Below are 69375 nucleotides of genomic sequence, written 5' to 3'. Positions count from 1 at the left end.
GGTCGCTCCCCCTCAGGGCCGGGGGCGGCTGGCCCTGCCCGCCATTAGCGCGCCCGCGCCCCTGCGGAGCCCTTCTTTCAGAAAGGGGGAGGAAAGCCGCCGCCCGCCCCGGGCTCCTCGCCCCCCGCCGTGCAGCTCCGCTCCCCCCGCGGCCACCCCCGGGCTTCACCCCGCCGCACCTGCGGGGCGTGAAGCACCGCCGCCACCGGTCGTGTTTGCCCCCCCCCCCCCTCCGCCCCAACTCCGGGGCTCGCAGCTCGGCAGCACCGCCCGCTGCCGGCGACAGAAACTCACCTCCAGGCGGGCCAGGGGCAGAGAGAGGACGAAGGCGAAGACCACGCCGAAATTCATCCCGACTTCAGACCCCGCCGGCTGCGGGCACATGGACGGTGAGCCCCGGGAGGGAAGCGCTTCCCGCAGACAGCCCCGTGGCCGCCCGGCCTCAGGCATCGAGGGCGCCGCGCGTTCTCATTTCCCCTCCGAGCCGGGCTGCTGGTGGGAGAGTTGCAGGAACCCTTGGAAGAGGAGGTGGTGGTGCTGGTCGTGAGGGGAGACACAAGGAATTCTCGGTGACTTGCCTGTCTCTGTGCTATCTCATAAGCCCGGTGGAAAGAAAATGCAGTCCCTCGAAATTATAAGCATCCAGAGTCTGCGTTCCCCTCGCCGCAAGGGATGCTTCGGTATTGCCTTTTGCTAGGTGGTCCACATGATATTTTTCCTCTTGATTGTCCTCCTTTTTAAAATATATGTATGTAAAAGATTTTACATACAGGTAACAACGACTCAATGTTCTTAGAAAAAGATGCGCAAAATAATAACAATAATTAAAAAAAAACTTTTTCCAAAGTTTGTTACGGAATCCAAAAATAAAATATTCTTCCTTAAGGTGTCATTTTCTTAAAATGCTCCTTTTCTTCCTTACGCCCGCTTGCTTTTTAGCGAAAAGTTGCTAGCGTACATTGAATTTCTTCCCCTTGCGTTAAATTCTGGCTCGGGTGCCTTCTCGTTCGAAGTGTTGGTGGTTTGCTTGGAGGTAAGGTTTGCTTTGGGTTTGGAGACAGGTGAGAAGCAAACGTTTTCGCTCAGGGTTGCTTGTGTGTGTGTGCGTGCGTGCGCTGAGCCTTGACAAGCCTCAGAGCGGAGCCGCTGCTGCCTCCCGCACTCTGTTGCAACAAGAAAGGAAAAAATAAAAAAGCAGAAAAGGTAAAATTGAAAGGGAGGCGAGCGAGCCGATGGGTCTTTATTTTAGTCTGCAAGCTGCAAGAGAGACTAAACTGGCACGCGGGGCTGTTCCTTTTATAAAGGAGAGGAGATGGGTGGAGCCATCCTCCTCTTGGCTGGGTATCAAGGCGAAAAATCTAGTGAGGGAGCAGCAGTCCATTGCTGACAAAATAAAAAGTGTGTTAATTTAAATGATAAATTAATTAAAAATGACTAATGCTGTAATAACCCGTATAATGTGGCTTTAATATTGCATGAGGAATGGGGACAGAAATTCCTTCCTCTTCGGCCTGAGATAAGAAGAGAGGAGTTCCCGGCACAGTAGTTTGTTATTTTTTTGGCCCCGGGTTCTCACTGTTACAGTTTGGAGCCCATTTCTCTAAGCTCCACTCACCTTCTTCCCTGCCCTGCTGCACCACTAGCTCCGGGGAGAGAGACAGCTTTAATATCTTACATCTCTTTGTGTGCAGGGGGAAAAAAAAAAAAAAGCCAGATAAATTTAAACGTTGCTACAAGACAATCTGGTGTTGCTCGTGGCACCGGGAGGTATTTTGCTGCATGATTATCTCCACAATGTAATAAACATCTGAAGGGAAATTAGGCAAGCAGATATTTGCTGGGGGGGGGCAGAGGGATGGGGAGGGGAAGGCTGCTAACAGGTGAGTTCAAGAAAGAGTCATATCCTATGGAAAAAACACCCGTACGCACACCCTCATGTACATACGAGCGATCTCCCAGTGCAGAGTTGCACTCTCGCAAAGCAGACTCCAGGCAGGACCAGGAGGGGTTTCTGCACCATCTTTGTGCAGGCTCGTATCCACCGATACATTCCTGCACCGTCATGCACCGCAGGCACTCGGCAGGCGTTCGCTCTGAATCCCAAGCATCTTCCCTGCTTTTTCTATGCTACGCACACGCTTCTATTCAAGCTGCTCGGATGCACAGCTACGTGCAAATTTTGTCTCATTCACACATCCCTGGGTATCCATGTGTTCTCCTTCACTCTCCCCCTCTCCCTTCCTTTCTCACATACATACACCCACCAGCATACCAGTGGCCTCATCTCACAGCATCACACATGCTGCCTTAGGTGCCTGCAAGTCTCATGCAGCCAACCCGCTCTAAAACACACGGTCTCGCACCAGCACTTGCGTATGCACCATCCAAAGTGGCCGGGTATGAGGAGCAGCTACCAGAACCGAGCAGCAGGCAGCTCACCAAATGCTCTTCTGTAGTAGGCATCTGACAACACCTCCCCCAGCTTGGCTAGCTACACCCCCAAACCTGACTTTGGTCTCATGGATGTGGATGTTGGTTAGGAAGCATAGGGACACAAGGAGAACTGGGGGTCCTCCATAGCTTTCTTAAAATAGCATAGCTCCTCTGCTCCTCCCTTCACAGAGACAGGTAACTCAGACACAAAATGGAAGGTCCTATGGTAGGGCAGCATGTCAAGATGCTTTTAGATGGCGAGGGATTACCGACACTTCACACTGACCCTGAAGAAGAGGGGGCAGATTTCCCTGCAGGTGGGGAGTTCATCACAGCCATGCCAGCTCCAAAGCCCAGGCCATCTGAGGTGCATGAGTGCAGAGATAAGGAGTGTCCTGGGAGTCCCTCAAACCATGTCTGAAGTGGTTCGGTCCCAATTTTGAAGCTCAAGTGGGAGGAAGTGGAAATACAACGCATACCTTTTCTTGTTTCCACCACCAGAGACCTTAACAGGACTTTACCTTAGATGCTCCAGCCATGCTAGCCCTGTCCCACCCCAAATTCCTTATGACGCTCTTAGAATTCCCCTCATTCTCCATCCTGGCCTGCTAGCAGCGTACCAGCCATTTCACATGATGACAATTCAGCTCCGATCCCCAGCAGAGTGGAGCTACTACCCTAAGGTCTACCTGGGTGCTGAAACTCCTCCTGAAATCTGTAGGAGGCTCCAAAAAAGGGTTTTAAAAGGATCTGGGTCCATCTCACTTTGCTCCAGATGGCACTGGCCAAAGGAACACTGTAGTCCTGGGTTCCTTGGTGCTCAGTGTGGAGAAAGCCAAGGATTCGAGATGGCCAAACCAGCTGCTGGAAGTCCTTCTGTCTGTGTAGGGGGAGCTGAGGGCAGCTAGGTCCCGAATATCCGTGACGCCATTATGTGTTTAAAGTTCATAAGGGGTAAATGGAGGCTCAGGTGCCCTTTGAGGATCTCTGCCCTCAAATAACCTGGCGTGGCTCCACCACCTCCACACCACCTTGTTCAAGCTGTGTAGGGGGTCCCCCTCGCCGTAGTGGCTGCCTGGCCAGGACCGAACAGCCTGCGTGTGGGAGGGTTGATTAAACTCCTCAGCAGGGAGAGCTATCATTGCTGGAGAGGAGAAACACTCAGCAGTAAGCTAGCAGGGACTGCCGCAAATTTCTTGCTCGGTAGCAACGGGAGCTGCTGCAGGGCCTGGTTTTGGGGGGACTACGTGTGGTGTGTTGTTTTTTTTTAAATATCCGGCTACATTACATGCGAGCTGGGATAGAAATAGAGTTATTTATTTTCATGTGGATGATGCTGGCCAGTTTTTAGAAGCTCGACATCAGAAACAAAAAGCTAATCCCTGTTGAACCTCCAGACGGCAAGGAAGAGGATGTTTGGAATTTGACTAATCATCTACCTATGACCCTGCCTGGAAATAGAGCAAAATGATATTCAAGCCGCTCAGGCTTCAGTCACTTTTCCTTACTCTTTCTGCTTTTAAGACAGGGACAGATTTTTCTCTAGTGAGGTCTTTAGACTCACTAAAATCTGGGCCAGTCTCATTGGCGTTGAGTTAAAACTGCTGTGCCTTGAGCTGGGCGGGTGCTACTTTGATTCTCTTGCTTTTGTGAAATTAGCTAGTCATTTATCCCACAAACCCCTAAATCTAGTGGGGATGACTCTATCTTCCCCTCACCTGGCCTGTGGGGTGGGTGTGGAGGCCTGCGGGGCTATCGGTGTCCCAGGTGTCACAGGACAAGAGTTTGAAACCACCATTGCATATGGTGGGAAGATATTTTGAGGCTACATGAAGCGGCTGGACCATAAAAATGTCTTGTTAGAGCATCGTGACTTGACAAGGTCCGGTCGCATCTGTGCTAGCTGGCAATGGCCCTGCAGACAAACCACAACAAAAACAGAGATTTCATAAGAGCCTGTAGCAGGATTTCTTATTAAAACACTTTCACCACCACTATAGCTTTCTCACCTGCGAACAGCTGAACTCATCTCCTCAGTTATTTTCTTATCACTAGGGAGGAGGGCAGCACGTGTCCAAGGACAATAGGCAGTTCCTTACTGCAAGGCTGCTCTCCCCTCATCTCATGTTGGTGGAAAAAATGATCTACTAGCCACCATCCACAGAGGCACGATGTGAGGGGTGATATCTGGGGGTTTTTTTTGTTGTTTTGTTTTACTTTTTTTTAGAGGGGGGACAGAATTGTGAAACAGCAGGAAGAAAAACAGGGCTTACAACGGAAAGCAAGAATCAGTCTGAACAGCTGAGATGTCTCAGCCTCTCCATGAGTCGTCCTATTTTGAAAAACAATCAATGGAAAGAAATTAGGAGGTGTTGACAGCCAACCTGTAGTCAGCCCGCCCACTCAAGGTATCTAACTTAGGTGTTGCTCCCGCTCCGGTCTCTAAGTTCAGGAGAACGATGAGCAATCCCTACACCTACTACGCGGGGCTGCTGCAGTCGTCAATGGAGGGGAGCAGCCGTGACACTGAAATGAAGCATCTAGAGTAAGTTTTATGCCTAGTTTACACCAGGAGGCCCGTTCTGTGGGCGCGTCGGTTTTACCCCACGTCACCCGGTTGTATGAGGTTTATCCCGATCCAAGTGATCAGAACAGAGTCATCATACATAGCTTATGCTGCTGTTTACACCATTTGCCCCAGAGGCTGCCACCGTGGGAGCTGCCCCGACTTCCTAATGACTGAATTCGGTCTACGGGAAGAAGAAAGGAGGAAAGAAGAGAGACCAAAGGAAGGAGACAGAGACAGGCAGGGAGCCTGGTGTTTATATTTGGTGCTGGAGAAAGGCAGAGCCTCGGGGTGCCCAGGGCTTGCATAATTTGCCTTCTCCCCCTGGCGCTGGCAGGGAAAAGGCTTTCCAAGGATAAGTAAAGCCCTCACAGAGCAACTGGCTCCAGGGGAAAGGGAAGGTGTCACCTGGCAAGCAGGCGTTCGATGGTACCTGCCAGACTTCCTCCGGGAACCCCCCCGTCTGCCTGTCTCTCCCCGGCGGCGGGATTCCCCCAGCCCCTCACCCCTCACCACCTCCTTCATCTCACCCATTCCTGGCATAAACCTGGCAGAGAGGAGAGGATGAGGAAGGGGGATGAGCACACAGACGCATGCAGAGGGCAGAGCACGGTCTCTGACAGTAGCAGAGAGGGAGAGGGCTCAAGCCGGCCGCAGCTTGCTGCCCCGCGCTTTGGGGTGAAGGAGGAAGCAAAGGCATTTCACATCGCTGTGAATGTGCAGCTCGAGCAGGATTCAAAGAGAGAAGGCAAAGCTGGGGGGACTGATTTCCCAGAGCTTTCCCGTGTGCATACACGTTCCTACACCAGGTGGGGAGGAGGGGATGCAGCCTTCCCTGCTCACGCTACCATATATTTCTCCCCCCCAACCCCCAAGATTAGGGTAGAAGGGAACAATTTCCTTACTCTGGCAACCATCCATTATGTCTATGGATCTGCTCCCCACCCCATTCCCCCTCTCTTTCCTGTTTTGATGAAAGGAAAAAATGTTCTGCTTTCCTTCTTTATTTTTCCAGACTGGTGAATAGCACTCGAAAGGAATTTCTCTCCCTCCCCCCTTCCCCTCTCCCAGTATAATAAATATATACGTATGCATGTGTGTGAATACACCACACATTGCAGGTCATCTGTTTTTTTTCAAGAGGCATACACTATTTTTGTTTCCAAATTGATTAGGTGGGCAGTGGTCCCCCTTTCCACTGACACCGCCCCAAACACCACTTCCCATGCCCTCGGCCTCTGCCACTCACCCCATCCTTTGCCCCTGGGTCTGCAGCGAGCGGCGGTGGCAGCAGCGAGAAGGAAGCTTGCTGAGCTGGAGTAAAAATAGCCCCAGCAGTTAGCTCAGAACGTAACATGACTCATGATATGAAATGAAGATGAGGGTCGAAAACCAAAAGCAAGCGGCTCTCCTTCCCCGCCTCCCACCTGCTATCGCTGCTCACATTGCAGAGCAAAACCTGCTCTAAATACTGCTTGCTGGGGGTCAGGGCATCGGCCGAGACAGAAAGCCCCGTGGGCGCTACCCGTGAGAGCTGGTCCTCCCGCCCGCGCCGATTCAGTTGCGCCAACACCAGCGGTGGGCGGATTTGGTGACGCTGCACCCAGCCCTCAGCTCATTTACCTCCTGTAAGCTGCGGGCCCTGAGCAAAACCGGTATCCCGTTGATACAGCAGAATGAAACACCCTTGTGCGGGGGGTAGCCAGCAGCCGGTTTGCAACAGCACAAATGCAGCTGGGCGCCCCGGTTTGCCTGCACCCACCGTGGCTTGAGCCTGTGGTGGGAGAGAGGAGGGGGTTCATGCCCGTAACCCACCCCACGCCCCGTCCCTGGGCAGGGTGCCCCCCATGCGGTGTGTAGGACACCCTGCTCCCCAAGGCATAGAGGAGAGCAGCACCCCTGGCATGGCGGGAGGCAGGCCGTCGCTATCTGCTGGCCTGTGTAATAAAGGAGGGAGTTTAAAAATAGACTTTGAGTTGCAATGCTGGAAAGGCAGTGAGACGTATAGCACGGGTGTGTATTTATCCTACACGCCCTGTGTCTGACGCCTCGCTGGCATGGGGACCTGCCCCAAAGCAAAGGTGCCGCTCACCGGTCACGGGTGCTTGCCGAGGGGCCCTCGTGCCAGTCCTTACTGCTGCCTTGACCGCGGATGGCGGTGGGTGCGTGGGGTTGAGGGGAGTCCCGAGCTCTGCCTTGAGGTATCGGGGCTGCTCAGAGACACTCACCCACCACCTCATCCCAACGCCATTTGGAGCAGTGGGACACGCACTTCTCACCCACGCCAGACAGACCCGATCTGCGACTCCTCCGCCCCCATATACCCAGACAAAGTGGCATCTTGCAGGACAAAGCCTTTCAATAGATCCCCTGCCCTCTGCCCTCTCCCGAACAATGAGAAATCAAGGAATATTGTCCGAGCTGAATAAAAAGATCTAAATTTAGAGTGTCTGATGTGTTCTTGGTTTCCTGCCATGACTCCCCTCCTCCTCTCCAGCCTCCCTCTTCATTGCTCGCTAGCCTTGTGCACAGAAAGGTTTCTGATGGGGTGAGATCACCACCAAGACCCTGTCTCCCCAGTGATGAGACAAAGGGGAATTCCAAGTTTGACTCTAGTCTCTATTTTTGTCGGGCAGGGAGGAGAGCACACCGGTTTTTGCCTCACCGGCTTAGATGTGCAGAGAGGAGAGGGAAACCTAAGGTCAAGAGCGAGGCAACTTTCTCTCCCACTTCAGTCTCCTCGTGTTCTGGCTCTGATGTGCCCCAAACGCTCTGTCCATATATTTCCACCTGCTCGCTGCATCCTTGCCTCCAGCTCTGCCATGGCAAGCCCTTGGAGCAGCGCTGCCCTGTGCTGTTCCAGCCCAGAAGCCCTGGCTTGTAGGACCCTCACTGTCCTCCCGCTTTCCCCAAGCAGGTTTGGCAAGAAGCAAGCAGCTCTGAAAGAGCAAATAGAGGCAGAAAAAAGCCCGACCCAACCGAAAAAAAAGCCAAGAGGGGAGGGAGAGGAGGGGTGTTATCCAGCAATGTACTCTTGATGTTTAAACAAGGGACTCCCTTGGGTTCGTGCCTGATAAGGCTGGGTGTCAGGGGAATCTATTCATTTGTTTTCCTCTTTAAACAAAAAGGCCTTCCCATAACCACGGTGAGGAGGGAGCCAACACCTCTTGACGAACAGACTCGTCTTAAGTGCACACGCGGGAAGCCTTTCTGTCTTGCTCCTGGAGAGGAAAAAAAGCCTAGACTGTGAGTATTGACCACACTGCTCAGTGTCAGTGGAAAGGGGAGCGTGGGCCAGCAGTATTTTCTGCATGAGGAGTGACACCAGGAGCTAACTCGAGCTTGCCAGCAGGTCTGCGGGGTGTCTGGAGGTGCAGAGGTTCCTTTCTGATAGCGGGATCCAGGCAGACAGGCTGGGGAACTGCCTTGAAAACAAGGAAAACTCCTCTTGCCCTCCTCCAGCTTTGAACAGTGTCTCCCGAGAGCCTCCTCCAACCCTCCCTGGCTTTGTGACCGAGTTGGCGAGCAGGTGGAGCAGTGCTTTGAGGCCAGCCAGGCTCTCCCACGCTTCACTCTCTTTCCCTGGCTGCATAATCTGGTATGCGTCGGGGGGGGGGGGGAATTAAGAGTCTTTTTTTTAATTATTATTATTATTATTAATTTTCCTTTTGCCAAGAGTTTGGGGGCAGGCTCTTTGGAATGACTCTTGCATATGCCAAGGACAGCACGCCAAGCGTGCCAAAGCTGTCGGTGGGACAGGAGCGGGGAAGGAGCAGCACTAGGTGCTCACAGGGAGGGGGAGAGCTGCCACAGCCCCGGCCAACATCGTGCAAGCAGGCAGAGAAACCGAGCAGGGCTGGACCCACTGGGGCAGAGGGGAATGCCCCCCTTCCTTCCCTCTCAGCCATGGGGGAACGGTGCATGGGGCTCGGGCTCAAGAAGTGAAAGGGAGAGCCAGGAGCCATTTGTTGGTGGAGAGCGAGTTTAATGCCCATTCCCGGCTGGGAGGGATTGGCAGCATCGGAGGCTGGGGAATGGAAAAGTTCAGGTCTGCCGTTCCGCGTGCAGCCGCTGCCAGAAAGCATCAGGCTAATGGATGCAGCAGGGTGGGAAAGGAAAAACCAGCATCAAGACCACTGGAGATGAGGCCTCCTACCATGGTCTGGCTTGTCACTAGTGTGAGGGAGCAGCAAGAACAGGGTTGCTCCACAAGAGAGGACAAGCTAGGAGCCAGGAGTGACCCCAGCCCAGGTGATGACCCCACTGATCTATGTACAGTCCCTCAGTACCTGAGCAGAGACAGAGATGGGACTGGAGATGAAGTGACCTACAAAGTGGGTCTAGAGTCCATCTAGGAAAACCAGTCAGTAAGCCAGGACAGCAGGATACAGGACCAGGCATGGGTACACCTACAGCATAGCCGGGGTTAAATGGAGGCCTCACTCCATGAGGATGTCTGGGTGCAAGTGCCAGCTGAGGCTGGCCAGGACAGATAAGGTCCAGTAATGCATTCAGGGTCCTAACAACCACCAAAGTGTGTTCTCACACCTTGTGGAGGTCTGGGCTTGATGGATGGCTCCTTGTGAAATGCCTTGGCTGCTGTTGGTTGGGTGACATACAGCCAGGGCAGGGACATGGAGCTGGGTCAGGATGATGGCACAGAACCAGGGCAGGGTCACAGTGAGGGGACAGGGAACTCGGAGCCAGGGGGAGGGTCATAATCTGGAAGCAGGGCAGAGACGTGGATCTGCTTCAGAGACACAGAGATGAAAAAGAGGTCCCGGAGGCAGGCAGACATGGGGAGGGTTGCCAAGCCTCCACTGCGGAGAGGCCAGGTGGCACAGGAGAGCCAGCACTGAGGAGCCACGGGGACAGAAAAAGAGACAGAGTAGTGCCCTAGGGTCACCAGGGAAGGAGTGCAGTGCAAGATCTGTAGCCTTCACCTGAGGAGGAGGCGTGGGGCCAGGTCCTGCACAGCTCGAGGACCAGGCTCCATCGTGCGCAGCTCAGGACTGAAGACACCTCAGCTCACGGCCAGCAAGCAGCAGGAGCAGGGCTGCCCCACACAGGGGACTGGCCCAGGGACAAGTGCAACCCCAACAGCGTGGTCCTACAAGCAATCAGCACCACCAAGGTGATGACAGGGACAGATTCCAGTCACAGCCTTAGACGAGGCAAGGTCCGGTCAGGAGCAGCAGGAGACAAGGCTGGAGCATAGGTCCAAGGTGCATCCTGGAGACAAAGCTACCACCAGCTAAGGTCTGGAGTCTATCTGGGACAACCAGTCAGGAAACCAGGACAGCTGGGGATAAGGCCAGGCACAGATACACCGACAACATAGGCCAGAAGCAGGTATCTGGACCTGAGCTTAAATGGAGCCCCTGGGCAGAGGGGCAGTGGTCCCAGGTGAGCCTGGTTGGGGCCATTAAGCCCCACTGATGTGCTCAGGGTGCTGCCAAGCATTAGCCATCCCCATGGCAGGACATTCCCAGGGTGCGGGGCCCATAAATCTGTCCCTGGTGAGGCTCACCATCCGGGCAGGATGTTGATTACCTAAACCAGCCAGAGGGGAAAAGAGGCTCAAAAGCCAAGACACACCTGAGCAACACGTAGATAGCTGAACTATCCTTTCCTGGCCTCATCCTCCTTTTGCTCACTCTCTCTTTTCCTCTGGAATGACAACACAAGATACTGCCTCCATCTCTGAAATCTATGCCAAGAAACTTTTATTTTTAAATTCGCAAACAATGACCTAGCAGCTGCTCCAAGGCTTTTTTTTTTTTTTCCCCTTGCTAACAGAGTGGAAATTATATATATATTTAATTAGCTCACTGGAGCTAAATTTCCCTTCCCACCATTCTTTATTAAAGGCAGATGTAAAATGACCCCCGACTCCAATCTCTATTGAAGGGGGTGTGACCCCTCTCCATCTAACAGAAGTTTCCAGAAAGCCAGTTTCTCCCATCCTGCCTCTTTGCTTTGTCCAATTGTTGGTAGAGGGAGCCAAGAGTTTAAAATGCCATTTTGCCTGCCTCTCCATTATCTTGGGCAGAGGGAGGGTTGAGATACCTCAGAGAATGGAAAAATCCAGATAAAGGAGGGGAGTGTGGTACAGATATACCCTCACGTCTTGCAGGCCCTTGGGATCCAAGGATGCTTTTTTTGTTGTTAAAAAAACCCCATTTTTTTCAAAAATATTAGCCCTCTCGAGTTGTTGCTGGACTTGAAGTCAAGCCCAGCCTGCAGGTCTTTATCTTCTGCACCCAAAGACTAGCCGTTCCCCATGCATTGGCCATCTGCCCCTCCAGGGCAACTCTCCTGACCTCATGCAGGGCAAATGGGGCCCGGGAGCTCCCCGCAGTCCTGCAGTGCCTGGACGGGGCTGCCTGCACCGCTCATGCACACCACGCTGTGGGCAGTGCTGCCAGCGCTGGTAGAGGACCATCATCACCTCATTAGGGTTGTCTAACCCAACACGTGCATTCATCGGCCTGAGACACAGCAAGGGGATACAGTCTCATGTTCACACCTCTGATGAGAATGTCATTAAAACATGCAAACCATTTTGTTTTCTTCATGTTCCCCCTGAATGGGTTCTCTGAAGGCATTATTCTTCTTCTCCTGCCCCCTTAGGTTTTGAGGAAAGGTGCTGGGCTGACAGCTCTGGTCCCTAAGGTCCAGAAGTGATGAAGGAGCACACATCTCATTTTTCTCTCCCTAACATGCCAAGACATTTGTGTGGGCAGCAGAAGACACAGTTCATCTCATGCACATCCTAGACAGCCACCAGTCCCCAGTTTGAGAAGGGACATGTGCTCCAAGGTGCAACTAGACCTCATCCTTTCCAGTGAAACAGCCAACCAGGGATACTTGAAACATGGATTCTGGTCCCTGGCAATCTTTCTGCCATCCTCCTTCTCCTTCTCCTCCCCCTGCAATTATTTATGGCCTGGATCTGGACTTGTCTTAACTAAGCAGAAAATAACAGCATGCTGGATGCTTCTGGCATGCTTGTGTGCCACAGCAACTTGGACTTGACTCCAAGCCATTGATCTAGATGGTCGGTTCTTGCTTTGAGAAGTGTCCTACGGGATTTTTGAAGCAATGGTCACTGATGCGCATGCTGTGAGTTAAGAAACCCCTGGATGCCCCAGCCTCCCAAGTCATCTGCTCGGCATAGGTCCAAGACAGGACATGCCAGACTGGCTGTTTTGGACCTGGCAGTTGTTGGTGAGTCTGGGCTTCTCATACACCACACCGGGTATGCCTCAAAGTTTGGGAATTGTTTGATTACTGCCTTAATCTCCTCCAGTGTCTAAGCCACAATAGAAGGTCAAGTCAGACATAAAGGCCAGCTTCTGCCACTGCTCCGGAGTGACTGCAAATAGGTCAGACTTATCTCGAGAAAACACAGCTCCAGGGATGGTGCAGCCCCTCTTGTCAACCTGTCTGGCCTCTCTTTCTCCTTCCCCCCCACTCGCTCTGGGCAGGAGCCTCTGTGGGGCTGCGGGAATCTTGGCAATGCCGGTTGCACAAAGCCTTCTCCTGCGACAATAGTTCCTTCCTGCCTTCCCCCATTCCTCCTTCCACCTCTGCAGCTCTCACACGTTCCTGGAGCTGCACCAGAGCCCTTCCAAAAGGTCCTGAGCAAATCCCCCTCCTGTCCTCCTCCCCAGCCATGCAGGGCAGCCAAGTGGGTGATTTTGGGGAGGAGGGGTGTCCCCGTGATGCGGCTTTACTTGGGAACAGACGTATTTACATCTCTGTCTGTGACTGAGGGTGTGGTTTTAAAATTGGAGCGAGTTGCTTGGAAAAAAGCTTCTGGAGAAAGCGGCTCTCCTGCCTTTTCCCCTCTCCGTCCAGCTGTGCATTCCCTTTTTTTTTTTTTTTTCCTGGTTTGTTCGTTTTGCTGGGATTGTTTTCAGCCGGATCAGCTCTGGCTCACCCTGCCACCTGTTCACTCATGCTGATGGAAGCTGTAGAAGGCATGGCCAGAATGGAGGCACCAGCCCTTTTGCTGGCAGCAGAAGCTTAGGCCAGTGGAAAAAAATCCTGAAACCACCCACTCCTGATGCCTCTCTTCACGCTGGGGAGTATCCCTATGGCTGTGTGGGATGCATGTACCTATGGCTCTGCCTCCACGCAAGGGATGCTCCATGCATCTCCAGAAGGCCACATAAGTGTGTACAGGGACATTTTTGCTGTATAATCTCTTGCATGGGAATGAATGCCATGCAAATGGCCTGGAGGTTCCCTATGGACTCACGGGTGTCCCCATATCTGTGCCTGTGGGATCATCTGTGTTTCTTATGTGAGATGGCCGTGTGCCACGGCACAGCTTTGCCTTTTCCTTGCCCACATGGAGTTTGATGAGCCTGGAGCTGGGAGCCAAGCCCACACGAGCCTTTCTGTTCCTCTGGGCCTCGGCTGAGGGAGGCAAGGCTGAAAGGGTTGCTGTAACCCACTGTCTTCTCCCCCTCCTCCTCAGCCTATTCCCTGACACAATTGCTATATAGGACAAGTTTCTGTTGCAATCAACTGTTAGGTTAATGAAACCCTGAATTAACCCCACTTTTCTCCCCCGTCTGCAGGGAAACCGTCCCAGCCAGCAAGTCAAATCCCGGGTATCTGTTATCTGCTCCGAGGGAGGCACATTCCCAAGGACACGTGTGGGAACTCAGGCTGGAGTGGCCTGTGGGGACAGGGCTGGTTGATACGGACCTTTAAACCCCCATGCGTGCGCAGTGACACTCACCACCCTCACCGAGGACGGCAGGGAGAGGTGGGATTGTGTAATTGGGGTATGTCCTACCCTACAGACAGCCACCTCCCAGGGCACCAGCGGGTAACGTGGCAGTGGCTGGTAAAGGCGTGAGAGCTTTTGGGCATTGCCTGGCAAGGTGTTTGCTGGCCCCAGACAGGCCAGTGGTCTGGAGGGCGACATGGCTGTGTGGCTTGGAAGAAATCATTGGATTTGGAGAGAGGCTGCTCCCTTCCTTCGGGAGCTTTTCTACCCAGGAACAGAGATGGTGCAGGGCCACTCTGACTGCCAGCTTAGCCGGGGGTGGCAAGCACCTTTTAAAACCTGCTGATGCTGGACTATATCAGTGTATTTTTCTAATGTGGTGCCTTTCCTCATTTGAGGTTTGCCCTGAGGTTCCTTCCTGACTCTACTTGTTTCCAGAGGCATTTTTTTTGCCTTTAGCACTGATGGAAATTACCAATCTAAAGACTTCAGTATATTAATACTGTATATTTGTTTTTCTGCCTCTTCTTCTGGATTGAGGGGTTGCAGCTTAGCTCATGGTGGGGCTAGAAGAGTCTTTTCCTCTTTTATGTTTAAACAGGCACATTAAAGAGCAGGCTTACCCCTCATTTGCACCTTTACTGCATCCCAAATCTGGAGTGATGCTGGCCTCCTGCTGACAGACTGGGCTTGTCAGGAGCTGGCAGCATGGAGTGTTCTCTAGTCCTGTTCTAGCTCCGGGGAGGGATACAGCAATGGGCTCTGAATCATAAAGACCTGTGATTTTTACCAAGAGGTGGTGCTGGGTAGAAATGCCAAACTCAGACTGATGTTTCTGTAAAAATGCGGGCAAGCTGGAAGGGGCTGGGGGGAGGGAGCACAAGTTATACAGAGCAGATCATTTAGTCCTGTCTGGCACTAGCAATAATAGCAACAATAGTAATATTCATCATCATCACAGCATTCAGATATCAATTTCCATCTTGCAATTTCTGTGTGTGCACTGACTCATTTATTTTCCCTGGTGAGACAGGGAGGAATTGTTAGCCCGTGGCAGATGTAGTGAAGCAGACATCCCAAGCCCTGTGGAGAGGGCCAGTAGAGGGGTTTGGTCGATAAATTGGTCCCTGCCTTCTGGTTCCACGTCCACAAGACTCTGTGTGGTAAGTGTCTACTAAAAGACAACTACTCTGTCATGGTACCCAGCCACAAAGGACTTGGTGAATCAAAGTTACCATCTCTCTGAAACTATTTGAGATGATTTTTTTTTCCCTGGCAAAGCTGTTACGGTGTGTGGGCACATGGGAAGGTATTTACCACCACTGCAAGCTCCTGAAGTCACGTTACGGACTTTAATTTTCAGCACGGAGGCTCTGGCACCTCGCAGTGGGACTAAATCTGCTAAGAAGCGTATCTAACCACGGAGCCATCCGTGTGACGCATGAGCCACCGAGTGCAATGAAAGGCAAGCACGTGGCTGAAGCCTTTTTCCCAGGGCAGCCTCCCCCGCTCCCAGCTGTGCTGGGCAGGACCCTCTTTGCAGCGATGGGACCGTTGCGTCTGCAGCTCCGTGTCATCACCGGCTATGCCTGCCCGGATTCAATAGCAGCCATTGTCCTGGGGAAAGGTCACCCAAGCCAGGCACGCAGACAGCAGCGAGCATGGAGGCTGCTGCTGGAACAACTGAGCACGGGGAAGGGAAGCAGGGGCAGAGGGCAGACGGGACCGAGGGGATCGAAGGGGCTAGGACGTTGGAGGAGGTCCGGGTTGCCTTCTGCTCAGGAGAGGTTTTGGGTCCATACGTAGTGAGGAATCGGCCAATTTCCACGGGGTTAAGCTTGTGTTTGTGTGGGCAGTGCCTGAACCCTTGTTGGGAGACATCTAACACCAGAAAGCTCAAGGCTTCCCTAGGCAATCTGCTTTTCCCATAACTGGCTGTGCTTTTCTTTTCTTCCCTTCCCATCTTGAGCGCAGCACTTGCAGGTCTTTAATGGCTTTAGCACCACACCTACAACAGACATCATCTAGTCTCCTCTTACAGTCTCAGTCCCCAGACAAGTGCTGTGATTTAGTATGTCTGACCTTGTGCTTTGTGACGTAATAAAGGAATGTCCTCTGCACAGGATCCCATCACCTTCATTGTCCCGATGAGGTTCTGTGTTTGCAATGCTAGGGATTTTTACGTCTGCTCAGCGAGACCTTCTCTCCCCAGCCTGTTAGCGTTGGGTCATTTTGTGCTTTTTACTGAAGTTTCACAGAGAAGCAGGGCTGGAGCCATTCTGGCAGTCATTTCCTTTCCCCTCATCCCCTCTCTCTGGAAAACACACTGGAATTTCTCTGACAAATATTCCTCCAATTTCACGATCAGATGTCTGGGCCGTGAGTCCCACCCTGGTTTCTGTAGCATGGCTTCTACCAGCCCGGGGTGGGCGTCTGACTCCACCAGTTCCTGCCTGCAAGGATATCCATGAAACCACTGCAAAGTCAAAGCAATTGCCAGCATTTTTTCCTAATCTATTCATAGTTCTGTAGAGCTTTAGTCAATGCTCTGGAAGCATATGCCATTGGGTGATCATCTTGCATCTGAACAGCTGCTAATCTCTGCAAATTTGCATTCATTGGGGTTTTTAGCCTCCTTGTTAATCTCAGGGCATTTGGTTTTGGGGTTTCTATAACAAGTATTTTTTAATTTTCGAAAGCAGTTCTCTTCTCATTATCAGAGGGATCACCCTGGGACAATCATTCTCCAGGGAGAATAGAATGGAGATAAATTAGAGATACATTTAATTTTAATTCATTTAACATGCCTAGGATGAGCTGGAGGGTGGGCAGGGCGGCAGGGGAGAAAGAAAAGTGAGAGCAGTTTGCCCCCGGGTACCCATTAAGAGAGGCCTGGCTCATTACATTATGAGACATCCTCATTTAGGAAAGATCACAGGCCTGGGTTTTTCTCCAGACCCTGTGGAACCTCACTGTGCCCCTGGATATGTTTCCAAATCTCCAGGAGGCTCCTCCGTTTTGGGATCCTTCTTCCCTAACTATCACCCCCCAACCTTCTCCTTGTCCTTCCTCTGCCAGGCAGGGACTAGGGGGGGGTGAAGGCAGAGCTACTTTTCCAAACTCTGCTTGCAAAAGGAGGTCCACCAAAGCACACGGCCAGCAGGAGACCCCGGGAGAGGAGACTGCGCAGCGCTGCTTGCACCGAGCTGCTAAAGCCTCCAGAGCCCAACTTCCCTGGCTGAACCTGCTTGAACCTGCCCTTGCATTCTGCCAGGCTTCTTTACGTTGGCACCGGCTCCTCTTCAACGAAAAAATAAGGGGACTTTCCCAAGCATCCTACTTTAGTGGTACCAAAATGAGACAGCTCTGAGAGTGGACTGTTCTCAGCTATGAATATCCCTCTGCCTTCACCAGGCTTGACTCTGAAAGGAGCTTTGGTGGCTGCTGCTGTTTGGGTCGGAGTTCCTTTCTTTGACTCATGTCTTCTTCAGACTCCAGTTATGATTTCTGGTCAATTTTATTCCAAATCAGCACATCAGCTGCAGGCATTTCTAAATTCTCAAGACCTTCAGAGACATGCTTCTGTGAGAGAGCTTAGTTACTGAGAAGGGTCTTTGCAACCTCCAACATGAGAAAAGAGAATGGAAATATTTGCGCTTTCTTTGTCTTTGGCTCTACAAAGAATTTGTGCCCCATCCTCGTGCTGAACAGACCCTTTTATTTTGATTGCCTTATGACCACTTCTTCAGAGGTTTGCCTGTGCTACCTAAAATCCCCTAACTGTTATCAGAAAAGGACCAAGCAGCAAAATTGAGTATTTTCTTCAATATATCCATAATCCTGGGACCTTGTTGCCAAAATGGAGTTCTTTAGAGCTATTTGAGATGTCTTAGGGTATTTGAGACACATGAAGGGGGCTGGCAGACCTGCCACGGGACTTACTAGAGACCAACACCCATCTGGAGTATCAGCTGGAGGCCAGGCAGGACATGCTACTGCATCTAAAATGAAACTGGATACCAATATTTGGGCAACTGCATCAAACCACAGCTGAGTGAGTTGTGAGTGCATCCATAACTCGAACGAAATAACCTCAGGATGAATAAAAATCCAAGAGCTGAATAAACGTGGCACTACCAAGCCTTGCGAGCACCCTGTCTTCTCTGCCAAATCAAATCTGGTTCTTGCACTAACACTGAATCGAGCTGCTTGTCAGTTCTGCAACAAAATAATTTCATCCCCGCTCAGGCTGGCCATCTGTTCACTCTTTGGATTCACATGATTTTATGCCGTAGCTCTGTAACCTGATGATCAATAGCTTCACCATTTCTGGCAGCTGGCATGCTGCATAATATCTTTCCCAAGTGCTCTTCTTACATGGATGGGTGGAAGGAGCCTTGAGATTTCATGATGATGTTAACTAGCAGCTTCTTCCTGCTGCCACCAGAATGGAGCGTGGGTCTCTGCCATCTCTGCCTCTCCTGCATGTGGTGGCACGGACTATTTCAGCTCTTCTGCCTGCCCTGAAGGACCTTGCTGCTATAGGGGCATTTAACCACCTGCGGCTACCTCCTCCCATCCTCAGCCAGCGAGCTCCACCCGTTCTGCTTCTGCTGGAGATTTAATTGACTTTGGTCACTGTGTAAGCGTGCTGCGACTCACTGCAGGGCTGATAAGAGCCTAAGTTTTATTTCTCGGCCTCAATTACATGACGCTGATCAAGGTTGCGGTGAGTTATATCACCGTCACGTGGCTGGGGCCACCATGTACTGCCCGTGCTGGCTAGCCAACGTGTGCTGGGACCAGCACGAAACTGTGGTACCCCTAAAGCAAAGCAAATGGCTTTCTATTCCCTGGGGGATCTCTGGTGTGTTTGAGAGTTGCAAAACCCAAAGGCGCTGTGGTGGGTGCTCAGGTGAGGGCAGAGGTGCAGGGGTGGTGGGGGACATGTGCTTAGGGGTGCCCGGCGAGCTGCGGGGCAGGGAGTGCTGTGGCCAGGAGCCCCCATCACATCCCCATGCGGCCAGGGATAGGGGAGGAGAGGCCCCCTGAGGAACAACAGAGCATTGAGCTGCCGTATCTCTCCGGGGCGAGGGAAGCGGAAAGGCGATAAGAGCCCTCTCGAATGAGGAATTCCTTCTCACTTTCCCCTTTCTGTTTGCCTTTCATCAGAGATAACACGAGTCTCGGGCAGCCTACCGGGACGCTGAGCTGCCAGCACGAGAAGGGACAGCCACAGCCACCCCTGCTTCCCCCCCCCCGCCGGGCACGTGCCCACACCTGCCACCGTCTCCAGTGGGCTCCCACGGAAGCAGGCTGACCACAGCCTCCTCTCCTTCCTCCCCGTCTGACCCGTGTCCTCAGGCCCCCTTGCACGACGCCCCATCGATTACTATCAGGAGCTGTAACCTGAGGAGCAATTCGGAAGAGAGGAGTGAGATTATGGGCAGTAAAGCCAAGGCTGATAAAGATGGCAGAATAGTTGGGTAGCATTTCATTGCAGCACTACCTGCCTGGGAGGGAGCAGGGAACATCTGAACGCCTGCCCGCACTGTCTCCAGCCTGGGCTGCGCACACCATTGGGAGAGTAAGTCCCTCCTGGCTCTCAACATCCTTGAGCCCTCCAGCTGCATTGCATGGTGATGGTCTTTCCAGTTAGCACTCAGCAGAGGCTCCTGCAAGCTTTGCCCAGCAAGGCCATGTGCTGAATTCTCAGAGGCCCTGAGTCCATCTCCTGCCTCCACAGATGTGGTGGGTTTAAAATAAGCAGAGCTCTGGGAAGAAAAGCCCAGAGGAGCAGTCCTACCAAACCATGAGTTCCTTCTGTAACTACCTGAACCATCTCCAGAAGAAGAGGCTGATTTCCAGCTGCCTTTTCTAAATCCGATGACCACTCTGACTGCTTAGTCTGATCCCCTTTTCCCCCGCCCTGCATGACACAGTCCAGAAAATCTTGCTTGCCAAGCCTTTTCCCTAGCCTGTGTTATTGTGGCTGTGATGCCTCCAGCGACCGACCCTAGCTGTGTGGCACAGCGAGGTACAAGCATGTTATGGGCTCAGTGGGAGCTCTCTGGGAGACGGGAAGAAGAGAAAAAAGTTGCCAGCGGTCGGACCCAGTGAGGCTCAGCCTGTTGCCAATTTTCTCAGCTGCACGGTTCTCGGGAATCCCAGAGCATGACCAGGCTTGCTGGTTGCCTCCTCAGCAGATGTGACTGACAAACAGTTTGGCTGGAGATTTGGGCTGAGGTGGTGTCCCAGCTCCACACCCTCCTGCCTACGCCCCTTTGCCCACAGTGGGGAGATTGGCCATTTGCTCTGGCACTTCAAGAGGTATAACCTGCCAACTCTTCAAGGTGGGCACAGACATCCAGGCCAGGGTCTACCCATTGGTGTGAAGAAGCAAATGAGAGAAAAAACAAGAAGAGGCTGGATGATGGAGCAAGGAGGCCAAAGCATGGAGCTAGTGTTTTATCCTTGGCCTGGGCACAAACCCTTGGAGTGGGAGAGGGATCCTTGCTCTGTCCAGAGCAGGATCTGGGAATGTTCCCTTGGTGCTGTAAAAGACTGTAGCTGGAATTCAGTCCTTTTAGTCAGGGACTCTTGAGTACGTCTTCCAGTGAGATGACTCGGAGATTTCTCTGTCCCCTGGGGTCACCAGCCCGTGCCACTCAGCAATGGGCAGTGCCCAGTCCTGTGGTGCTGCAGCTGGGACACACATACCGGGATGCCCAGAGACAGGCTGCTGGTCCCTCAGCCATGACAGCCTCTGAGTCATTCCTGCTGTTTGTTGCCAGTCCTTGCCAAAGGGAAGGCTGAGGAGAGTGCAGGAAGAGGGGGTGACTCATCCTCAAAGCCCAGGTGGCTGTCCTAGCCAAGGGACACCTGAGGGCTTCCGGCGTGGCAGGAAAGCTGTAGGAAGGGCAAACATTCCCGGAGGAGCCATGTGGAATAACTGCAGGAGAACAAGGGTTTCCCTGCCGCATTGTGTGCCTCTGCATCTGGGAATCTCATCAAGCCCATGCGGCAGAGTGAGCTCATAGCCAGCCAGGGTGGGAAGGAAAACCCAGGGCTTTGTCCACCCCGAAGTCCCCTCCAGCCATCGCTTTGGCTCCCTGTTGTGCTGCCAATGCTGGTAGCTGAGCTACTACCTCCTCGTTCCACCGTGATCGGGGCGATGCCTCATCGTGGTGGGATAAAGAGGTAGGATGGTCCTCTGCAAGCATGCTCTTGAAGGTACAGGTGCATCTTCAATAGCATCAGTCACCTCCCTGCCACAGCACACCCCTGTGCCTACACCTCCAAAGATCAAGTGCTCAGGAGAAGGTGGGCAGAGAGAGCACTCAGGAGAGCAGAAAGAAGGGAGGAGAGAGAAGGTATGGATGAGGGCAGGGGAGATGGTGATCCAGACAAGGGAAGATGGAGCCAGCCAGGGAAAGCCTGGGGCTGGGTTTTGGAGAAGTAGGTGAGATGGAGGTGGAACTGCTGTTAATGAATGCTGTATGAGACCTGGCAATTGAGATAGATTGTACAGCAAGATTAAAGGTCACGGAAAGTGTATTACAAGCCCTGCATTGCTTTTATTCACTGGAGACTGTTGGAAAAACAAGCAGGAAGGCAGCACAATGGGTCCCCCAGCTACGGACATCTCAGCACACATTTGAAAGACAATGGAGAAAACTATTAACTCCAAGAGTCCTCTATCCTGTCTCCAGTAAGATGCATGCCTTGTTTTGCCTGGCTAGGAACTAGGCATCAAATGGACAATGACAAATAAAAAAAAAAAAAATCTCTTAGAAATTTCTTCAGGGGAAAAAGGGTGTGGGGAGAGGGGAAGAATGATGCAGCTCTGGGATTAAGCGCAGCCTGAGTAAGCTGGGCCTTCAGCAGATGTTGACTGGCAAGGGAAAGCAGGTTTGCACATAAGCTGGCTTGCTGCTGTGGGATTCCTCGGTCCTAGATAAGGGGTGCTTTGCTTTGAGGATGTGGTCTGGCTACTGGTTCCCACGATCCCCAGGTGCTGGTGACCAGCCAGGCCTGCAGCGGTGTCCCACCTGGCCATCAGCAATCCACGGCTTGGTCTGCAAACACCATGTCTCCATCCCAGCAGAGGGGAGGGCTAGAAATCCAAGCGCTGTGGAGGAGAGGGCGCTTAGAGAGAGTGAGGACCTCAGGAGCTCAGGAGAGAGAGCTGGCCGCGCTGCGGGACTGTGTCTCATCTGCCCCCCGGAGACGGGAGGGCAGCCAGTGGGGCCAGGCAGTGGGGAGCAGCAAGGAGGGTGCTGGGGACCTGCAAACTCTCTTCTTGCTCTGGCACTTGGTCTTGGCTGAAAGGACAAGGTCAGGAGCATCCTTGATTGACGTCTCTCCAAAGGTCTCTCCAGGAGGGAAATTTGCAGCCTGTCACCTGTCTTAATTAGATTACCTAATCAAATTGCTCTTCCATTGGTATTCCTCTCTCTGGTAACAGATGGTGGCTTCCTTTCCCAGGAACTGGGAAAGCAGTGCATCTCTCCTTGTGTTCTGCCACATCCCTGCTCATGACCACATTCCCCCCCTCTTTGGATAACATTTCACAGGGCTCTGCTGAGGATTTTAAAGTTCAGACAGTCACGTTTGTCCGTTGGGCAACCAGAGGGACCCTCAGGGCCTGTACCACCTTCCCTGCATGAGGTGACCTGAGACCTTCAGCTGTGAAGGACTTGTCTGCAAGACAGAGGCAGACCAAGAAGCACGAGTCCCCTTGGGATTTCTGATCTCCATGCTGGCAGGGCTTCCCCACACTTCCCTGGGAAAACACCACTGGGGTTCACAGCTGACTTGAGCAATGGCAAACTCCTGCTCAGGTGGGCAGTGGAATTGAACAGGCCAATGTGCTTGTAAGGTCCCTCAAAGATGAGAAGGGCCTGGCATGATGCTCAGGCTGGCCTCTTGCTTCTGCTGCTGCCGCGATACCAGCCTGTTTCCTCTTCCAAAAGTCCCAAGGCCCATCACATCGTCCCCATGGCCTCTCCCGGGTCAGCGATCTCGCCACTCTGCCACTACACCACTCCCCACTCAGTCCTGACCCACGTGTATCCTGTTTGCCTGGGCTGGGAAGGTTTCAATCGCTGGTTCTCGTGTCAAAACGAAAAACAGGGGGCAGGGGGAAACAAGCGCTATAGGCGGAAGAAGGCTAGGAGAAACAGAGAAGGTGGGAAGAGGTGTGGGGCAACCCTTCCTGAGAACACCTGCTGCAAGCGACCCCCTCACCACCATGGAGCCCCAGGGAGGTACCGTCACATCTTGGCTCTGGAGGAGAGGGGATATCCTTAACATCACTTCTTAAGGTATTTTGGCTGAGCATCCGGTCCCCTCTTCCTCTCCCTGAGTTCCTGTCCTCTGCAATGAGCGGTGACCTCAGCTCGCTCAACGGGTTGTTGAATTCAGAGATATGAGACCTCCCCGTGGTCCCTTCTGGGCCAGTGGGCTACTTGGTTCATTTCCTAAGTCTAGAAATGACCTGTTATTTCAGAAGATCCTTCCCAATCTTGAAATTAGCCTCCTTGAGAGTGCTATGTTTGCTGCTTTGACTCATATACCCTCTTCCTCCTCCTGCCCCAGCCTGGAAGGGTCTCAGCCTCTAATTTAACCACAGGTTGATGAGGTGCTATGACGTTGCAAAGAACTGGAGAGTCTCCAGTTGAGCAGGTCCTCTCTGGAGGAAAACAAAGCTTTACGCAGGATGGGGAGGTTTTGCCAGTCCCTACCTTCTCAGCTCTCCCTGGTGTACCTCAGCGATCCATTTCCATTGCCCTCTATCCCTCAAGCTTGCTTTTGGGGGCACCCCTGTCCCTGAAGGTACTCTGAGTATCTACTCCATTCCCAGCATGGTCCCCGAAAGAGACGCCTTCCCTGATCCGACAACATCCCTGCTCTAACCTCCATTCAGCGCACGCCATTGCCGATCTCCCCTTCCTCTGCATGCCCTTCCACGTTTCCCTTCCCAGCCCTGCTCCTGGCCACGCGTGACAGCCCCAGGTCTGTTCTGCAGCAAAATGTGCCTCCATTCCTGCCTCCAAGACACACCAGTCCCTGACTGCATCCTACTCCCTGGGAGCACCTTAGCTTCGTGATTCCCAGCCCCCCTGTCCTCGGCAGCCTCCCCCTGCTCCACCACCTGCCCCAGGAAATGCTGTTCAATACGAAGAGCAGCGGTGCTGGATCCTGCTTCCAGATCAGCATTTATCTCATGCCGGGCTCCATTCCTCAGTATCCAGCACACATCCTTAAACCTTTTGTATTCTGCATAAACATCTTTGCCCAGATCTTCTAAAGGGCCGAGCAAGAGAGGAAGCAATAGTCTACAAAGAGCATGAAACCTTTGCGTCATGGTCTTATCCACTCGTCCTTCACGGATGCCGACAAGTCCGGCTGTGCGAGACTGCGTGAGGCAGGGGCTGCACAGGGAGCAAACTGAGATATATAGGGTCTGAATGTGCTGTGTGTCGGTGATAGATGTAGAGCCCAAATTTCCTGCTTCTTGAGTCCCCAGTTTCCAAGTTGGGTCCCACAGAGCATCCCACAAGCCACCCCACACCTGCAGCATCCTCCCCATAACTGGAAGCCCAGGAACCACCCCACCAGCCATGGTTTTCCCTGCCTTCCCGAGTTGGCAGAGCCCAGTGGCCATGCCCTGCTTGCCAGGCAGAGTCAGGCTCCTGGATCCATGTACAGGGAGCAAACGTGGTCCATCCAGGAGGAAGAGCAGGTGCAGATAAATTTGGAGCATAAGGAGGCGGAAGAGGACTCGCAGGCTGGCGGAAACCAGCTGCCGGTGCTGGGGTAGCTCAGAGGAGAGGCAGAACAGCAATACGGCGAAGGGCAGGATCGCAGGAGCTGGGGGGAGGCTCGAACGGGGAAAGGGGGGTGAAGCCGGTGAAGAGCATCCGGAGATGTAAGTGAGGTCAGGTAATTCCTCATATAGCAGTTCCTGCGCTGCTCTGGGAACAGACAAACAAGGCCTTCCTTCCTCCCGGCTTCCTCCTCCTCGGCAGCTCTCCTTTTCAGGAGATGCGGCTGCCCAGACCGCTCCTCCCGCACCCCTGGCTGCTTCCCTCGGGGTGACTCACCTGGCCCTCGCTGAGCTCCGCAGCTTCACACCTCCCTGCCCCGCCATGGGCCGCGTGGGCAGCCTGGGCAGGGGGGTCCTGCCTGGGACCCACGCAGGGCAATCAATCACCCACCGGTGGTGGCCCAGGGCGGCACAGAGCAGCCAGGCAGCAGCCAGCGTTGCTGTGGGCAGAGGTTGCAAAGCACCTGCTCGCCTCCCAGCACGGTGAGGTCGTGGCTGCTATTTTAGGCTGGGAAAGTGCAGGAGAATAGACCTGAAATCTCCCTGCAAAGCCACGATGGGCACTTGACCAGGTGTCAGCTCCAGCGCTGGCGAGCCCGTATGGCGGTGCTATTTTAGTGATGTATTCTTTCCCTCTGCTGGGGCTATTTTTGGAGGCCAAGTGGGTACCAAAAGGACCCGGATATGTTGCAGATAAGGGGCCGATGACATTTTGGCGCTTGTGTTCCAGCCACAAACACTGCTCACGAAGGCAGGCCCTGGGAATAGCAGCACTCCCGGCAGCAGCAGCAGCGTCCTGGCTGCTCTGCCCTTGCTGCAGGCAGCAGGGTAGGGGTGCTGTGAGCTCCCCCCCCCAGCAATGCCGCCCTGCATGGCTCCACAGTCCCCGGTGCTCTCCCTGAGGTGCTGAGCCTCACGGTGTCGATGATAGGAGATCCTCCCTCCGGCTCTGAAGCGGGGAGTGCATGCGCCATGGGGATGAGGTTATGGACCAAGGAGGTCTGCATCTGTTGGGGCTGGGACGAGCTCTTGCTCCTCAGCCACAGAAGGTTCTGAGATGTGGGTGCTGCCCCCTGTAACACAGAAAAAGAGGGGCTTCATTGCAGGCAGCTGTGGTACACATCCTTTTCTTGGAATTAGGGATACAGGGACTGGGTGGGGGCAATTTCCTTGGTACAAGTGTGTCAAGGAGAAGGCTGTGACCACTGTCATTGCTTTCCACTGCTACGAATGAGGCCAGGGCTTAGCGAGCTGCCCAGCCCAGCCTGGCTGGGACACCTGCATCCCGCAGGGCCAGGGGCTGGGAGACACAAGGGCTTTGCCCTGTGGTGGGAGAGCGGGTTTCCTGGCCCAGAGCCATGCAGAAGAGCCCTTGGCACTTGGGATGCAGCACTGCTGACCCACATCTTCAGGAGCAAAAGTGCATTGGGGCTTCCTTGGGACACAAAAGGCGCAGCGGATGGGGACACGGACAGGGACAGCTCGTGACTCTGCAAGGCAGAAGTTTGCACGTTCCTCCTGGCCCCGGGTGAGACCGGCGGCCAGGCCCTCTGGCCTTTTTACTCAAAGTTTCCATTTGTCCCCATGGGACAGAGGGCCCGTTGTGCACGCGGGGTGTGGGGACAGCCCCCCCCCCCCCGCCATTTCAGGGTGGGTGGGAGAGCTTTCAGACTGCAGCAAGGCCGATGCCCACGCCACCACTGTGCACTGCTCTATTCCCATGGCTGCCCACACTCTGCCATGCCAGCCAAAGCTCCTGCAGCAGCTGCAGCCAGGATAGAGGACAACCCCCCCAGGTCACCCTCCCCAGGGTTTCTTCACGCCAAAAACATTGGCATTGGCTGACTGCTTCCTCCTCTCCCCACCCTGGGCGCCCCGAGGTCTCCTTGCACCCCAGGACTCAGCACGGGAGGCTCGGGCTGGGGGGAGACAGAGGTGCAGCACGCCGGAGGGACGGGAGGTGTGCCGTAAGCTGGGACTGAGACGACTTGTCCGGGCCGTCTCCAGCGCAAGCCCATGCATAAGCCCTTCTGAATCTCTGTCTTTGTTCCCCTCAGTGGCGTCAGCGTCTCTTCGCTCCCTCCAGGAGATGATTCTGCTTCCGTCGCTGCTGTTTCCTGTGTTTCTCTCTCCCCGCTCACTCCTGTAGAGCCAGGCAACACCGGCACAAAAACAGGATTCAAGCTGCTGGAGAATTACCCTGATAACAATGGCTGAGGAGACAGTCCGCTGGATGGGACCCTCCCCAGAGCCAGACCGAGTGGGGGCCCCGGCTGGCTCACGCCAACCTTTGGCACCCCCTCTTCCCCATCCCCTGGGGCTGCTGGTGCACGGAGGGGATTTCAGGCAGGGGAATGAGCAGCCAGAAAGGGGAAATCCTGGGTGACCTGCTGCCTGCTGGCAGGTCCATCCATCCCCACACCTTAGCCATGGTGGCCAGGGAAAGCAGTTCCCATCCCCACTGGTGGTCAGCAGAGCAGCAGGGACCATGCCATGCTCTTCCTTGCCAACCCGGCTCCATTTCCCAGGGGACAGAGCATTTTTGGAGAGCAGCTAAGGGCAACTGTGATCTGGCTTCATCCACAAGCAGAGGAGAAGGCAGCAGGCATCCTGCTTGCAGGCAGGATGGAGGAATAGAATGTCTGCAGACATGCTCCCGTGCAGCAGTAGCCGTGGACCTGTGCATCCATCCCTCCACCCCAGGCATGCCCTAGGGAGGGCTGGGATTGCTTAACATCCCACATGGAGAGCTGAAATATGGGAACCCTCACCCATGGTCCAAAATCCTTGCCTGGATGTTCTGAAAGAGGTCCCATCCATGGCTGCTGGCCACCACTCCCTGTCAAGGAGCTGCCACCCTCCCGGCATGCTGGTGGAGTCACGGGAGAAAGCATCGCCCATTTCGCTTCGTGCAAAGCCGGCCGGTGCAGCTGAGGCGAGGGAAGGAGGGGCTTGAGCGAGCCTGGCTGACATTGCCTGAAGCAAGCTAGGCAGCACGTGCATGGACGGATCCGCGGGCAGGTCTGGAGGCAGCGACAAGCACTGGGAAGGAGCTGCAGAGCAGGAGCACAGCTGGAGCCCAAAGGAGACATGTCTGCAGCCTCGCTCCAGCTTGTTCAACAAGCCAGGTCCGTGCACACACGTGTGTCTGCACCGTCCTCCCCCTCACAGATGCTCGCTCACCCCTAACCAAGTGCTCCCTTCACCTCGTGCAGCAGGGACCCACAGCTTGGGGGCAGCAAAAACTGACTCTGGGTGACAAAAACCACCCAAGTGGCCTGTCCCCCTGTCCCGGCTTTATGTCATGGAAACCACACCACCATGCCCCACTTTAATGGGGTGCCTGCTTCCCACCAGGGCTGTGGGCACCTCGGAGATGGCACAATGCCCTGGAGATGGAGGAGCTCAAAGAAGTCCTGCCTGCTGCAATGCCCAGCAAACACCAGCCTTGCAGAGCGAAGCTGGAGTGGGACGCTATCTCCAGCCTTACTGATCCCTCCAGCCTTTACTGATCCCTCCCATCTTAGCCCTGACCTGGCTGCTCCAAGGGGAGATGGCCACCACACTGTGCTGTAGATGCCTAGCAGATGCACAAGACCTTGGAGCAACTGGTGGGACCGAAGCCAGTCGTAGGCATGTATCTGTCCTGCCAGGGCCAGGGTGTTGTAATCCACCGGTTACCAGCAGTGCTGCTAATTCGTAAATTCCTGGCGAGGGAGGAAAAGCTGACTTTTGGCCAACACAGGAGGTCTCTGACCAACAGAGGCAGGAAATAGCTACGGTAGGTGAATAAATAAATGGTGGAACCGTAGCTCTGCCTTACATGGGCTTCGTGGGGAGTTTTCCTTTGTTTTTCAGGTTGGCTATTTATACCACGGAGTGTGAAAATGGTGTCAGCAAAGGCTCTGCTCTTCACTGCAAAGAAAACCAGCCCTGAGAATTTTTGCAGGACTGAGAGACCTCCTTGAGCAGTGAGACTCAGAGGCTGTTTGCAAGGCTGGCGGAGCTGGCAGGAAACCCCAGCTGCTATGCAATTCCCGAGGAGTCCCCTCTGCTTCCACACACCCGGCTCGGGGGGGGCCACTTGTCCCAAACTCATCTAGGATATGGCTCTGCCCCTGTAAAAGTCCATCTTGTCTCCCATAACCCCTCCCAGAACATCTCCAATTCCTTCCCAGCCTCCCGTTTCTCACCATCTTTCTATTTTACCCCCTTTTTCTCTATCCCATTCTCCAACACAGCCCTTAAGGGTTTCAGCTCCAGCCTGCTCATCCCAGTGGTGTTGTCCCAGGTCTGGTTTTGGGGATAAGGGAAGAAGGGACAGGGTGTCTCTCTCCTTGTGGGTCTTTGCCACTCCCCTGGGAAAGCCCAGGAGGCATTTTGGAGAGCTGAGCTCCCAGCCGGGTCATCCCCACACTCACGTGGGGTGGGAAAGCACAAGTTTGGCGCAGAAAAGGAAGGTCCCCCAAGTTCAAGCTGAGCCTGCCCAGCAGTAGAGGAGGGCAGCAATGGCCCCGCTTTGGGAGAGAGGAGGAGAAATACACCCTCCCTTCCCACTGCGCTTGTCCTCTGCAATTAGGAGTGGTGATGATGAGCCCACAGGAGCTGTTTGGCAACCAGCAAAGCCTCAACTGTCAGCCCCGGTGCCCGCAGGCAGGGGTGGCCGGCGGCGGGGTGGGAAGGGAAAAGCCAACATGAGTTCAAGGGTTGCCGGTGTACTTGAGACGAGAAAAGCTCTTGCTGGTGACACATACATCAGGTGTTTCCAGACGATAACAAAACCTGCCTGAGGTCATCGATATTTAATTAGCAATGGGCTTGGTTAAACATTATCCCGGGGGCAGGAGGGAGGAGAAAAGTGCTGAACTGGAGAGAGAGAGAGAGATTTAACTCTTTGCAGAGGAAGGGGAGGAGGGGGGAAGGCTGCCTACAAGGAGAAGGGATGTCCGTGGTTGGACCCCATCAGACTCTGACATTAGGCTGGCCAGAGGGGAGGAAAAGCTTTGGGGTACACATCTCAGGTGTCCAAGGGAAAGAGGTGCTTTGTCCATGGAATAAAAAATAAGCTAAAATTGGAAGCTCAGTGCTCCTGCACCCCAACAGACTTGGGGTGGCAGAGCATGGCTGCTGGAGCAAAACACTGGTGAGTGGCCAAGGCCGGTGGTTTGTCTGGTTTCCCCGCTGGAGCCCTCCCGGCTGCGGCCGTGACGGCGGCTGGGGCACCGCAGCGCTTTCTCTCGGCTGGCTGAGTCACGGCCCTGCTACCTGCGTGGGTTTGCACCTGGGCCCCTGCCTTGCCACTGTCTCCCCTGTTTCCTCCGGTGCCTGAGCCCCTGGCACCTGTCCCATGCCCCTGCCCTGGGAAAATCCAGCTCAGCACCCTGGGGCGAGGAGGTGGAGGAGGAGAGAGGCATGGGGGGGCCTTACCTAGGGTTTCCCTTTGGGAGGAAGGCTTGGGTTGAAGAAGAAGGGATGCTGAAGTCTCAGAGTGGGGTGGGATGCATTTTGGTCCTCCAAGCACAGCCTGACACCCTGGTGCACTCCTGGAGGAGATGCTGCAAAGGTCCGTTTCACTCTGGGGTGCAAGAAGCAAAGCAGCAAGTGATGGAGGGGGAAAGACGTGTCGCCAAGGGAAGGGAACCACATCGGGGCTGCAGCTTTGGTATCCTCACGCTCCCTCCGCAGCCCTGGCCAGCACCGGGCAGGAGCTGTGCGTGTGCAGCAGAGGAGCTGTGCACAAGGAACCATGATCAACGGAGCTGGATCATCCTGGTCTCCACAGGTGCTGCATATGGTTGTGAGGGGAAAGCTGTGGACGCCGAAACAGGGACCTGGCTCCTGGCTGCATGGAGCAAAGGGCTGCCAGCACACCTCGACATGGAGCAGGGCAGGACCCAGGTGAAAGGGTGCCAAAATCCCACTAGCACCCACCCCACTCTGTCCTTCCCCAGCCCCTCACCGTTCCCCTGCTGCTCCCTCCCACCCCCCCCTCCAAAATCCCCTCTTGGCTGCCCCGAACCTGACACCCGTAATTACCCCTGAGATCACAGGGACCTGCTGAAAGACTGAGCGTGAGCCAGGCTGGAGGGGGGGGGGACATGAAAAGCAGCCGCAGCCCCTGCCCACAGCCAGGCCCCCCCACCGCACCAGCAGCCCCCCGGCACCGGGGACACCTGGGGAAGGCGGCTGCCGGGAGAGGGGAGCGGGAACCTGCTCGGTGACCGGCCAGCATCCCCAGGGTCTGCTCCTGCCCTGCAGGGAAGCCCCTCTCAGAGGGGAGGAGGATGTACTGTCCCGCTCCCCCTGCACCCCTCACCCACAGGCTCTGAAAATGGAGGAGGGTGGGAAAAATGAGCAAAGCCCCCATTTGGGTGTAGAAGAAATAGCAGCAGCGACCCCGCCAAGTCTTCGAGTAAAGGAAGACACTGCAGCCCCGGGCGGGACAGAGCGAGGAGGCAGATGCATGGATTTCATCTGTGAGGAGCAAGGAAATGTCCCAGAGCTGTTTGATCTTATTGTATGGAGGGAAGCGGGAGTGGGCGTCCAGCCTTGCTGGAACCAAACAAAGATTATAAATACCTCCCGCCATCAACAGCTCCTCGCTGACCTGACCCATCAGGGCCCCGGTTGCTGGCTGATTCCCAAGGGGAGAAATGAACCTTGGTTTCCATCCAGCCCTCGAACACAGCAATGGATAGGAGCACAGTGCACAGGAGATGGCTCTGGCCACAAAGCTGGGGGAGGAATTGTTCCTGTGGGATGATGTGCATGGGGGGAGCCTCTCCCACCGGCTGCACACACGGCTGTGCACAGCGGGAACGTCCCTTGTTGGCTTAATTCAGTCTCTACCGCCGCTAGTGTAAGTTAAAAAATATATATTAAAAAAGCCCTGTGATGTGGCAGCTGGGCATGAAGTGATGCCTGAGCCCAGCGGACAGCCTTGGAGAGGTATCCCCATGTCCCTTAGGGCACTGGGATGGATCTGGGTGTACACCTTTTCCCACTTCAATCCTTGGGTTCAAACAAGTGGCACATGTGCTACCAAGAGTGCCACCTGGCATCGGGGTGCTTTGGGACTTGCAGGGAGCCAAGCCCCAGCGCTGCCTCTCAAGTGGCACCTGAGAGTCCTGGGGACCCTGGCACAGTGGCTGTCCCCATCAGGGAGGGCAGCTTTACACTGCATTTTGGGGAAGTTGGTGGTAGGGGACAAATTTAGTCTTAGACAAATTCAGCCGCCACAGAAACACGTGATTCCCCAGCACTGCGCTGGCAGGGGTGGGATGAAAAGACTTCCCAAAACTCACGTGGGTTCCCATAAGCCCTGTGCCTGGCCAGGGAGCAGTGCTGCACTGCGACCACCGGCACCCGATGGTCGTGAAGCCGTGGTGGCCATGGGATGGGGGAGCTTCAGCCTTGGCTTTGCCTTGGCACAGGGAGCTGCCTGTCACCCCTCAGCCTGCGCAAGGAGGGCCTGACCTCCACGAGGACTCATCTCTCCACCGCATCCACCCCCACCCCGGGTCCCGCAGGCACTTCTAAGGGTTGATGAGAAGCCAGAGAGTTGTCAGGTACAAAAGCAGTCCTCGGGCCGGTGAGGCTGCAAATCAAACACGCTGCGCTCGGAAAAGCCCAGCGGAGCTGCTCCGGCAGAAAAGCTGCTGTGCAGTGCATGAACCCGGCCACGGCTCCCCCGGGGCAGCTTCGTCAGCACCTCTCCCCCGTCAAGCATACTTGAAGCTCCCTGCCTGTCACTGGGATCAAAGGCAGGGGCCAGGGCAGGAGGCAGGGGTGTCAGCTGGGCCACTTGTGAAGCTGATTGCAGGAGCCAAGACCTCCAACTTGAACCCACGTTTTTTTTTTCCCCCTCCGGGTATCCTCACAAGCTTCTAACATCTCTGCTCCAGTATCACAGCTGCGTCTCGTTTCATCTCCAGTGAGGGAAAGAGGCAGCGCCGGAGCCAGATGCGCCCCAGGAAGGCTGGAAAAGCAGCCCCCCTCCACAGGAAAGCCGGGACCCAGCCCCTGTGCCACTGGCAGCTGGGGAGCACCGGGTGCCGGGAGTGAAACCCAGCCCCACTTCCCAGCCACAGACCTCCCAGCACCAGCTGGGATAGGGCACGTTCCCACGGTGCCCAGCACTATTTCAGCAGGGTCAGGGCTGTGGCTGTCCTCCCGCGGCTCTTGGGTTGGTCTGAGCATCACCGCGGCACGGGATTTTTTCCTGAGCAGACAGGGATGTTGTTGGTCATTTTGAGCAGGGAAAATCCACTCAAGCAGTGCCACCATGGCACTCGGGGAACTGCGGGGGGTGAGACAACTGTGCCGAAAAGAAAAAACTCAATGTTAAGTGGTTTAAAAAAAACCCAACAAACATAAGCCACCCTAAAACAAGTTTCTGGGCTCTCTGGAGCTCCACTGATCACCTTATTGCACTGGGGACTGTCCCCAAAACAGAGGGAGGATGCTCTGCGGGGGGGACTAGGGCTGCCAGGTGGACACAGGCATTGGGAGAGGGAAGCTTTGCCAAAGCCAGCTTGGCATCCCCTGGCTTTCCCCCCACGCACACACACGGCTTGTCAGGGACCTCCCACACCTGGATCCCTGGAGGTCCCCAGTAAAGTGCTCGGGCAGCACCGCAGGGAGCCCTTTGGAGGGGCAGAGAGAGACCACATAGCCCCAGGTGACCCGGCCTCAACTCAGCAGGGTTTTTCTCCAGGCCAGGCCCACCAGCAAGCCCTTGGGGACAAGTGTCCCACACACCATCTACAGAGGGAGGAGCGCCACCTCCTGACGTTGGGTGTCCTCTTGTCCCCAGGATGGAAAAGGATTAAAAACTGCTTTTGTGGGGTTCCCCCCAGTACAGTGTTTTATCAGTCAGCAACCATTGCTTCAAGAGTAAACAAACCCAAGACTGGCACTGGGTCCCAAGCCAAAGCAGTTCCTCCTGCTAGATGCGTGCCAAGCATGTTCAACAAGGACAGCATTTCTTCAGGACTGCTTCCTTCTACTTAGGTGCCAATGTGATTGAAAATTCCCTCCACCACCATTGCCACTTCAGATACATTCACGAGCTCCTCAGCCCGCACTGGAGCCCTCACCACAAGGTTTGATTTGGTAAAATGAGGTGCTTTTACAAATTTCTATCAAGGTGGCACATAGCTCATCATGGATGTTCATCCCCAACCATTTATCCCAATAATCCCAGTTCCCCCAACACACCTAACTGATTTGAAGCAGCAGTAGCAGACAGGGCTGGCTTAGACCTGGGCACTTGCTAGCCAGCTAGCACCTACATGGTTTAAAATGTCCGCCTCAGACCCAAGCAAAAAATATCACCTAAGGCTCCCTAAAGGGCAGGAAAACCTCTGTCTTGAGAGCTGCTGCTTTGAGACTTGTGAAAAAATAAAATTAGTGGGTGAGACCTCTCTTGTTACACTTGGCTGAAATCAGGCAGCAGGTTCATGTGTTAAATGAGGCTGACAGCCAGCTTATGCAGTCATCGAGTCTGGTTTCTAGGGAAACAAGGTAAATGTTTTTCCTCCTTCTTGCCACCTTTTAACTCTTAAAAGGTTCTTACACATCACCCCAGGAAACACTCTCTATATCCACCTTTCCCCCATTTCAATTAGAGCAAACAGCATCAAATCCAGTGCATCTCAGAGCAGCACCGCACACCAGTGTGTAGATCTGGAGCGTTATTGCCTCAATCACCACCACATCTCCAATTATGGTCAGCAAAGGATCCACCGGCGCAGTTATCTAAATTTACACCAGCCTCGGTCAGGCCATGGCCCCAAGTGCCAGTGATCTCACTGTTGCAGCTGGAGGCAGACAAGCGCTCGGGGCCACTGCTGCCTTTATTGGTATAAGGCCTCAGCTCCCGTAACCGCAGCGCTTTGGTGGGGACGGGTGTTATACACGGAGACAGTCCTGCGCATAGGCGCTACATCTTGTCTGCCCTTCACCATGGGACATGGCTGGGAACACCGGCCAAACCGTCTCCCCAGGAGCCGATGGAGTATTTTGAGCCACACAGTAACGCAACACCAGCAGCAGTCGCAGCTCTGCCGCCTCCACCTCCTCCTCGCAGGGGGGTGGGATGCAGAAGTCATTCACCCTCCTCCCCTCCCCAGCAGGCCTGTTACCTATCTCCAGGCAGAGCCCTTCAGCAGGGGTGGGAAACAGATTCAGGAACAGCGAGCTGCTGTGAGGTTGGGATTTGCCTCTTGCTGCTCTCAAGAAGAGCAACAAGCCGCACTTGCAGTGTGCAGGTTACATCTGTCACAAGGAAACTGGAGGGTTTCCATAGCAACAGCCAGCATCAGCCACCTACCTGAAATTTAGTGATGTTTCAACAATCTGAACTAGTTTCATTAATTTCAAAACCAGTCTGAATCAAAGGCTCTCTAGCCATCTGGCAGATTAACATGTGGAATAACATCGGTAACTGCAAACACATTTAGGGCTCTCACTGCTTTACTCTTTCACACAAGCAGGTAGGAGAGCCTTGCTCTGCCCCAACATCTTTACTCTCCAAAAACAGCAATGGCAGCTTCTTCGTTGCAGGAACCCCACTCCAAGTTGGATGCTCACTTGCTTCTTGGGCTGGGTTGGTACCACACATAGGGCCTGCAGCAAGAGTACCAGACTTGACACAGCTATGTATAAACCAAGAGACCAAGTTAATTTCTTTAAAATATTTATTTTTTGGTCTGAGAGCACACAGGCCACAGAACACAAGAGCATTCCACATATTAAGCTGTCTCCTCTTTTGCAATTCGATCTTTCTTGAGTGGTCCCTGAAAAAAAAAAAAAAAAAGAAACTATGTTAACAGCAGTCTGCACCAAAGACCACATTCACATCCTAATTGCAATGCTGCAATTTCTTCTCCCCTTGCTGCAAAGAAATTAAGGCAAAAGAAGTCCTCAGTACTGCAGCCTGCTGAAAATACCAAGCCCCATCTCCCCACAGCTACAGGTTTTGGGGGAAAGCCGAACTCTGCACAGCCATACTGCACCAAATCCATGACTCCAAATGTAACACAGGAGAAATGCTGGTGCCACCTTGTGGGGAAGCTTCCGTGCAGCCCCCAAGCAGCCAGACAGCACTCTGACCAGGCGAGGGCCTGGCACCGAAGACTCCCAACCCGCTTTCTCCAGCAAGTGACAAATTTCCACCCCCGGTCCACTGCAAGCACCATCCAGAGCTGCTCTCAGGAGAAATGCAGAGCCACTCCCCGCAGGTGTCAGATACTATTCAGTGCTTATTCCACGCCTCATCACTGACTTGGTCCCAAACACAGCAACATCCCTCAGGCACCAAGCGCTGTCCCAGGGGAAGCAAGACCCCAGCCCCTTCTGTGGTTATAACCAAGCTAGCAGGATGAACCATCTCGACTAAAGCTACACTTAGTTTCACAAAAATTTTAGCCCGGTGGCAGTCCAAAGGTCAAGCTGCCAACTGCCATTAGCTGAAAGACAGTAGATATACAACACAAAGCTGTCAGCTTCAGAAAGCATCCTTACCATGAAAGCCTTCTTCTCTTCGGCTGTCTGGAAGCGGCCATGACCGAATTTGGAGGTTGTGTCAATGAACTTCAAGTCAATCTTCTCCAGGGCCCGGCGCTTAGTCTGCACAAGCAGGGACTACAAGACAGATGCCAGGTGAGCATGCAGCAGCACCCTTTCAGCCTGCTAGTTCTTATCACCTCCATGGCGAACACATCCCCAGTCACTCTGACCTCATACACTTCAACTGCTATTATGTGCAAGGAGCACTTGCCAATAAGCCAATACGCAGCTTCAGCCTTCACGGCTGAAGACTGGTCAGCTCACACCAGCAGGCGAGCCCAAGCCTGCCTGCCAGTGTCCTTACAGCCCACGGGAATTCTCAACCCAGAAGCAGGCCCTTCACTACAAACAGCCCAGGACTGATTTAACTGGAGAAATGACCTCATACTACTCCCAAGGTCATTAATATGAAGTGGGTTTGTGTGCACGGGGCTTTTCTTTCTAGCTGGCTATGTGCAGCCCCACAGCAGCAACCTGTACCAGAGGCAGTGCAGTGAATTTAAGCTGTTCCGGCCTATTTGACAGCAGGTTGCACTACTCACCTTGCGCAGGGTTAGGACCCTCTTCTTGGTCCCCACAACACAGCCTTTCAGCATGATGAAGTCATTAGTCACCTCACCGTAGTGGACAAAGCCTCCCTGAGCAAAGACAGAACAGTTAGTGCTCTGGATAGAGCAGGACCAGTGATCACATCTGCCTACAGCTTTATGTTCTCACACCACTTCTGGGGCTGGGCCATTCCCACATTCATTGAAATCCCGTTTCCTTTTGCTGGTCAAGTCTCTTGATACAACAATCTACTTGTTGCTGTAGGATTTTTGCCAAGAACAGCAGCAACAAGAAGAGGCTGGCAAAACAGCAAAAGCTGCTTTCCTTGCTAAGTTATTCCTTATTTACAAGCATAATTTCTAGGTTTGTAACATCTCTCTCTACTATTGCCACATATCAAATGTAATTAGCACATTACACAAGTCAATACTGAGAATGACTAAGCACCACCACCTCCCACAGCAGCTGAGTTTTATCTCAAGAGCTTTTCATTCAATCATTTTGCAACTTATACCAGGCCCATTTGCCTCAAGATTGCAGCTCACAAGCAGACTCTCTCCAGAGCGCTGCAATAACTCACCAGAGGGTTAATGCTCTTGTCAGACAGGTCATAATCAGTTGATGCATTGTTTTTGATCAGCTTTCCATCCTTGATTTGGTAACCCTGGCCGATCTTGTAGATCTAAAAATGTCAAGAATTTCTATTTAGCAAAAGGTAGGAGAAAGAGCCTGTCATCAGCCAGAAGGCAGAGTTTTCTACATAGAGGTGGAAAACAATGTCTGTTGCACTTTGAAAACACACGGCCATACACACAAGAATTCTATGGTTATCCAACACAATGGACTATGGCTACTGCCCCGAGATGACATTCAAACAAACAGTGAAGTGTCCAAAGGCAAAACTTTCCACTCTATTCACTGTCATGCAGTGACCTTGGCCAGCTCCCATTTCCTCCCAGCAGTTCAGAGACACAAACCTTCTTGTTGATTTCAGTCCGGTGGTGATAGCCCTTCTGACCAGCCCGGGCCACAGAGAAAGCCACACGAGCAGGGTGCCATGCACCGATGCAGGCCACTTTGCGCAGACCCCTGTGAGTCTTGCGGGGCAGTTTTTTGGTGTGCCAACGGCTGGTAACACCTGAAACAAGAAACAAAACAGTGTTGCTAACTATTGTCAAGCTGAGATGTCACCAAATTGTTTAACCAGAGTTTAAGCCACCTTAAAAGCTGCTGTCCCCAGGCAACAAAAGAAAAAGGGAAGCCCAAACCCAGCATCCCAGGAATTAACCACATTTCCTGGTGAAGCACCCTGCCCCTGGACCATCCACGCTCCCTCCCTGGTTGTCCCTGGGCTGTGTTCTCAGAAGGAAGGCAGCATGGAATGACTCCTCACGGATGTCAGGCGCTGTGCCCAGCGCTTATTCCATGGTCTCATCATTGAACCATGACAGCAGTATGAATTTACCTTCTCAGCTCTTAGCCCACACACTTGTGAAGCCTCAAGGCTCAGGGCTAGGATTTCATTAAGCTCTGTATCCCAGTCACTGAGGAGAACTTCCATGTATTTACCTTTATATCCCTTGCCCTTGGTGACTCCAATGACATCTATCATCTCATCCTGGCCAAAGACAGTTGACACAGGCACCTGCTGTTCCAGCTTCTCCCGGGCCCAATCCACTTTCTCAGCAACAGTGCCACCGTTCACCTGGATCTCCATCAGATGAGACTTCTTCTGTCTCAGGGGAAGCAAACGCATCTAGAAAACAGGAAGGATGAAATTTAGCTCCCACTCTTCAAGATGGATCTTAATATTAACTAGCCCAGTATCCTTCTAGTCCTGGCCTAATCTGTTCGCTAACTAAACATATCTAAGATATACAACTTCCACATACAGAAATAAGAGTCCTACAGTAAGGGGAAAGGCTGTGGTATGGCTTTAATAAGTCACAGTACGTGGAAGTTATATGCCAGCCACAGAATTAACAAGTGCTGCTAACCCCACAGCCACTAGCTGAACTCCATCCAGGAAGGGCAGGTGATTAACAAGGGGCAGTGGTTTTAACCTGAAAGAGGGTAGATTTAGGTTGGACATAAGAAAGTCCCTTCCAACCCAAACCATTCTGTGATGCTTCGGTAAAGCCTGCCACACTGAAGGACACTTTGGGTAGGGTCACATTTACAGTTACTTCTACTATATTTAGCACAGATACAAGTATCAGTATTCAACAGCAGCTGCAACACTGCCTTTGCTGTCTAGTATGAAAATTAATTCTAGTGAAATTACCGATGTCATAACTAGATATCTTACTGCGCTTACAGCCAACTCATTTGATTGCATTTCCCAAGAAAGTCTGGCAGAGCACTGATGGCTAAGGGAGACACCATCACACCACTCAGCAGTACACCACCTTCAGCTGAGCAACAGAAGCCACCAAAAGCCTCTGAGTGTTTCAAGTCCTTATAGAATATAGCCTGAAGCGATGCTGACCACACAAACCCCAAAGTTAAGTGTTCAGCCTGTTAATTAAGAGAGCCCAAGTCTACATGGTATCAGCACAGGACTGAGTCCAAGAAGTTCCCGCATCCTGTAAGCACATGCTTTGTACAGAATGAAGAGTACTAGTTATTTGTATCACACTTAACAGTAGGCATCAGGCTGCAGGGGAAGGCAGAAAACTCCCTACAGAGATGGATCAAGCTTTCTGCTTGATGTCTTAGTTGTTTCCACTGCACACTTGAGTCCCATAGACACTTACCTGAGTGTGAGCCATGACTCTAATAACCTGGCAGTATTTCTTCATGCTATTGAAATCTTTCTCCAACTGCTTTTTGCCTTCCTCATCTTGCCATTTCTTGCAGTATTTGGTGAAGGCCTTCTTCTTGGACTTGTGCCTTCAGGAGCAGAGTAGAGACAAGGTTTGGCTAAGCCCTTCATCAATCCCCCTGGGAAATGGGGATGAGCGGAAGGAGCTGCCACCTCAGCTGATTTCGGCTCATTGCCAGCTTCTAAGGACTCTTTTCCACTGACAAGCGGAGCCTGGAGCTCATCAGACAGTGGCAAAGTTGCCAGAGCTGAGCGGAGCTGCCATGAATTCCAAAGCACATTAACATTCACAGTACAGAAGACAAAAGACTGTAAAGAGATGTCGAACAATAACAGAAAAAAACATATCTTTAAAGCAATTGTCAGATGACTGCTGTCTGCTTCAGAACACCATAATCTCCCCTCTCACAAGCCTGAGCTATGCCTGACAGTAAGGTCATTACTGTAACACCCTTGAGATTGTTATTGCTCTACTCTGACGTCTTCTCAGCCTGCAAAGTTCATAAACAGGCTGTAAGCTCTAGACACACTGGAGCCACACTTGGGCAAATGTGCATACTTCGAATCACAACAGTGCCTGGAACAGTAATCAGAAGTAACACTTGTCTTCCCCTTTCCTGAGAAAACAGGGCTACAGTCAGGACTCGACACTCAACAACAAGCGCCAGAGGCGATTTCCTTATGTCCGCCCGTCGAAGTATCATCACGTGTAGCCTTTTAAGGAGATCTCAGGCAAAAACAGTCACCCCCACACCAAGAAGGGCGCCAGCTAACATTATGTTGTCACCTTCCCAGAGCCATTCCTACAGCCTATCCCATTTTTAGGCCAGTTTATCAAGGCCAAACACTATTTGTTGAAAAGTCTCTTCAAAAAGCTGTACTAGCATAATCTGCAACCCAGCAGAAAAAATAAACCATGGCATGAGAATAAGGCAACAAGCAAAAGTCCTGCTCTTACCAGTTCTTGTAGAAGCGACGCTTACACTCATCACTGATGTGCTCAGCAAAGATGGTCTTGAAGCTGCGGAGACCACGAGGAGTCTGCACGTAGCCCACGATGCCCACAATGACCATGGGAGGAGTCTCCACTATAGTGACTGCCTCAACCACCTCCTTCTTGTTCACCTCTGGACGAAACAGAGATACAGCACAACGATTAACATCACTATTGGCTCAAACATCACTGTTCTTCCTCACTCACAAATCCTTCACATGAAAGGTTAAATGACTCAAATTCTTTTCACAAAGGCAAAGATGATGCACGGAAACAGGGCCAACTGTAAGCGACAATTTAATGCCTTACAAAAGTTTGAGGCTGGCTCAGTAGGAAGCACAGACAAAGCCTTCTAGGCAAAAATGGATGGTAGTGAATAACAGAACTACATTCAAGACTTGACAATCAGCAAAAAGCCACCCAAAGGCAATTTACTTATGCCTGCCCATCAAGAAGAGGTCACCATAAGAAGCATGTTACAATACAGCTAAACCAAACCATCAGGCTCCAATGCAAGTCACTGCACATCTCAGAAACAGGACCATTAACAAGACAGCCACCACTAGACATGAAGTCTTGCTGCTGGGATATCGCTCCCATCAAAGTGGGAGGAGTTTGGGTGTTTATATCCCGCCTACTCAAGGGCTCTGAACAGGGTGAAGTCAAGATTCAAGAAATCCAGAGCTACTAACAAACAGGTCATCTCCCACCATTCAAAAAGAAAACTACCTTCTGTAATAAGAGGAACATTAATACGTACTGGATCCAGGTCTGTCAACTTCACGGACGATGTGGGTCATGCCAGCTTTGTACCCCAAGAAGGCAGTGAGATGAACAGGCTTGCTGGGGTCATCTTTGGGAAAGCTCTTCACCTTGCCCCTGTGCCTGCTACTGCGTTTGCGGGGCAGGAAGCCCAGAGAGCCATGCCTCGGAGCTGAGAACTTGCGGTGAGACTAGAGAGAGAAAATAAGCATTTAGTATTTGCTATAGAGATTCACTTATACCCATTGACCAAGACCAGTTCTCTTCTTGCCTTGAAACATGAATACTATGTATATACAAGATATTTTGCATTCTAGAAATTCTACTCAGTATCAGCTGTTTGGCTTCTGAATTCCATTATGTTACAAGAATGTAATCCTCACGCCCAACCAGGTCCTTCCTAGATTTCCTCAACATCCTCCCCTTTCAAGCTTATTTTAAGACATCACCAAGTCCTACTCTATTTAGGGAACCACGCAAGCTGTAGCTTGGCCACAGCATGCCACAAGAATTTCAATGCACCCCAGAAGCCTAGAAAATGGAAAAGCACAGGTAACAATTTCCATTTTAAAACCTGTAGTAAACCAGTATTTCAACATCCACCTTTGAGACAGTCACTTTGAGTGCAAGTGCAGGGTTTTTTTCTAAGCTGTTCTCCTCAACCACCAGGCCTGCAGCCTCCCTCTGCAACCTGAGAGCCAAGGCTGGGTTCTACCCAGAGAACTCTCTCAGCCCAACAAAGAATTACCCACCCAATCTCGCATCCAAATTTAAGAAAAATATTGTACAGCTAAATGTGGAACTAACAACCGACAGTTAAGAAATATGTCTTTTAAAAAACGCTCGACACAAATTGCCTTAACCAGACAAAGTTTACCAGCCCCAAAAAGGGCTTGTTATTAGGATTACAAATCTTGTAGCAGGGCCCAGAACTAAATTTTGACACCTACAAGAAATTGAAGGCTGCCAGCACAATACCTTCTCATACGAATAACATAATCAAACACGAAATCTGATCCTACAGATGAAAGGCGACAAACAACATTATTAGCCTGACCGCCCCGTATGCTCTCACCCTCCACCATGGCCTCACTGCCCTAGCAGGAGCAAACAAAGCCACGTCGTGCTCTGACCGCGCTCCTGGCCTTCAAACGCTCTGTGACCCGACTGCCCGATCACGCAGGCATTACTGCCGGCAGCTCTCTAGAAAAGACACCTCTCCTAAAGAAAGGGACAGCAAACCCCGCCGCGGGCAAAGCGCCCCTCTGGCGGCGCCTCCGGCCGCCCGCGCCACCGAGACCCCGAGCACCAAGCAGGCCCGGCCGGCGTCCCCAAGGTAAAGCCTCGCCCGCCCACGGCGGCTGTCGCGGCCGATCCCCGAAATAAGCCCCACGCCGCCTTCCTGCAGGGCCCCAGCACGGCGGGAGCGAGGCCGGACGGCCGCCGGAGGCGGGATGGCACCGATACCCGAGGGATGGCGCGGCCGGGCCCGGGCGGCGCCACCGCCAGCAGCACCCACCATCTTGTCCCCGCGCCGGGCCGGAAGGGCCGAAAACCGCCGCGCGCGCGGATTTTATAGGCGCTCCGCCCCCGGTGACGTATCGCGCAGATGCGTGCCGCGCGCCGCTCTCGCGAGAGCTCCGTGGAGCAGCGCGCGTGGCGCTACGGGTGGGGAGCGGGGCCAGAAGGGTGTGTGGACGGCCGTCCGCGGGGGCTGCCCTGGGCCACGGAACTAAAACTCCACCAAGTCACATTACGCAAAGCCATGACGTCCTGGTGTCATCGCTTAGATATACGTAACGTCAGAAAGCGTGTCTCACTGCAGTCCTCCTCCTTGAATAGGGTAGATGTTTCCTTTCTGCAAAAATAACGTGCTTGTTCCAAGCAGCTGCCTCGGCTGAGCAATGATGCGCAGTAAAAACATTGCGGGTGCTAACATCATGCCGCGAAAGGGGAACTGAAAATCAGAGTTTCTGTGGAACCTGCCTGGAGGCGCTGTCATTCACGCCATTACTTCTCCCGCTCATGGCACACGGGTACGCGCCGCCGGGACCAGACGTGTCGCCAGGAGGTGATGGCCAGCTCGGCACACCCTGGTGTAGCCAAAAATACAGGCCTGTAACAAAGGCCTAGTTATATGTGACAAGAAACTATTCATTATTACTTTAGGTAGAAGGCTAACGATTCTTAGAATGAGCACCTGCTATGCATCATGATGAAAAGGAGGAGCTACAAAACACTTCAAGGTCCTTATGTATGTACTTTTCAGAAAGGGAGGACATTAATTGCCTCCAGGAGCATCCTTATCTTCCTAAGGCACATAGCAAACAATTACCAACACCGAAGTATTGAGAAACTGGGGGAAAGGTAATTTGGGCCAGGGTCCACACGACCACCGACCCATAAGCCCCCTACCCAAATTATCCCACCTACTCCAAAGATAAGAGGCAGAGAAAGGAACTAAGCATGTGTTCTAGTTTGCATACTAGGCAAAGAAATATGAACCAATTATTGTAACAGGGAGTGTACCACTTTGTAATTTTTTGTGTATAAATATGACAAGAGAACCAGCGGTAGGGGCGCCTGATTAGAGGAACTATCCTCCTGACACCCAGCGCTGCAATAAAAGGAAATGACTGCTTCTTAATGCTAAATTGGTGTTGTTTTCTTTTATTGCCGAATTTCAGTGACACCAGGAACTCGCCCGCATGGGAGCCGGCACCGGGGCGTCTCTTTGGGGTAGGGGCAAAGCAGAGCCGAGGTGAAACCTGAACAGGGAGGGAGCTGGAGGACAGGAGATAAATTATTCACTCTCCTTCCATCGACGCTGGGAAATCGGATAGGGCCCAGCTGAAGAAGCTCCCTCGGACTTTGCTGGATCGGGAACTTTGTGAGCACCTCGCGGGACAGCTGATGTGACACACAGCTCCGGCTGAAACGTCCCCTGAAGCGGCTCCAGTCCTCGGCCAGAAATCACGCACCTCCTGGCTGAGGAGGGGGAAGGAGGACCACCCCAAAGGATCTGGAGTGGACCCACACGTGAGAGGCGGGAGGGGGTAACAGGGCCAGGCAGAGCTGCCCACTTGGGCTGGGCTGGTTAGAGACCAGAGGAGGAGGTATCAAGAAAGTCTCTCAGGACCACCATGGGTTCGCGTAGGGACAGGCGCCCTCCTGGCCTCGCAAGCTGCACACCCACTTTTTCACGTTGCTGGAGACACAGGACGCACACCCAGCGGCTGGGAGAGCCGAGGGCTTCATCCAGCCCACACTCCAGCAGCCGAAGGCCGGTCCCTTTGGAGGAATCATTCCTGGCTGCTCGGTCAAAATGTTGGGGCGTCACGTTGGCTCTGGGTCAGCCTGGGAGCCTCAGCTGAGGTAAGTAACCCAGCTGAACCCAGGCTTCGGACAACTGGCACGGCATTAGGCATCCACGTGGCTGGTAAACCTAAGAGCCCAGGCAGCTCAGCTGATGGCCACATCCTGCTACCTACAGCCCCTCTCTGGGGTGAGGATGCAGGACACGAGCAAACTGAGGAAGCCAACAAAGCCTCTGGATGGTTGAGATGGTGTTAGATATATTCACGATGTTATCTGTGCAAAACACCCGAACTGCTGAATAATAGGATCCACTCCCACCACATCCAGAGGATGAATAAATTGGGAATAAGAACATAAATTTGCATTATTATAAAGAACATGGGTCTTAATCCACCACTGCCTGTGGTATGAAAGGGGATGAAACCCAAGCCTGTGAAGATGGCAGTACCCAGAGCTGGGATGGCTGGAGCTGCCCACACACCAGGCACCTGGTGTTTGCCCTCAGGATCTCCCTGGGGCTTACAGGAAGGTTGTATTTGACAAAACACCCAGACTGGAGACCCCCAACACTGCATGGAGATCAGTGCTCCCCAGGGGTAGCTCCTGCCCTGCCTCCTCCCTCCTTCCCTGCCACGGACCGTGGCACCATGTGGAACCCACTGGAATTCCCACCGCAGGCATGCTGACCTGTAACACACGATATACGTGCTGCACATTATGGTTATATCAAGTTACTGCAAACGTTAATTAAACAGTTTGAGCAAACACTACCTATAGACCCAAATCCTGCTGCCAGCTGCACAGGTGTAAGAGACCTAAGCCATTCAGTGCTGGGAGGCTGGTTACCCAGCTGGTGTGAAATAATTAAGGAGGGCATATCCAAGCATGTTAAACATGCTTAATCAACTCCCAGAGACCTTCCACCTCCCCTCCCCAACTCTGATCGCTGCAGGTTAAGTAAAACCCAAGGCTGAAGGTTTTGCTGGAGGGACTCTGCATGCAAACCTGTGTGAAAAAGCCACTACAGACCAAGAGGTCCTTCGTTTGGAGGACACTTCCTTGTCTGCCCCAACCTGGCAGACAGCAGGAAGGGAACCAGTACAAACCGGAGGGTCCAGCCATGCTGGCACTGCAGCTTATCTTCCCAAAACAGAGGTGCCCCATCCCTGGAAACATTAAAGATCAGGTTGGGCATGGCTCTGAGCAACCTGATCTAGCTGAAGATGTCCCTGCTCATTGGGGGGGGGGGGGTGTTGGACTAGATGACCTTTAAATGTCCCTTCCAACCCAAACCATTCTATAATTCTATGGCTGGATGTGATGGGGGAGAGTCCCCATCCCCTCCCTCCAACTTGCCCCTCAGAAGGTGCCCCACAAAGGACAAGGGGCGGTTGCTCACGTCTTAGGGCGCTACTCCTAATGGGAGACCAAGGGTGAGCTGTAAATGCTCTTTTATCTCCCCCATACATTTGCCTCTTGCTCCTGCACTGAGCTCTCGAGTCGCAGAGCCGATTCGTAGACTCTGCCAAGAAGATAAATTTGGACTCGGGCGGAATGAAATGGTGCTAGAGGGGGTTCAAGCATGTTCCCCATCCCGCTGCTCTGCCCTTTGCTCGCTTGCTGCTAACCTGGCTCTCTGCGTAAGTGTGACCCGGAGGCGAGCGGGACGTAAGTCATCGAGCCGGTCATTCTGCTCTGTCAGCCTGCCTGCTGATGGTGGGGTGCAGCACCATCACTCCGCCTGGGTCCGGAGCGGAAGCAGATGGTTTTGCTGTGTACCTGGCTTGTTTGGCCAGGTCCAAACCCCGTTCCTCCAGAACAATGGAGCATTTTGAACACCTATTTAGCAAAACCAAACCTCTCCCCTCTTCATTTATCTCCCCTCTTTCATTCATCTCCCCCAATTCACGGGGATTTATCTTTCAACACAGGGAGTTTTGTATTTCTGGGCCCTTTGAAAATGTCCTGGTGCTGTAAGACCTCACAGAGCGCTCACAGTGTTCCCACCTCGCCCTTCGGCCGGCTGCTTCCAGCAAAGCTGCTGCCTGGTGTGGGTTGAGTATCTCCATAATGAAGAGCTAGAGATGTCCCGTGGTATGCCCGGTGGAAACGCGGTGCAGAGCATCTCTGCTCAGCTGAAGCATTTGAGCAGTTGGGCTTCAGTTGTGTTCAGGCTGGAGCAGATACGCGGACTCAAAACGGTTTTGGTTTCTGCTGCTGAGCTTAGGGAACCACGTTACAACCCAAGGGCTTGCTTTTAATTTCGGTGCTATTAGTATAGATTATCGGGGACCCTGCAGAAGCCAGCGGATCGCTGGTACGCAGCTACTCTCGGCAAAAGGCGCAGGCCCAGGAACTTGAGCCGCCCCTAAGGCTTCTCCCCAGGCATCCCTTCCTGGCTGTGCCAGCAGCCATGGTGGTGCGAGATGTGTATCTCGCAGTCTCTGCCTCCTGGAGTCAGAGGGTCTCCCCAAAATCTGGACTCCCCATGTTTGCAAAGGGCCTTTTTCCAGCTGCCCCCTCCCAGGGACGTGGTGTTTGTAGGGTGGGGGATGTTAGAAATGAGAGCCCGAGGCTTTGCTGCAGTGCGATTTTGAGGCTCACCAGGCACCTCTGCCTGGGGTCAGGCACCCGGTGGGGGTGTAGGCAGCTGCCTGCACCCAGGGAGCACCACTCACTGCTCCCCTGGGATAACCGGGTGTCACCCAGGGGGGCAGCCTCACCCCTCTGTGGGGGCTGCGAGCGGTGGAATACTTACGTTGGGCTGCGTGGCAGAGGGGTGACGTGGCAGAGGGGTGACGGGGGTAGAGGACAGGTGGGGGGCTGGCCCCGCACTTCTCCTAGGCCCTACCAAAACAAAGCGAGGCAGCACCCCTGCCTCCCTCTCCCTTTGTGGTGGTGGTGGGGTGCCTCTGTACTGGAGAGGTGCTCACATGCCCCTCACACCCCCATGCCGCACCCGCCCCCCAAGCACCCCCTCCTCACACTGCTGCCCCACGGTCACCCCACTCCTTCCCCCTCCCCACCCCGCGATGTGGCGTGGGCGGCGGGGGGGGGGGGGGGGGAAGGGGTGGGTGCGCGCTCCCGGCGCGGCGCGTCCCCGTAGGCGGGAGCGCGCGGCTCGTCGCCGCCGGGCTGCCAGGCACGGCTCGGCGCGGCTCGGCTCGGTACGGCTCGGCTCAGCCCGGCACGGCTCGGCGCAGCCCGGCACCGCCCGCCGAGCCCCCCGCCCGCCTCCCGCCCACCCCCGCGCCGCCATGGACGGGGGCGCCTTCGGAGCGGGGAAAGCCGGCGGCGCCTTCGACCCGCACGCCTTCATCCGGCAGCCGTACACCCTCCTGCGGCTCCTCTCCTGGGTAAGGTCCCGCCGCCCCCGGCACCGGGGTGGGGGGCGTCCCGCCGGGCTGCGGGGGACGCGGGCGCGGGGCTCCCTCCGGAGGGGGTGGCCACCACCGGCCCCAATCCCGACCTCTCTCCGTACCTGCGTGTATATATATATATATATATATATATATATAATCATTATATCTTGTATGCCATTATATGTTATTGTAATTACATGCTATTATATATTATATATTTTATATATGCTTGTGTATGCATATGTATCCACATATAGATAGGCATATGTCCATTGATATGTCTCTGCACCTCTAGATCCATAAACACACATATATATGTATATGCCTCCGTAAGCATTTATGGCTATATCCACATATATATATGCCTGTATGTCTGGATATATGGATCTATCTCTGGGCTTATATATCTCTATATGTCTATATCTCCATATATACCCACATATATGTGTGCACACACTGATCTACATATATATCCATATATATGGATATAGGGCCATATGGGGTGAGAGCACTCTGGGGTTTCTTCCCTGAGGAAGGAAGGGGTGAGCCGGCTTGGGCCATGACCCCTTCTCCATCTCTGCTGTTTTGGGGGTGGTGGTGGGGTCTTCTGCCCCCCCCTATGCCTTCCCATGCTGGTGGGTTTATGGCAGGCACAGGGAGGCAGCGGGATGTGGGGTGACGGGGGGAAGTGGGGGTGATGCTGCAGTTCTGGCATGGCTCCCCAGCGGGTTGGGGCTTAGGGATGCTGGGCTCTGGCCATGCCAGGGCGAGTTGGGGGGGGCTATGGGGGCTCAATGTTGCTCTGCGTTTTATCCTCGTCCTCTCTCCCCCCCCAACCTCCTTTCCCTGTAATGCTTTCCTCTCTGTAACTTGTGGGAAGGGGACAGGGGGAAAGGGGCGTCTAAGGGGGCGGTGGGGGGGTGCGGGGTGCCAGGGGGAAGGTCTCTCCCTTTACCCATGACGCTGATCCCATGGCTGCCAGTGGGGCTGGCGCGTACGTGCAAGAAGGTCATTGGGATTAAAGGAGCGAGAGCTGCAGCACTGAGCCGGCGGGGAGAGATTGAGGTCTCGGCCAGGAGCAGAGAAGGGAGGGCAGGGAGAGAGAGCGGAGGAGACACATGCGCAGCGGAGCGAGGAGGAGAGGTGTCAGGCTGGCTTTGGGAAAATAAAATAAAAGCAGTGCCAGGCAGGTGAAATGAGGAAGGAAAGGGAAGGTGGCCCGGCTTGCTGCGGGCAGTGGGGAGGCAGCCCTTGTGCTCCTGGCTGGGTGTGTGGGTGGGGGATGTACCCTCTGGGTGATGTGACTTGGAGGGCAGCCGGAGAGCCCCAGCACAGCTGAGGACGAGATTAATGCAGGCAGTCTGTCCGTCCGTCCATCTGCCCGGGTTTGTTTATGGTACAGCACATCATGCCGGGGGCGGGCTGGCCACACTGTGGTTGCTGCTGGGCGCCGGGCAAGGGGGTACATGTGTCCCCCACTTCTGGGCGGGTGGAGCGGAGCCAGCCTGCGTGCTCGGGGATGATGGACGTGACGTGACCTACAAAAGCTCTCCCGTTGCTAATCTCTGTGGCAGAATTTCCTCTTTCTCTCTCTCCCTCTTGGTCTGGTGGTTTGGTTTTTTTTTTCCCCTTCATCCGAGCACTGCGGGATTTTGGCTTCCCAGAGGCACCAGGTGAGGGAGAGAGAACAGGAAATATGTTTATTTTTTAATTAGGCACCTACTCTGTTTTGGACTATCTCAGACGCTGTCGGCTCACTCGCTGAGCTCAGTTCCGTGCCCCACAAGGTCTCCCCACGCAAGGAGTGCTTCCTGGGGGCTGGCATCTCCTTGGGACCCCGCATTGTTTCCCCCTGCCCATCTGACCTTGACAGAGGACAGGACATGATTTACCCCAGGCACTTCACTTGGCCATGGAAATTAAAGTCCTTTTGCAGGAGCTGGAGGTGCTCCGGGTCAGCGGTCCAGCAAGGGAGGCTGACCTGGCCATCGTGGTGGAAGGCTACGCGTGCACCTCTTCTCTCACAAAATACAAGTTCCTTTTCCTGCTTTGGTCCTGTCTGTCCTCCTGAGCATCTCTCCCTCTGCAAAGCCAGGGAGCCACAAGCTTACCCCAGATATTTAGTTGTGGTTTTGGTCTTTTTTTTTAACTTGAGACCAAGAGGGGTCCTCACGGGCACTGAAGTCCTATCTCAGGCTGTCACAAGCATCAGACCCTTTATGGCCCCTTTCATAAATTGCTTGAACTTTGCTGAAAAAAAGACTGGTTCATGGAATTTTTGCCCTTCTCACTCCCTCTGGGAAAGGGTTCAGTGGCTCCAATGGTTAGGGCCTTCCACTGTAAATCTGTTCATGGCTGGGCTTTAATCTATTTGCTTTTGTGCTCTTGTGCCCTTCAGTTTAAATGGTGTTTTCCCCTGGGTGTATTTATAGACTGTGATTGCATCTGCACTTAGCCATTTTATCGCCAGGCTCTATGAGCCAAACTCTTACGGTGGCGAAGGGCTCTACCACCCCATGGTCTCTGTGAGAGTCCTTCCTTTCACCCACTCTAGCACGCACTGGAAGCACCTTGCCTGCCATCTCTTGAGATCTCATTTGCCTTTATCCTGCTCATGGAGTCAGTGGTCCATCATCTCCCCAGGGCAAGCTGGAGACTCCTTTCCGGCCGTTTCACGTGATGAGCTTTCACTGAGAGCAGAAATTCTCGTGATCACTTCCCCCAGGCAGTGACCTTGTGCTCAGGTCACGCTGCCTTTTAGCAGACTTTATGATGGCATGGAGGTGCATATGGCTTTCTACCAACAGGCAGCAAAACTGGCTCCTGCCCATGGAGTTTGCAGCCCAATTGAGATGGCGGCAAATCTCCAAGGAGAGCTGCAGGATCAGGAGCAGATGGGGTGACTGAAGGTTATTTATGTTGCTCCTTGCTGAGGAGGAGATGGGATAGGTTTGACAAGGAGGATGCTAAACTATGGAATGAGGTTAGCAATTCTGGAGCATCTGTCTGCCATGACAGTGTTGTGAGGCAGCTCAGGTTTCTTGGGTGCTTCGAAGGTCAGGCACAGCAGAATAAGTATGCAACTTCCTACAGAAAGATTGCCTGGCAAGGGTGCTGCTGGCAAGTGATGGTGGTCCTGCAGATCACCCGTGTCAGATTTGGATGTTCAGCCTCAGTGTGAGCCATTTCTCTGCTGCTGCCTGCCCCAGATACACTTGCCTGGACGGACAGCACCTTGTAGCGCAAGGAGGCAGCCCTATGGAGCAGTCCCTCCTGAGCATATCTGCTGAGGATGCCTCCAAGGGCATCTGGACCTTGCAGTGAGGTCACTTGTCCAGTCTGGCTAGACTGAGGCTTGCACAATGAAAGCAATGAGCTGCTGGAAGATCCCAGAGGCTTCCTTACCTCTCTGTGGGGAAGGGCAGAACAATTCCCTCTCTGTTCCCAGCGGTGGTGAGGAGAAGACAAGCAACTTGTCCTGTTGCAATGGGTGGCTGGGGTTTACTCTGAGTCCTGGTCTTTCAAGGCATTGCTCCACGCAGTGCCACTTCGCTTGCCGCCGGTTGCAACGCAGAGGCGTGCTCTGGGCTGAGCTGCATCGCACAACTGGTGCCCCACAGTAGACGAGACATGGGTGCATGGGTGGGTTTTTTACCACCTTGACATATATGGACCCGTCTTCAGCCTGCTTAGATGACCCAGCAGCTGGAGCTAGTGGTGCTACAGCTGGAGCTAGTGGAGCTAGGTGACCCACACCGAGCTGCAGTTGTGCTACGGTGTGTGGCTCCAGGATCATTCTTGAAATAAAGCAGGCGAGCGTGGGCACATCCCTGTGTAATCCCGTCGCGCCCTGACCCGCAGTGCTCTGCGCAGCCGGCGTGGGGGAGCTGGGAGGCTCCTTTGCGACCCGCGGGCGTTGCATGTAATGCTGACTCCATAAATAAGTAAAATGCTGATTGAAACAGGTTGTTCCAGGCGTTCCTGACTGCTTGGAAACCTGCTCGCTGGAGAAACGGAAGAGTTGCTCGATGTAGAAGCCTAACAAGGCAAAAGTAACTTGCTTTTTGGAAGCAGGCCCAGCTAGGTGGCTTGAGCGAGAGTATTTCCAACCACAGCCGCGCAGGCAAAGCAGCCCATTAAAACTTGCCACATGGATTGAGACATCAAATCTCTCACTGACACCAAGGGCACTGCCCCTCCGAGGGAGGTTTGGTGAGGAGAGGCGCTGCCTGCCCTCCTTCTCTTCCTCCATCACCTGCTGCCATTGCCACTGTGTCGCCTGGCTTGTGGGAGCGTGCAGACGTTTCGAGCCGGGACGGGAAGCGCCGTCCCCTGTCTCTGCAGGCACGGCACGTCCCAGGCAGCCCTGGCTGAGCAGACAAGGCAGGTGAAGGACAGGAACCATGTCCCCAGCCTCACCACGACGAGCTGGAGGATGGGGTCAAGCCCCAGCGTGGCAGGGAGCCCTGTCTTACCATGCTGATGTCCCCTGCTTATGGCACCCCTAGCCTCTTCCCTCCACGCCACCCTTCGCTGTACAGAAAGGACACCCGGCGTGGGCTTGCGGTGGCAGTTAAACCGAGCCTTAGAGCCCAGGGGCCGTGTTAGTCTGAAATCAGCTGTGGCCTCCACCTTCTTTCTGTCCTGGCTAAATTTAGCTGAGATGTTCCCCGTGTTCCTGGACCATAGCTGTGCTCTCTGCCTCTGCTCCTCCATGTGTTTTTTGCCCCAGCTACCGTGCTCGCTGGCTGCGTGCTTGTGAGATACGTTGGTGCACGATGAAATGCAGCTTTGAGACAAGCCTTAGGTACGGTTCTTCATGAGAACCCTTCCCTGTGTCGGCTTCAGAAGGGTTTTTTTGGGGATTGCTGTCACTGGGATTGGGTGAGAGGCCAATGATGAACAATAAATGTGCATAGCCACAGGGTTGGATTCGGGTTGGAGGTTCAGGTTGGAAATTCAGGGTTGGATACAGCAGGTCATGTTGTTTCCAGCACAACATTTCCAGGAAAGATCTTGGAGCAGGAAGAAATTTCTCCTTAATGGAATTAGCCAGATAAAAATCTGAGAAATAGCACATACAATCCAAAGACAGTCAGAAATATGAGAAAAAAAAAAAAAAGACAATCATATGTAATCTGTTATTTCAAAACATGAGAGGCACACAGGTGAAGAGCAAAGAAACTGCATGGTGATGAGGCATGTCTAAGTCAAATGTTTGTGGCAAGACAAGGCAGCAGAGAGGACTAGTGTGGCGGTGAGAGGAGCAGATGCAGGTAGCAGTGGATGTGGTTCTCCATCTGGTTTGGCATAGCCAAGGATGGAGAGGTGTGTTGCTAGAAAGAAAACTGAACTCTTCCTCATGGAAAAAGATGTGACTTTTGGATGGTCACTTTGCTGAGCAGTGACCTGGTGATGTAGAGACCATGTGGAAGGCACAGAAGGACCTGGATAGCACCATGGAGATATGGCCATGGGGAGCTGTCACTAGGAGCGGTGGGACAGCAGATGCTGTTTGACCACGGGAAGAGCGTGAGACCTGCAGGATGGGATGGAGCTTCCTGAAGTTGCTGTCTGGGACACAGCTCCCTGTTACACCAGCGGACATCTTCCCACAGGAAAGCTCTTCGTCCCTCCCCGGGGGGGCATGCACGGCTGCTCAGCCAGAGCCTGGCTGCTGTTGGAGGCTTCCTGGCTGCTGGCTCCCGGGGTACCCCAGCATCGCCGGGGGTGCCCCAGCATCGCCCGGGGCTTGGGCTGCTGTGGGGGAACGGATCAACCAGGGCTCCCAAGCACGGGTCTGGAAGGAGGCAGAAGGGTTAATGGCCAGACTTTCATCTGCCAAACCATGTGTGAAAAAAGCCGGCTGGTGAGGAATGCCTGTCCCAGATCCCGTGGCAGGAATTAGGGATGCGGAGCCTTTCTTCCCTCCGTCACCTGCTCCGGCTCAGCCCCGGCTGGATTGCTGGTGCCACGTGGCTGCTGGCCAGGGAGGGCGAGCTGGGAGGGAGGTGGTGGCACACCCGTGCTTTTCCCCCATCCCACGCTCAGGGGAATCGGGTACAAATGGGTACGGGGAGGCTGGTCCCCTCCAGCACCCACTTGGGGCTCAGACATGCCATCGAGACCGTGGGCAGGAGTCGTTCGCTGCCTCATGGTGCCGGCTGGAGGGAATAAATAGAGGCCACCTGTTTCCAAGCTGCCAGTCCCATGTGTATCAAAAGCTGCATATGTTTTCTTCAAAATGAACTAAATACAAGTAGATTTAATGATGATGATAATAATAATAATCTGTGTCTGTGCAGGGCTGTCCAAAGCTTTCCAGAGACTCCATTTGCGAGTGGCTGAATGAAAATGAAAGCCAGATCATCTCTGCCAGTTTATCGTTTGCACTCTTCCCTGCTCTTGCTTTCTTTTAAAACAATTTTATTCCTGTTCATTACCAGATCAGACACAGAAGCGGTTATTGCTTCGTTCTGCCCAAGGTGGATTTGATTTGAAGTCCCACAAGGAATATTATGTCACCAAACTATTTCCTCTCTATAACAGAATGAAAAGGGGGTTTGGGAGAGGGAGAGGCAACACGCAGTGCAACAGCGCCTGTGACCGGAGGGCACCACAGCAAGCCCAAGCAGACAGCCCGACAGAAACCCTCTTCAGCCTCATCCCTGCTATGACCATCATGGGGATCTCGGGGGATGAAGTCAGGAGCCAACGTGACAAACTCCTGGGATGAGGTGCAGGAAAATCCTAGTGCACCGCCGGAGGCTGGCTGTGCTGTGCATCCATCACATGATGCTCAGGAGCGTCTGATGCACGGCTGGGGATGGGCAGCGTGGTGGAAAGCTTCACATGATGCTCAGGAGGTTTCGCCTGGCTTTCTGGAGGGCTGAGCCTGCACTGGGGAGGTGTGGAAGGAACGGAGAGCCTCTCGTCTGAGGGTTCATTGCTCACCTTTGCCTCTGGCAAAATCAGATCCCCCAGTTCGGTGAGAGGAAAAAAAAAAAAGGTCTTTTATGGTGGGATGCAGCCTTTTGCTTGTTCTGCACTTTTATTGCTCTAGTGAGCTCTTATAGGCCTGTAAAGGCCAGCATGAGCCCCTCAAGAAACCGAGGGAGGAAAACTCTCAGCCTCTCCCTGTCTCCTCCCCCCGGTGCCTAGCATTAAGTTAATTTTGCTGCATCTTTTGGCAGGTTGCTCTGTCTCTGTCAGCTTTGCAAAGTGCCTGGCTCTGGGTTCCGCTTGGTGTCTCGGAACTTTTTGATGAGAACAGAAGTCTAGGAAAATCATTGCAACAACCTGTGTGACTGCGATGTTAAAGGAGTGATGTAGTCAAGAAAAGCTGGGTCCCAGCAGCAATGCTAAGTTGGCCAGATGTTCTCCAAGTGTTGTTTTCTGTCCCTTTTTCTAGTTGACAGTGTAGCTGAATATCTTACTGCTTATTAAATGCGCACCTCCAGACAGGCTGCATGCCTGCCTGATTAATGTTGCTCTTGGAGGCTTAAGGAAACCCTCTCACCCTAAAAATCTAGGTACTTCAAGACCCGTTAACTGACTTAAGCAGCCTCACTGAAGAAGTGAGGCCGCTCAGGCGCACAAAGCCGGGGATGGCTGGCTGGTTTTTGTCACTGAGCGCAGGAAAGTGGCTAAGGATCTCCCTCTGCGGAGTGGAAGGATGGGCTGCTTCTGGGAGCGTCGGGATGGAATGCTTTACGTCTGCCTCCTGTCAGCCTTCGGACAAGTCGCTTCCCTGCATCTCTGTGCTCAGTCAGAAGATTATCGCCATCTTCTCCTTGCCCTGTCTTTGCAACAACTGGCTGCGTATTTTGGACCATTTTATTAGTGGCTGTAGGCAAGACTTTGTGCAGCGAGGATTTGCTGTGCCAGCTGGGGGTGGAAAGAACAAGCAGTGGTAACGCAGGGGGAAGAGGCTTGTGCCATGCTGCTGGGAGCTGGCATTTCTTGAGAGGTGTTGCAGATGTGATAGGAACGGGAACATAAATGCTTCATCCTTGCAAACTTGGTGCTTTGTTTATAATCCAGGCAGACTTTCATACTGCACCTGCTGCCTGGATCATCTTTGCACGGGCACAGATTGTGAAATCAAGAAAATACAAAATACTTGTTCTTTCTAAGATGACTTGCTACATCCGTGAGCTTCCATCCACCCACCTCCTTGCCAAAAGGAAGTAGCTGCCATGGATTAAGTGTGCAACAGGTTCTCCTGACGGCTGCGAGATCCGGGCTTTCATAATTATAATTTTTTTCTAGAAAATTGCTTGTCTGTGCACCTGTCCCAACAGTTTCTGGGTACAGACATCACAGGGATAAAACAGGCAACGCTGCCTGTCAGCAGCAGCAACGATTGCCTCATCTCCTGCTGTCCAGCTCTGCCTGTTGGTCTGAAACTTCTGGTTTGAGCTTGCCGGGGAGTGGAGCATGTACAAGAGCTGATATCAGTGGTGAGGAAAACACGGAGGAGAGAAGGAGACATCCCTTGACCTACTATGCTTTGGTCCACAGAAGGCTTTCCTAAGGACAAAGAGTACTTTGGGGCGGCTGTTTTAGGACACAGAAGATAAGCATCTGCAGCAACTTGTTCTGCTCACGAGTCAGAATGCCTTGAGTGGAATCTTCCCAGAAAACTCCCAAGATCATCTTAAATAAGATGCTTGCCAGTAAATCATACCTTGGGCACCTCCAGGCTGCGAAACAGGTTTCTTTTCAGAGGAGAGAAGTGGCATCTTGTCTGACTGAAGATGGAGAAAAGAAGTTAGAAATGCCACCTCTGCTTGAAAATTAGGGAGAGGGAGATGTCCATCTGGTCTCATGACTCTGACCTGTGCTGACAACGTGCCAGCATAAAAAGGTATGAAAGAGCAAATGCAAAAAGGAATTATTCTACTGCTTTCGCTCGCAGATGAGAGCTCTTCCCGGCCAGCAGCAAGCCCAAAGATAAAAGCAGAGGGAAGATGTGTATCAGGATATGAGCAGAGTAAACAGAGGTGTCTCTGGAGAGACGCCGTTACAGAAGTTCATTCATCCCAAATGAGTAAGCAGAGACTCACAATACAGCTTGTTGCAAGTGTTGACCTGACTCAGGGAATCGACATTTTGCCAGTTTTGAGCCCTAAACCAAAACCGAACACCAGGCTATGCCACTTTTGAGGCTGTTTCTCATCTTCCAAAGAGAAGATTGGGACGTCGCTTCAGGAGCCTGAGGTTAGAGGATCACAGTGTTACTGCCAATGTCCTGGGCAGCCCGGTCAGCTCAGCCCGTTGTGAAGGTGTGTGAGACTTCCCACTGACAGAGCCTGGCTGTGATTGTGTGCAATTCCACTGCCTTTCCAAACTGTTCAGGCTGAAATTTTGAAGACCAGACCTTTGCTTCAGGCAGAAGAGATTTTTATTAATTTTCACGGATAATTTCTGCAAAGTATGATCAATCTCGATTTTCAAGAAGGAGGAGGAGGACAAAACAGTTGTTTTACTTCCCAGCTTAAAAAGCTCTTGTGAACTTTCAGAAAATCCATATACAGTCGCCATGCTTAGGAGCACAGGCTTCCAGCTTTTTTAGTTTGTTCTAGTGTGTCAAAAATATGCCCAATGTCAGCAACCCAAGCGTGACCCAATTCTGAGCCTTGGGGTGAAAAAATAATATTGGTGTCAGTAGATACTTGTTAGAGTTGTCTGCTTTAGCAGAGGGGTTGGTCCCAGACGTCCCTTCCAACACCTACCGTTCTGTGATTCTGTCTGCCTGGGGCCCTCGCAGGCAGCCGTCAGATGAGCTGTTCCTACTGAGGGTCTCAGGATGCCCTGCAAAGAAAAGTCTGTATGTGCCACCTTAATCTTCCCCTCTTTCTCCTGTGGCTGCAAGGGGAAGCTGTTCATTTGAGATGCAGGACTGGGGCTGCTGTAAATAGCTCTCTGCTTTGGTGAACCTGCTGTGTCAAAGAGGGACGGCCTTGTGGCAGGTGACGAAGGCTAAGCCCGTGAGCAAAGATTAGACCAGCAACTGTAGATTACGGCATTTGTACCTGGACTCATCCTTAATTCCACCTGATTTAAAATAACATGCAGCGGCAGTGGTGGTGACGGGTAGGGAGGACTCATGGTGGCCCTGCCAGGTGGACCTGGAGGGAAGATGTTTGGCCCATTAAGTCTTTGGGGAAGGTTGGATGGTGTCGGCATACGGGTGAGTGGGCAGAAGGATAGGTGGTGTCATGGGCTGGGCTGATGGAAGACTGGTGGAGAGAGGTGTGTGATGTGTAGGGAGATGGGGAGAGCGGGAGCATGGCAGAACGGAGCCACAGAGCTGTGGATTGTGGGAGGGTGGATGAGTGGATGGGGAAAAGAGCGTAGTAGCTGGATAGATAAAATTAGTGAACAAATGCGTGGTAGAAACAATGAATTCCTAGAAGGGAAAGGAGTGGGTGGGAGAATGAGTGCAGACTAAGAGGATTTCCACTACTTGGAGCCCTCGTACGCAGGCACCCGCAGCAAAACCATATCCCAATTTACACTCCATGTTGCCCCCCGTGTGTCTGTGGGAAGCCACCTTTACTCCAGACTGCGACTGCTTTACCTTGCTTTAGATCAGATGGATAAAAAGGCTCAATCTAAAAGTGTCCTATTTTAAGTTAATCCTCAGAAGTAAAATGAGACCATCTCCCCAGTAAATTCCCCGTGGCTACAGCCCAGGCAAGGCAGCGGGACGGGAGCTCAGCAGAACAGAGAGGTGCCTGTGAAAGGTGTCTGTCCCCTGCAAAGCTCTGCTCCTTTGTGCTGGTCCAGAGAGATGGGGCTTGCCCTGACGTGTCTCCTGCCTTCCCTCCCCACCAGGTGTTCTCCATCGTGGTGTTCGGCTCCATCGTCAATGAAGGGTACGTGAACCGCCCTGACGAGACACAAGAGCACTGCATTTTCAACCGCAATCGCAATGCCTGCAACTATGGCATTACCGTGGGTGTCCTCACCTTCCTCAGCTGCCTTCTTTACCTGGCTCTGGATGCCTACTTCCCGCAGATCAGCAGTGTCAAGGACCGCAAGAAGGCAGTGCTCTCGGACATCGGAGTCTCGGGTGAGCTTCCTGGCCAGCCGGCCACAGTGCCCCTCTCTGCCGCTGGCAAGGCAGAGGGAGGGAGCTTCTGCTGCCTCGCAGGCCAGGTCCCTGCTAGCAGGGAGGTCTTTGGGTTCCTTACTCTCTCAGACTTTCTCTCTCTATCCTTTTCTTTCCCTTTCTCTTCTCAGCCAATCTGGCTGATGCCTCTCTGCTGTTCTCCATAGGCGTAGCTCAGGGAGCCCTTTAGGATCAGCAGGTCTTTCCTCCCTCCATGCTTGTGCTTGCTAAGGCCAAGTGTTGATGCCTCTGGAGATGGTAATTCGTTCTTTTCCAGCTCCAGCTGATTGATTCCTATATATTTTCACATAAGAAAAACATTGAGGGTTTCATGCAGGCTGACTAAACCAGTCTTCCTAGGTTACCTGGCATTCCCCATGTGAATAGCTGGACCTCATCCAGCCCCGAGGCTTATTCTAACCTATAGTTAGGTCTCTCCATCCCCAGTAGTGTGTTGAAGTGACAGAGTGATGGTGCATGTGTACGTGCATGTGTAATGCCAGTCAGCAGCATCATGAGCAGGCGCTTTGCTCTCGTGTTGCAATCCTGAGTCGCACTCCTGGCTTTCTCCAGCCACACAGGCAAACTTCTCCACATAGGGTCCCCCCCCAGTTTGTCAAAGGGGCCACGAGTGGAGCGAGGGCAGGATCAGTTGCAGGATCTGAATTTGTTAAGGACTTCTGTGTCCTAAACAGCAGTCCTGTGTACAGCTAACAAAAGAAGGGGAAGGGGAAGGGGCAGAAGAAGGAGAAGGGGAGGGGTAAGGGGAAGGACTGATTCCTGTTTTGCCCACTTAGGAATGCCCATTTCCCTCGCTGCTGGGTATCTGGCTGTGCCTGGCAAAGAGGAGGAGTCCCACTCCTCCCCACCAGCTGCCAGTCTGGACTCAGGGCTCCCCCCCACCTTCACCCCTTTCCCAGGGGTGCAGCATGTTAATGATCCTTCAGCAACTTTCCCGAGTGTGAGTCCCTTAGCCTGTGCTGTCCTGAGCAAAAGCCGGTCTCTGTGCAACTGCAGGCTGGCTGCTTCCCACTCTTCTGCAGCTCCCTTGGAAGGAGTTGCTCTTTGCTTGTCCTTGCAGGACAGGCTTGTGAAGCAGTGGCTGTTTCACAGAGCCCAGGTGATCGCTCCTGTACTGGAAGCCCTTCAGGCTCCCCCCCAAGGCCAAATGCAAGTCCTGTGATCAATCCAAACATAAGCAAATGAACTCTCCTGAGGTACTTTCTGCAGACACCTATTGTCACCTTGACAATTTAGCCGTCAGCGAGCCTGCCAGCTTGCTTGGGCTTGGACAGGCTGCGCAGTCAGAGCTGCAACACACTGGTGGGTCTCATAGGGTTGAAGTTTCCAGAGAAAGATGATGTATTTATGTTCTGTTCACACATTCCTTCTTGACGTCTCTTCCCTTCCCCTTTGGCATATTGGTGGTGGTCCATCCCAGCCTTTTTGGCATTCCTCTGGTTCGTTGGCTTCTGCTTTCTGACCAACCAGTGGCAAGCTTCAAAAGAAGAGGACAACCCAATGAATGAGGGAGGGGATGCAGCCCGAGCAGCCATCACCTTCTCGTTCTTCTCCATCTTCACTTGGGTGAGTACAGCAGCCATGATGTTGGATTAAGTGTCCTCTGCACTATAGTAGCTTGTGGGGGATGGAAAGTGACCGGCTAAGAGTGATTCCTTCTGAGATCTCAGTTCACATGGCTTCTGAGAAGGAAGAGCAGGAGGGGAGGTGGTTAGGAGGTAAACTTGGGACTCAAAAACTTACATGGAAGAAGATGCTAGACAATTAATAAGCACAAGGGGAAAGAGGGTCCTATATCCCAGTAAGGTGTGTCCTTGACAAACCATTCGTATGACCTTGGACAAGCCAGCTGCCCAGGCATCATTTTCCCTGTGCGTCAGAGGACTTTAACAGCATTTTCACCTCACAGACCCTAAGCAGAGAAGAGAGCTCCAGGCTGGGGGTTGCACCCATCTCCGTCCCTGCTTTGCTCCCATCACGTGAAATGTCATCAGTGGCCACAAGAGGCTGTGAGATCGGCATCCCTCTGGGCTCTCCTCTGCACCCACAACTGCAGCGCCACCTCACTGGGTCACCTTAGGAAGGTGATGGTGCTGGCTCTTAAGACTGCCCTTTCCCTGGAAGTTCTTTATTGCTAGTTTCCTGGAAAAACTATACTGTGCAATATAAATATCCCCCACGATTTCCTCACGTCTCTGAAAGCACCAAGCCTGAGTGATTTTTGTCTGAAGTGACAGGATAGTGCCAAGCAGGAAACCATTTTAGGCCAGTGTCCATGCATAAGTCCTTGTGGCTTTATCTTCTCCTCTCCCTACGGGCCTCAACATTGGGCAGGGGCCAGGTAGGAGGGGTGCTGTAAGACCATGAAGCTGTCAGAGAGGAAGGGGGGCTAAAAAAGCTTGTGTGGTCAGCACCCTCACCAAGGTGACACCAAGTGGGGACAAGGGACAGCAGCATGTGTGTCCCCCACACCAGCTGTGCCTGATCTCAAGTGCTGCCGAAAGCCCCTTGCAAGCTCCAGCAGAAAGTGTGACCAGGAGCAAGGCTTTTGCAAGGGATCCCTCAGGACCCTTTTTGAGAGGGATGTCCTCAGCAGAGGTGCCACCAGCTGCAGTGGTCCTCCCCAATGCATGGGCTTGTGAGTGGCTGAATAGACATCCCCTTTCCCTGGTCCCTTGGGGTTTTTATTTCAATCACACGCTCTGGTTTGCTCTTCCTTACTGATTCTCCTCCCCACATCCCTCTCTCTCCTCACAGGGCTTCGTCACGTTTCTGGCTTTCCGGAGACTCAGAGACATTACTTTTCAGGAAGAATACAACACCCTGTTCCCTAACTCGCCATCCTTACTGCCTTAGTGCCCCTCGCTGACGGGGGAATTTGGGGGAAGGGGTAGAGGGCTGCAGCTGGAGGAGGTTACTGAGCACAGACGGTTCCAATGCCCTGACCGTGGGTGTATGGTCACTGCAGGGCATGGGGTGGGAAGATGTGGGCCATTGAACCTGAGTGGGGTTGTCCACTGAATGGGGGGGCGGGGAACGGTTGTCCCCTCTGGGGAGTTGGAACTGGCAATTTCTCCTCCTCCTCTGCCCCCTTCTCTCCCTCACCCATACACTAACTAATGCTGCATAAAACTGCTGTGCCTTGTTTTTGGTGACTGCTCAGACCTAATACTTCAGCCAGGATATGCCCTCTGCCCCCGCCACTGTATCTCCTCCATTTTGCCCAGCCCTCATTCCCCAGAACCCTCTAACCCATCAACTACTAGATCGCTTACCTCTATCAGGGATGCTCTGGAATGACAAGCCGTGCCTGCTGGGGTCCGCGATGCCGAACCCCGTGCCTGGGCTCCCTCCGTCCACCAAAGGGCGTCCTGCCTGCAGTGCCTGGGGCAGGAGGCAGCAGTATGCTTGCTAACTGTCCCCTGGTCTGGGAAGCAGCCGCCATGCCTCCTGCTGCTCCTTCCTGAGGTCTGTGCTGCACTGTACAGACGTCGGCCGGTGAAGGGGTTATGGGGGGTGACTACTACCTCGCTACTCTGGGTCAAATCCTGCTCCCCTTCCTGGCCTCTGCAGGCAGAATGGCTGCATACATCCAGCCCGGCAGACAAACCTTCTGTGGTGTAGCTGAGGCAGATTGCCTTTCCCAGGGGCAGGAGGGTCTGAATGGGATAATCGCAGGCTTATCGCTGAGCCTCTGCGACCTGCGCCATGCTGGTGAAACCCCACCACTGGGCAGGAGGTACCCAGCACATCCTGGAGGCAGCAGGGAGCCCCGGCAGCCTGCACGCAGCCAGCTGGGCTCGTAGCCATCCCTGCCCAGCCCTATTCTCTCCGGGTGGGCTTGCGCTTTCTGTGGGGCAGTCTGAACCAACTTGTTCTCGAGGGTTTTTCACCAGCGATCTTCCAGGTGGGCTTCGCACACTAATCCATAACCACTACTAACCCCACTTTTGTTTGTTTCTCTTTCTCGGTACGTTCCCCCTCTCTTTCTCCCCTCCTCTCTCTGCTTCCCGTCTCTTCCCTCCACCTCCTCCCTTAAAGGTGGGCCAGGCATTCCTGGCGTATCAGCGTTTCCGGCTGGGTGCCGATTCGGCCCTCTTCTCCCAGGACTACATGGACCCAAGCCAGGACTCCGGCATGCCTTATGCTCCCTACACGAACGAGGAAGATGCTACAGATGCGGTGGGGACGTACCAGCAGCCCCCTCCAGCAGATGCTTTCGACACCGAGACACAGGGGTACCAAACGCAGAACTACTGAGCCACCGATGCCCCTTTCCCTTCCCCCTTCCCTTCTGCCCCCATTCCCGCTGCCGGCAGAAAGCCGAGGCACAAACCAGACACGTGCGTAGTGGCACAAGAGGTGGCTCTCAGCTATGCTCCAGCCTTCTGGGTCATCTGTTTTTATTTATCGTTTTTAAAAAAGAAAAAAAAAGAAAAAAAGGTTTCCCCATCACCTCTTCCTTCTCCTCCCCCCAAAACTACCCGCCAGAACCAAATTCTTCCAAAACCTGTCACCGTGTTGTGACAGGAAGGTCCCCCCTTGCCTCCTCTCCCTCCTGCCTTGCGGAGGGCAGTCTGGTGGGCAGGAGAGGGGCGATGGCACCAGCTGGGCAGGGGAGAGGGTGCTGGAGGCAGAAGGAAAGGGGTGAGAGGGACCAGGGACCTTCCTAGAAGAGACGGTGTCGCTAAAGGCTGAAGTAGACGTGGGAGCATCCAAACCAGGCCAGAGGGCCTGGTGGCTCAGGGAGGGGGATGGTGTTGGAGTCAGCATGCAGGCATGCAAGGGTGGGGGGGGGGCTGGAAGGGACAGGGAATGGCATCTCCTGTGCAAAGATGGGGGGGCTTTTCTCTCCCACCCACTAGTGAGGGAGGGGTGCTTTATTTTTAGAGGGTTTGGGGAGAAGTGGTATTGGGGGGGGGGGGCACAAAGAGATAAAATGGGAGGGGAAGGAGGAAGATTTGCAGGTACAATCAAAACCCACAGGCACGTCTGTAGGTTACAGCAAGAGACTGGGCAGAGCAGAGGGGCAGTGCCATGAGAGTCACTCCCTCCCCAGCCCCCTCGGACTGAGGTGGAGGTGGTTCCCCTCGCCTGTACGTCCTCCTCACCACTCTTCTCAGACCAGTGTTTGGTGAGGCAGGAGGGGAGCCATGCCCTGGTCCCCAGGTGCAGCCCCTGTGGGAGGAAGGATGGAGGAGGTGGGCTTTTAGGGGGCCCCCAAGAGCCCTCGTCCCCAGCCGGACTGGTTCGAGGGGGAAAGGAGAGCTTTGCCATTTCACCTTGGGCAGGAAGAGGAGAAGAAAGCCAGTCTGCTCCTCAGGTCCTGCTGAACCCTCCTCTGTTCCTCTGCTACCATAGTGCAAAGCCTCTTGCTGACACTTTCTTTGTAGCACACAGGAAGAGAGCAGCACTCCCCTTGGAAAGATATACCACTGCTGGGATGGCCAGCGTGCATCTGACTCTTGCTCAGGGGTGCAACCAAGCGGGGAAGGGTCCTGCCCCGTGTGGCTGTGCTTTGCCTCCCACTCAGATGGGGAGGAGGTCTTGGTGTGCAAGAGAATTGGTTGGGGCCAGACTGAGGTCTCTGAAAACTGGTCTTGCTGTACTTTACATAGACCTTAGTGCATCTTCTGCAGTATCTCAGATCCTGGCTGTCTTTAAAGCCTCACCTAGGTGGCAGTAGTGACTCTCAGATAAAGCTCGTATGGCCATCATTCCACACTCCTCATGATTTTGCTTCATGTAAAGACACACCTGTGGAAGCACACCCTTTATTCCAGGATAGAAGTAAGGTCTATGTGTGAAGATGGTCCCTAAAGGGAAATAATTCAGCAATAGCCACCTGGACAATTCTCCCCAGCACAGGCATCTCTCAGAGCACAAGAAGCGGGGTGTACCTTGCAGCAGTGAGGAGCTCCGTCTCTCAGGCAGCCACCCTGCTCCACGCAACACTGGCCTCAGTAGCAGAGATCAGGAGCAGGTCCAAAATCTATAGGTGCTCCCCCAGAACATCCAGCCTATTCCTCGTAGCACCCTTAGGAGTTGGGAGGATGGGACACAGGTCTGGCCTGTGGTTGTGTGAACATCTCATCTGGAGGACACCGAGGTTACCAGTCCTTCCCCTCCTCTCAGTGTGACTCCAGCTGCCCCACAATGATAGGGAAGGGGTAGAAACCGTAGAGCTGCAGGTCCCAAAAGGGAAGAGGGGGCAGTTGTTCTCTACTGTATATAGGCACTGTTTCTACCTGCTCCTACTAGCAGACTTGTGCTGACAGTGGCTGTCCCCATGGCTTGTCCTCCGCATGGCTTGCCCCCGCTTGCTGGTGCTTAACCACTGGTGAGGATGGGAGAGGGGGACCAGCTAGCCCCATGGATGCACCAGGAGGGACTGGGCACACATCCCTTGCTCTGTGGCTGCGAGCGAAAGCAATACTGTAAATAGGAGGGGTATTTTTTGGAGGGAAGCCCCTCGGGCTTCTTTTTCTGTGGGATCAGCCTAATATTTAGGCTTGGGAGGGGGTTACTTTATTGAGAGAGGTTCATTATGACAGTGACTGTGGGGGGAGCTCCCTCCAGTCCATCTCTCCTGCCAAGGGAGAGGAAAGAAGAAATGACGAGATGGGGGAGGATAAAAACTAGTTGTACTCACCCAGACTCATCTGTGTCATCATCCTTCGTGCTTTCATTTTGGGTGGGTGGGTGAGGGAACCAAGAGGAGGAGGCTGCTGTAAATAACCAGCCCTCAACACAAAAATGTGTTCTACCTTTTGGGAGGAGCTGCCCATCACCTGTCCCCTCTCCTTGGTGAGCGGGTGAGGGCCAGGCGCATGGGGAGAGGTATGGACCATATGTGGGGGGTCTACCTGGGGCTCTGTTTCGGGGTGTAGCACAGGAGCATCTTACATGCCCCTTCTCCCGTCAGAGTTACATAGATGACTAAACACCATTTGGGGCTGGCTAACGAGCAAACTTTTCTTTATCCTCCCTGGCTTGCCTTCCTTGTGTAACCAGCGATGGGCTCCAATGGGCTTGAGGTAGGAATGAGCCTCCCCCTCAAAGCTGGCACTTCAGTGAGACATGAGCCCCGTGGCTTCATCTTGGGTTACTGCCCATTTCTCTGTCCCTTCTGTCCTTGCTTTGTCTCATAGGAAAGGCATTGGTGTAGCAGGGGATGCTGTAACAGTAGATGCTTGGGCAACTTCTTGCTTTTGCTCATAGGAGAAGACATACTCTCCTTGGGTTGATGTGCTTTCAGCCTTTGCAGTGGAGGGTTGGTGGTGACAGACCCCGGGGGTGGGACTCTCCTTGTTTGCATGTAGCTCTTTAAAATGCAATTTCCAGTGGCATTTGGCTGGTTCAGCAGCTGATGAGATATGGACCTACCCAAAGGGTTGGTTATCTTATCTTAAGCACTTCTGATAAGGTGCTGCCTATTTCTGGTGATCATAGGCAAGATCTGAGCAGCTGGCTGGAACATGTCCCTTTTAGATCCTAAACGTGGGTGAGATCAGCCCCACTCTAGGGATTAGGAGATCAGAGGGAAGGCTATATAAGCAAAACGATAAGGCGGCTTTCTTCCCCCTCTGCCATTTGTCTGGATTACAGAGGATTACGCATCCCCTGTTGGGAGCAAGGGCCCCTTGATGTCATCTTATCTTACAAAGCCTGCAAGTAAGGGACTGTTTTGTGGAAGCAGGGGCTGTGAAGGGCAAAGGGATGATGAAACTTTGCCCCAATTCTACCTGTGACTTCAGTCTCCTGACATGTCCCCATCCCTGGCTCACCCACGTCCCCACCACGCTGTTCATCACCTCATCACACACCCTTCCCCTTCCACGTTACTCCTGGCAGTTCCCTCAGGGGACGAGGCGCCTGTTGTCCCTGCACCCTCGCAACCACTTCAAGGGGTACCGGGAAGGCAGCGTTGTGGGGTGGGTCCCACAGGAATCTCAGCTCCGGTCCCCAGAGCGGGTACAAGGCAAGGAGCCCAGTGAGGCCACCTCATGCAGCAAGTCCAAACCATCCATCCAGACAAGTCCCTGCTGCCTGTGTGGCATCTGTAACACCACCTGGGCTGCCCTGCCCCTTCCCCTGCCGCATTACTGCCTGTGTATAGTATATATATATTATATATATATTTAAAAAGATGTATAATATAAAGCTATACATATATACGTATATACGATGACTCATGGATGGCCTGCTGCATAAAGGATCCCCTGAGTGGTCTTGTCTAAGCCCGAGTGTCCCTTCACCCCTCCTCTCCCTCTGCCTCTCACCCCCATCCGTTCCAAAATCCAACTACAGCGAACCCCGCCACCTCGGCACCTGTGTTTACAATGTCCTATATATTTGTGGTTAACAAAGTGAAGGTGGTAACTACTGGTGTCTCAATAAAGTTATGACGTTCAAAATAACCAAACTATATGAAAAAAAACCCAATGGTCTGGATTTTCTTCTTCATGGAGAGATGGCTTTTTTAGCTCGGTTTGCTACGAGAGCACAGCTCCCACACAGCCAGCCTGGAGGTTTAGTGACAATTGGTGGCTTGAATGGAGGAAAGAGACCTAAAGAACTGCTCTCATCAAGATAATGTATTTCAAAATCCCATCCCATGCCAATGCTTAGTTAAAGCTTCCTTCTCACCCCCTTTTAATGAGACTGTCACCCAACTACCTATCGCGTTTCCCAACCCCTGTGCAGCTTGAGGACGGTGAGCAGAGGCACGTGATGGCGAGCAGGCTCTATTGAGTCCTCCAAACCATTTCCCCTCTTGGGGACACAACTGAGCACGCGCATGCTGTAGCTTCCCATCAGATGATACGCAAAAGTGTTGATAGACCCATCTGTTTCTTGATTCATCTTTGGACAAAGACCCTTCCTACAGTCCCAGCTTTTGGGGTGGAAGTGTTTGCAGAGATATCATGCCTGTAGAAAGGCAAAGGTCTGTGTTGGCAACAGGTGGAGTTTAAAACTGGTGAGACAAAACGTTGCCAAAAGCAAGCATTTAAGATGATTAAGACTCCAACATTACTAGTTTGTTTGTTTCTTCTAATATTTTTAAATCTCTTTAATTTTGCTTTCTGGTATTTCAAGCTCATATGAGTCATGTTCTGAAGATTCTCCCTGCAGCCATGACATCTAGAAACATAATTCTATTATAAAGTTGTATTTTTTTAAAAAAGTTCACATAATCCCAGGACTTGAGGAGATGAGACTTTGTTTAGTATATCATAGAATTAAATAAAATCAGATGCTTTGGCACAACTGATACAACCCCATTTCCCTCCCTCAAAAGCCCAACTGGCCTGAAGCTCTGTACAAACTCTATTTTGCCACGATATTTGGCTCTGTCCCGGGGGGATCAGCACTCCCTCACCATTCCCCCTTCGCCTGGCAGCAGCTCTCCATGTTGGCTCTCCAACTCTCTGGAGGGTGCTGGGGGAAGGAAGCTGCTGTCTCCTCTCTGTCTCCAGCTCTCCTTCTTTCCTTAATGCTTGTTTTCTTTACCGCTCCATCTCTATTTCTTTGCCTTTCCAGCCTGCCTGGAAATAATGGCCTGTGGAGGAGCCAGGAGCATTAGGGCATCTGTGCCTGTGGGAAGCATCAGGCTGAAGTGGGTAGAGGTAGTTGGGGAGAGCTCGGGGTGGAGCTGCGTGAGGGCTTGCAATGCCACCCCCTCGGTCTGCCATAGGAGCAGACTGGCAGGCTGGCTCTGTCAGAGACCCTTCTTTTCTTCCATGTCACCTCCTGCAAGCCTTGCCAAAAACCATGACTTCCCTTTCCAGCCTCTGCCTCTGTTATGATCAAAACAAGGCAGGAAAAAAAATAAAATCTCCCTAAACATCTCTCACATGTGATCAATAGAGAGAAACTAAATGATGTGATGGCTTCTGCCCGTGATCCTGTATTTGCTTCCCATTGTGTACGGTTTCCGAGCGCCTAGAGGAGCAGTGCGCTGGGGCTGCCCTATGCTCCCTGCTCCCCACGGCACGTAGTTCAATCGTGTTGTTCATCTTTTCTCCAGCAGCCCAGCGGTGACCACACTTCTTTTCTACAGAGAAAACATTAGTAAAAACAGGAAGGCAGTAGTACAGCTTGGCACCAGAAATAATACCATGTGTATAATCCCTAGCACTGGGGACAGAGGAGCAATGAGAAACAATAAATACACAAAGAGAGGGGGAGAGAGAGGGGGAGGAATGAGAAATGTGGGAGTTTAACATGAGAGAGGGAGCTGTGGATCTGGTAGTCACTGAATCATGTAATTCATTTA

The 69375-nt window shown here is 53.1% G+C and overlaps 3 protein-coding genes and 1 non-coding gene across 7 annotated transcripts in view; 1 reads left to right on the top strand and 3 right to left on the bottom strand.

Moving 5' to 3' along the window:
• The window catches only part of PDGFB (platelet derived growth factor subunit B), a 20466-nt gene extending 14136 nt beyond the window's left edge, over positions 1-6330 (bottom strand). The window contains exons 1-2 of the mRNA XM_054813075.1: positions 6249-6330; positions 295-1163 (exon numbers count right to left, since the gene is read on the bottom strand). Coding sequence (XP_054669050.1) covers positions 295-450 — 156 coding nt within the window. The 5' untranslated portion in view covers positions 451-1163; positions 6249-6330. The remainder of the gene's footprint in view (positions 1-294; positions 1164-6248) is intronic.
• A 28931-nt stretch (positions 6331-35261) lies between these two features.
• Positions 35262-42860, bottom strand: RPL3 (ribosomal protein L3). Of its 2 annotated transcripts, none has more exons than XM_054845921.1 (10): positions 42796-42860; positions 41275-41467; positions 40479-40647; positions 39453-39588; positions 38266-38452; positions 37674-37834; positions 37277-37378; positions 36690-36785; positions 36103-36222; positions 35262-35375 (listed from the first exon to the last, which is right to left on the bottom strand). In XM_054845921.1, exons 1-10 carry the CDS (start codon positions 42796-42798, stop codon positions 35331-35333), a joined length of 1212 nt encoding a protein of 403 aa, XP_054701896.1. In that variant the 5' UTR covers positions 42799-42860; the 3' UTR covers positions 35262-35330. The 2 variants fall into 2 exon arrangements, with proteins under 2 accessions (XP_054701896.1, XP_054701905.1); XM_054845930.1 differs by having other exon boundaries at positions 42744-42817.
• On the bottom strand, positions 38050-38141 carry LOC129201995 (small nucleolar RNA U83B). The gene has a single exon (XR_008575575.1). It is a non-coding gene; the product is annotated as a small nucleolar RNA U83B (small nucleolar RNA).
• A 4831-nt stretch (positions 42861-47691) lies between the features above and the next one.
• On the top strand, positions 47692-63479 carry SYNGR1 (synaptogyrin 1). Of its 3 annotated transcripts, none has more exons than XM_054843717.1 (4): positions 47692-47950; positions 58799-59036; positions 60517-60662; positions 61854-63479. In XM_054843717.1, the coding sequence occupies exons 1-4, from the start codon at positions 47852-47854 to the stop codon at positions 61950-61952; spliced, it is 582 nt and encodes a 193-aa protein (XP_054699692.1). In that variant the 5' UTR covers positions 47692-47851; the 3' UTR covers positions 61953-63479. The 3 variants fall into 3 exon arrangements, with proteins under 3 accessions (XP_054699692.1, XP_054699682.1, XP_054699674.1); XM_054843707.1 differs by having other exon boundaries at positions 47707-47950; positions 63204-63479; XM_054843699.1 differs by having other exon boundaries at positions 47707-47950; positions 63138-63479.
• The last annotated feature ends 5896 nt before the right edge of the window (positions 63480-69375 follow it).

This window comes from Grus americana, chromosome 1, assembly GCF_028858705.1.
Source record: "Grus americana isolate bGruAme1 chromosome 1, bGruAme1.mat, whole genome shotgun sequence".
Lineage (NCBI taxonomy): Eukaryota > Metazoa > Chordata > Aves > Gruiformes > Gruidae > Grus > Grus americana.
This window is presented reverse-complemented; position numbering and strand designations above follow the sequence as displayed.

Bases quoted from the DNA above. Each gene is read 5' to 3' on its own strand.
- RPL3 (XM_054845921.1), bottom strand. The intron at 40,648-41,274 runs GTACGTATTAAT...TGTTTCGTCCAG, and splicing joins AGTTGACAGACCTGGATCCA to AGGTGAACAAGAAGGAGGTG. The intron at 36,786-37,276 runs GTGAGTTATTGC...GTCTTTGCTCAG, and splicing joins ACAAGAGCATTAACCCTCTG to GGAGGCTTTGTCCACTACGG.
- SYNGR1 (XM_054843699.1), top strand. From the start codon at position 47,852: ATGGACGGGGGCGCCTTCGGAGCGGGGAAAGCCGGCGGCGCCTTCGAC. The intron at 59,037-60,516 runs GTGAGCTTCCTG...GGTCCATCCCAG, and splicing joins CTCGGACATCGGAGTCTCGG to CCTTTTTGGCATTCCTCTGG. The intron at 60,663-63,137 runs GTGAGTACAGCA...CCTCCCTTAAAG, and splicing joins TCTTCTCCATCTTCACTTGG to GTGGGCCAGGCATTCCTGGC.